Raw genomic sequence first — 72089 nt, forward strand, 5'->3', positions numbered from 1 at the left:
GTGTGTTAGTTTCAGGTGTACAGCAAAGTGATTCAGTTATACGTATACAGATACCTATTCCTTTTCAGATTCTTTTCCCATATAGGTTATTACAGAATATTGGGTAGAGTTCCCTGTGCTACACAGTAGGTCCTTGTTGATTACTTATTTTATATATAGTGGTGTGTATATCTTAATCCCAACCTCCTAATTTAGGATTCCACTTCCCACTCATCTCTCCCACTGAGACAGAGGGAAGGAAAAAGGAAATCAGGGAGAAGACTGGAAAGAATACGGATGCACCTCACTCAGCTTAGAGAAATGAAGCGGGCCTGCATGACTTCGCTGTGGCTAGCCGACCTCATTGGAGGAAAACTCATTTCAGAAAAGTCAGCACCTAATGCCCTGTTTGGAACTAGAATATATATCTGTACACACGTCCTTTACCAGGCTGGGGGTAAAAATGGCGTCAGTAAGCAGTGAGCTCAATTATAGTGACCCTGACTGTCTTTTGCTGTAATTACTGAATATCCCTCCTCTTCTGTAAGACATTTCCAAATTATTTCTGCGCTCCTGAAAGGGGTGCCTCACATAAATTGCCACGTGTCCCCTCCTCTCCTCCTCTGTCCTGCACTGCCCCACCTGCCTGGTTTCCTGTCTTTACACCCCCTTCCCCAGGCCCCTCTCTTGAGGGCGCCTCTCCGGAGGTGATAGGGGTCCTGCTAAGGGAGACACGTCCAGATTCTCTTAAAACTGCTGCGCCCCGTCTTCCTGGGAAGACACGCTGGAGCTGTGGATTTGGTTCAGAACAGGTTTAGGGAAAATGCCCCTCTCTCCAATTTCTTGCCTCCTTTGAACCACTCCTACCCCCATGCCACAGCATTGCTTGAAAGCAGAGATTCATAGAGTCTCCGTAACGGCAGCCCCTTCTGTTCCGTATTTCCTACAAGCAATTCCTAAAACTAGCAAAAAACCTAACTCTCTCACCAGGTACAGGCAAAAGTCCAGATGCAGTCCACTGCTGGTCCTTTACATCCCTGGACAGTTCTTTTCTCCACTGACAAGCGTAAATAATATGCAACCTCTGCTCAACCTACTGGTCAACTTTCCCAAATATTTATTATATTTATTCCAGAAAATTTATTATCTACATTTAGATTAATGATGACATCGCAGATATAATAGATGAATATTTCTTTACATTTATGTAACAGAAGGGTCATTCTGGAGATTAAAAAATAAATAGTCTGTTCCAGAATCAAAGTCTACTGCTGGGACACAAAACTAATTGTGATATTTAGAAACAGTGTTCCCCCAACTTCTCAGTCACATTTCAAACTCCTTGGTGTTCAGTTTTAGCTGTTAAATGAGAAAAAAAAAAAAAAAAGAAAAGAAAGAAAGACTTTAATCAAAGGGAAATGGAGTAAAGAGTAAATATTAGAGTGCAAATGTCATTAGCCAAGATCAGTGTGGCACACAAAGAAGAATTTTGATTAGTCTAGAACTTTTGGAGAATCTAGATCCGTTGAGACCTTCACTTTTAGTTGCACTGCAGAATTACAGCTTTTCTGATTACTTTCACATTTATACCTCCAGGCTGACCACTCTCCCGAACATCACACTCATGAATCCAACTGCCAACTCCCCGTCTCCACTACCTGAGTGTCTAAGAGGCATCTCAAACGCCTGGGTGAGAACTGAACTCCTGGTTGTCCCCTCTCCACCACCTCCGCATCTGGCTAGACTTCCTTGTCTAAACTCAGGGCAACTCCCATTTTTCTGTTCCTCAGGCCAAAAACCTTGGGGTCATTCTTCATTCTTCTTGAAATTTTTCTCTCTCCCTACATAAAACCCATCACTAATCTATGAGTTTCATCTTCAAGATGTATCCAGAGTCCAGTACTTCTTATTACCTCTGCAAATATTATCTTTGGACCAAGCCAGTGTCATCTCTCACCTGGAGTATCGCAACAGTCTCTTGTCTAATCTCCTGTTTCTTCTTTGGGCCCCTCTGACTAATTTCAACGCAGATGTTGTAAGTTTGATTGGTTAAAACCCTCCAATGATGCATCATTTTGCTCAGAGTAAAAGTCAAAGTTCTTACAAGGGCCTGGAAGGCCCTTCAGATATGTTCCCTCACTCTCTTACCTGTTTGATCTGACCTCATCTCCTGCCAAAGCTGGCTTTATGGATGTGTGATCTATGCTCATAGGGTCCCAGTGCATGGTTGAAGGATCTGCCAGAGCCATCTTGAAATTTTGAACAAGGGACCCCCCCCCCCATTTTCATGTTATACTGGGCCCTACAAATTATGTAGCCAGTTCTATCTTCTGCTGTTCCTCTGGTCACCCACCACCCTCACTTTGACCCCTCACACTTCTGTAAACTCTCCTGCACCCTCTCCCCTCCAGGCCTTTGTACTTGCTGTTCCCTCTTCCTGACTCTTTGCCCCAGTGAGCTGATGTGACTCACGCCCTCAGTTTTTTCAAGTCTTTGTCCTGGTGTTAACTTTCAATGAGACTTACTGTGACTGCACCATTTATATTGCAAACAAGCTCCCCGTTCTACTGACTCTGCTGTATTTTTTTCCCCATTTGTACTTATGACCTTCTTACATATGAATTTTTTTCTTATTTATTAAGTTAATTGTCTATTATCTGTATTTCTCCCTCTTGAATATAATAAGCTTCATGAAGGCAAGGATCTTTATCTTTTCTTTTTCACTGCTGTATACTGCGTGCCTGACACATAGTAGGTACTTAAAAAACGTTTGTTGAATGAATGAATAAGCATTGGGAATTGATGACAGAGTCCCAGATGTAACCTCTGTAGTTAACTGTATATAACATGGAATGATAAGCTATATATAGTTTTCACTGGATCTTGTGACTCATTTCATTCAGAGCAAATCTTTGTGTTGTGTTCATATACTACTTCTTTCACTCTAATTCAAAAAATAATGTATCAAGACTTAAATTCCACTAAAATATGAGAGAATTCCAGTCTATATAAAAATAGTCACCTTTAGGTCAATTTTGAAATAGAAAAAATTTTGTGGAAAGGGACACTGATGACTTTGCAACAGAAATATAAATACCTAGTAAACTGGGATTTCTCCCAATTTAATACAAACAAACAAAATACATACCTCTCCACTCCTCACATCCCCTCCTCCTACTGTCCGTCGCCCCCCTCCGCCAAATAACCAAGTTTAAGTGCATGAAGAACTTTTTGGTGTGTAAAACTGAAACCGATTGGCGGTCATGGCCGAGTCTGGCCAAAACTGGAGGCAGAAGTAACAGCCAGATCTGACTTGACTGAGTTTCACTTCCTTTAAGTGCATCTGTAAGTGCACGGCTCTCCTCACCCCTACACGGCATGTGCCCGGTCGAGACTCCGTCCGTGTACATCAGCACATTCTCTTCCTGTCCTGAACCCTGTGCAGATGTTTGTCTGTCAAGAGATGGTAGGATACCAGCACGTCTCAGCCCTTTCTCTCTGGACAGTATTTTTGTTTTTCACTTGAACTATGTTGTGAGTTTTATTCTTTGAATCTTTACTATCAGGTGAAGATCTTGTTTCCCATTTTACTGAGAAAATAGAGGCAACTAGAGGAGAATTTCTGCAAACTCTCATTACCTCACATACCCGACTTCTGGCCTCTGTGCCCACCCACCACATATTCTACTTTCTCTCCTGTTACCACAGAGAAATGGTCCATGTTCAAGTCCAGGGTCAACTCCTCCCCTTGCAGAAAGACATTGCTCCCGTGATTCTCCGCTCTCTGGAATTTTCCCCTTGCTAGCATGATCTTTTCCATCAGCATGTAAATAGGATCAAGTCCTTACTATTCCTTTCCCATTAAAAAAGATGAGATCTCTTGATCTCACTACCCCTCTTCAACTACTGCCCATTTTTCCTCTTTTTTTTAAGTGGTAAATCTCCATGGAATAGTCAACTGTGCTCGCTGTCTTCAGTTTCCCATTTCATCCTGTATTAAGCTCATGCTTTCGGTATTTCAGAGACTGCTCTTGTCTACGTCACTAAGATCTGGTGTCATTACAACCAAGATCTGTGCCCTATCCGCCTCTTACCCGAAGTATGAGTAAAGTCAGACACAGTTGATTATCACTTCCTTCTTGGTGTATTTTTCGCTTGTCTTCCAGGATGAGCCTGATTTTCCTTTTACTTTACTGGCCATTTCTTTTCATTTTCCATCGCTTATTCCTCTTCATTGCCTGATTTCTTAATTTTGAAGTGGCCCAAGGCCACTTCTCTCTTCTGTTCTCACTAATTGCTGAGTGATCTCATTCATTCTTGTCATTTTAATACCATCCATATGCTGAAAAGCACCTGAATTTATATATATCTCTGGATCTCTCCTTTTAACTCGAGATTGAAGTATCTCAACTTGAATGTTTAATTGTTCTCTCAAAATTAAGATGTCTGTATTTCCCATCACTCTTTTTTAAAAAAATTAATTAATTAATTAATTTTTGGCTGCGTTGGGTCTTCGTTGCTGCGCGTGGGCTTTCTCTAGTTGCGTCGAGCGGGGGCTACTCTTCATTGCGGTGCTCGGGCTTCTCATGGCGGTGGCTTCTCTTGTTGCGGAGCACGAGCTCTAGGCGCGCGGGCTTCAGTAGTTGTGGCACCCTGGCTCAGTAGTTGTGGCGCACAGGCTTAGTTGCTCTGTGGCATGTGGGATCTTCCTGGACCAGGGCTCAAACCCGTGTCCCCTGCACTGGCAGGCAGATTCTTAACCACTGCGCCACCAGGGAAGTCCCTGTATTTCCCATCACTCTTAACTTGCTCTTGCCAATTTTTTTCTGATCTCCATGGACATATGGAAACTCCATTTTCTAGGTGCTCAGGCCACAGTCTTTAGAATCAATCTCAATGCCTCTCACATCTTGTCTATAGTACATCCTGTTAGCTTTGTCTTCAAAATGTTCAGAATCTGATTCCTTCTTATCTCACTGCCACTGCCACTAACCTAGTCTAAGACATCATTATCCTTTGCTTTGATCACAGCAGTAACCTCTTGTCTAGTCTTCCTTTTTATCTTCCACTCCATCTCTCACCTTTAGTCTATTCTCAAAATAGCAGCCAGGGTGATCCATTTTTAAAAAGTTGATTATTCACTCCTCTGTTCAGAATCCTCCACTGACTTTCCATTTTACTCAGAGCAAAGCCAAAGTCACTACAAGGCTCTCAGCAGTCTGACCTTCTGTAATCTAACTTCATCTCCTCATTGAGTGCTTTGCTCCACCGACACATCTTGGTTGACCACGCCAGGCACATTCCCTTTGCACCAATTGTCACTCCCACTTAGAAGAATATTCCTTCAATATATGGATGACTTGCTCACTTAATTCTTTCAGATTTTGCTTCAGTCTTTGCTTCTCAATGAAGTCTTCCATGACTACCGTAGTTACACTGCAACCCTTCAAAACTCTTTATCCTTCCTCCCTGATTGATTGTCATCCACAACAGTTATAATCATCTAACATTCTATGTATTTACTTGTTACTTTTTTTATCGTCTTTCTCCTTATGCTAGAATATAACTCCCACAAGAGCAGATATTTTTGTCTTTTTGTCCACTGCTATTTCCCTGGTATCTGAGCAGTGCTTGTCACAGAGTAGGTGCTCAGTACATATTTGTTGAATAAGTAAATGAACATGTTTTGTGCCTATTTGATTATATACATATATAAACACATATATATATATATATTTGCTTATATACGTATACAGTATTTGATGAGTAAAGGGGAAAAGTTACAGATCTTACTTTAGACCACTGAGAGAAGCTAGATCAGAACAAAGTGAGATAGAATTATTTTTAGTTTTTTTTTCATGAGAGACTATTTTGGAATATAAGTCAACCACTTATTCAGTCCTGCATAGCATTCACCTACTACTTTCCTATCTAACTTCATTCTTGTCTTTTCCTAGTTTCTCCCTTGGATTAGAAGGCATGTTCCGTAACCACATCCAGTGCCATCTTTAATAGTTATTTCATGATAGTTATTTTCGGCTCAAGAGCGTGCGTGGGCCAGCAGCAGGTCTTTGATACTGGCTGCTCGTAAGGCCCATGCTGAAGAGGAGGCCATTCTGACTCTGCTCTCACTCAGCATGTGGACTGCGAATGAAAAATTAAAAAACAAGTGGAAAATACTTGATGTTACCTAACAACTTGTTTTTCCATGATTGAATCTTCCCCAAATGTGCAAATACCATAATTCTCAGATACATTAGTCCAATTATCCTTTGCAAAACATGAAAATGATAAATTAGAAAAAAAAGAAACTACAAGGAACTGATGAATGATCCATGTCTTTCCTGTAATCTCTTGTGATATATCTGAGTTAACATGCGTCTGTATATTTGTGTGTGTGTGTGTGTGTGTGTATCTCTGTGCATGACCCTAGTTTTTGGATGCACTTGAAGCTGCTCAAGAGAAGGGGACTGTCCATGAGAAATCCCCAGGATTTTGTCATGAAAGCTGAGCATCTGGTTTCCCTCATGACTCTCCTGATCCTTGGCCAGAAGTAAATGGCATAGAGCCCTTGTGAAAGTGACTAATGGTGAAAGTCTTTTAGTTCCTGGAATCTCTAAGAAGGCTTAACTTGATATTCATGAGTAACTCCCCTTGGGACACCTGTACTCCATTTAAGGTGTGTGTGGAGGCCTGGATTCATCATGTCATCATTCAGTGAGTCCCCCAAGATGTTTCTTCTTGGACCTATTCACTGAAGGATTTCGTGGGTAGACCTCATACTCTCTTCTGAAAACTCTAGAGAACAGACAATAGTAAATGGCCCTAGAAGGTTCTCTGTTTTCTGTGGAAACTCTGTAGGTTGATCATGTGGAGGTGAATTAAATGGTTTGACCTTGATCTTTTCCTCCCATGGTTTTGTGATCTCAGGTTGATTACCACATGTGTGAAGACTCATCATTTGCTTTTTCTTTGCGTGGTTTCTTTGTATATGTTTGGTGCCTTAAGCTCCTTGACTCTATGTGCCTTCAGATTTATCGATAATATTATATTACTTTTTAGTTCACTGGGAACTGGTTAGTGTCCGGGTTCGGTTGCTGTTAATGTAAGTAACACTTGCATTTGTGTATAAGTGACATCTTGCTCATACAAACAGAAACAGATGCCGAACTTTGTCTACTATTGCCAGCCGGGCTCATAGGGATTCAACTGGGCACTTTATAAAATCAAGAGAATTCATTAAGATTGACTACACCAATAATATGAGCCACTTGTAGCTTACTAAATAAATAGCTTACATATATTCAATTAGTAATTAATTTTATTTAAAAACAATTTATTAGTTCCCATTATGTTTTGGGAATTGTTCTAGACCCTGGAAGTAGAACAGAGATCAAAACAGATACAGCCCTGCCCTCCTGGGACTTACATTCTAAGGTAGTGATGGGGCAGACAGTAAGCAAAGAGATGAATAAATGATGTCATGCCTGGTAGTGATACATGAGCCATGAGAGAAAAAGAAGTAGAGGATAATATAGAGAGTAAGGAACAGATGTCAGGGAGACCTGGAATTGCCTGGAACAGGTGTCTTACTAATATAGAGAGTAAGGAACAGGTGACAGGTGTCGGAGGATAATATAGAGAGTAAGGAACAGGTGTCTTTAGGGGAATGTTGTGGTTGAACAGAGACCTTAAAGAAGTCAGGATACAAGTCATGGGACTATCTTGGGGAAGTGCATCTGGACAGAAAGAACAGCAGGTCCAAGGTTCTGTGGTGGGAGACTATGACGTCATGGGTGGTGATGGAGGTAGTGGTAGGGTTAAAGTATTACTGCTCCTAGATAATGGAAGACCTTGTAGACCAACCTAAAGAGTTTGGGTTTTATCCTGAGTGATATGGGAAGTCACTAGATGTTTCCAAGGAAGAAAATGACGGGATTTTATTTACATTAAAAAAAAATCCCTGTTTGCGCTAGAAAATAGACTTAGGTGAGAAAGGCGTATAAAAATGGAAGCAGAGAGATCAGATAGGAGACTGTATAGGAATCTAGGGAAAATATGATGGTGCTTGGTCCAGAACTAGGGCACTAGACAAAGCGGAGGTCATAGAAAGCGTCCAGATACACAATAAAATCTGGACAAAGTGTGGCCAGGATCTGCTGAAGGAGTTGATGTAGGATGTGAGAGAAAGAGAGGATCAAAGAAGCTTTCAGGCTTTGGAGCTGAGCAATAGATGAATGATAACGGCACTAAGTGACATGGGGGAGACTTGGGAAGAGGAATAGGATTGGATAGGTGAGTGGGTGGGAAGCAGGAGTTCAGTTTGATAAGTGTTACATCTGCAAAGCCCATTAGGAGATGTTGAACACAGCTGGAGACAGTAGCCTGGCTTTTAGCAGAGAGGAGAGGGCTGGAGCTAGAAACCTGGAGGACACCAGCACACAGATGGGACATGGTGAGAACACCTGTGCTGTAAGTGCAGCCAGAGAAGAACCTCAATATCGAGAAACTGAGAAGAAGGAGAAGAAGGAAGAAGGGGATGGTCCAGTGAAGAATCAGGGAATAGGAGTGGGGAGAAGGACTGAAGAGGGATAGCTCTTTGAACAAGTGAAGAAAGAAAATGCTTTTCAAAGGTGGAGGCCTATATGTGTTAAATGCAGCTGATAGAACAAGAGAGACTTCCCTGGTGGCGCAGTGGTTAAGAATCAGGCGACACGGGTTCGAGCCCTGGTCCAGGAAGATCCCACATGTCGTGGAGCAGCTAAGCCCATGTGCCGCAACTACTGAGCCTGGGCTGTAGAGCCCGGGAGCCACAACTATTGAGCCAGCATGCCACAACTACTGAAGCCTGCGCACCTAGAGCCCATGCTCCGCAACAAGAGAAGCCACCGCAATGAGAAGCCCGCACACCGCAACGAAGAGTAGCCCCCGCTCGCCACAACTAGAGAAAAGCCCCTGCACAGCAATGAAGACCCAACACAGCCAAAAATTTTTTAAAAATAATAATAAAATAAATAAATAAATAAAAGTTTTTTTAAAAAAAAAGAACAAGTAAGAGGGGTATGATAATTAACCCCTGGAATTTGAAATATGAAGGTGCTTAGACGATAATTAACAAGATGCGGTAATATGTTTAAGTTACTAAAAGATCCTTTTCTTTTTTCATCCCAGTTCTCCATTGTATGCTAATACTTTCCTGTCTTTCTCAGTAGTCAAAATCCTATGGTCACCTAAGTGGCAATGATTAATTCTTCAGAGGAAGCCCTTTTTTTTCTTTCTTAACTAAACCTGAGGGCTTCTTGCTCTCACACCATTGCTCAAAATTCAGATTTTAGACTGTTTATCCAAGGTCACACTTTCAAACATATTTTACTGCCCACCCTCTGGGGGTCTATGTGTTAGAAATCGTAAGGTAACTTTTGAAAAGCAAATTCAATTTATCTGTCCCTACTAATGTCCGAATAGTGTTCTATTTCCAATTTCCTCTTATGACCACTTGCCAATATTAATCCAACTATGTGCTTATTCCTTGGTATCTTAATGTTTCAGGAGTACCAATTTCTCCAGTAGGGATAGATTAGTCTCTAAGTGTACCAAAAGTATTCCGGGTAGGTTGGTGATGTAAGTAGTAGTTCCCCGGGAAGGTTCATTTACCCTTCTCTTCTTTCCCAGTATTTCAGTCAGCAGCTTGCTTATGTGGTCACTGGTTATTCAGTGGGAAAAATGAAACATTACAGTTCTTCAAATGTTGAATAGGGAAACACCTTTAGAAAGGGCAAAAGGTCAATGAGTTTGTTTTAAGGGAAAGCACTATTTTTACCAGCACCTTCTCATTAATTGCCTGGAACACCGAATGAGGAGGAATTGGGAAAATTCTGTGTTTTAGGTGGTAGTTGGTAGAACTTTGTGGATTTTGGGGTTTATAGTTCATGTTATATTTCTGTTTGGGAACTTTCAGGGCACTGAAGGCAGAACAAAACTATTCTTTTTTTTTCTTGACTGGAATTTTTGAGAAATGAAAACTCTTTTCAGTATGTGACAAAAAAAACAGCCACCACTGTGGGCACCAGCACACTGGTCGTTCTGATTTAATCAACTCAGCTGACATTTTGAGCACTTAATCTGTACTTAGCACTGTGAGACCTCTTTATTAATTTTCTCACTTAATTTTCCCAACTATCCCATTACATAGATATTACTGATGACATTATATAGAAGAAAATTCCAATACCAAGCATGTTTAAGTTATTTTATTAAAGGCCCACAGGAAGTAAATGATAGAGCCCTGACTTTCTGAATCCAAAGCCCATGTCTGACATGCTGACCACCTAGGAGCTAGATAGACACATCTACAGCCAAGCAGCGTCTAGTCCGATAAGCACGGCTCTGAACACGCTGTTATGAACCAGAGGCAGAGGCAGGTAGTGATCCTTTGAAAAGATCACAGAGGTAGGTTTTCTGCAGGGCCTTAACAGATTAGGATGAAGGATCATGACATTCCTGACTTTTGGAGATGCATAAGCAAAGGCATAAAATCATAAAAAGTGATGACTTTTGTGATTGTGTGTAATACACCTCCATAAACTAATAAACCACTTGTTGAAAACCTTTCCACAGTGGAATGTCAGATCTCTTTGTATTCAATTATTCACCCATACGCTTCGGAACTGGACACGTGCTGCTAGTGATGCGAGTTGCTAGTAGTATATGTATCCAGAAGCTTACTTGAATGATCACCAGCACAGGGACAGTTGGAGACATACCCTAGGAAAGCTTCTCAAAATCCTGGGCCATCAAGATACTTAGAGAACTGAGAGGAGAGAGATGGAGAAAAAGGGGAAGCAGTGGGACAGGTTGTCCCTCCTTCGTTTCTGCACTTGCTTGTAAACATCTCTTGTGCCAGGATTGATTACCCTTGTAATGTAACATCAGAAAGGTGATATTATTTGAAGGCCTGAAGTCAAGTCCAGCAAGATTAATTAATGTAGGAAAGAGTAAAGGGCACTGCAGGTCTAGGTGACCAGAAAATCCAGTCCAAATCAAGTCCAAACTGATCTTGGAGATTAACATAAGAAAGAAGGATGCAGCATCCAGGTAAAAAATCTTCTTAGTATCTCAATCTAAGCATCAATTTAGGAAGCAGGGATGGATAACCGTAGTTACTTACGGATGTGGTTTGATCCTGAGCCAAAACCTTTCTGCTGCAGTATGTATAGCATTTCTCCTTTCTAAGACCAGAACTACCTCAGGGGTGGGCAGTTCTGATTTTATAAGTGAACAAGAACAAGCCTGAAGAGGTGGGTGGAATTCCTAGATTATGAGTTCCTAGTGACTCAGATCACTTTTCCTGGATCAGCTTTTCCAGTGGGGTGTGGGGTGCAGTCCCAGCGCTCCTGTGCCCTATTCATTTGTGCTTTTCATCTGTGTTTCCCAGGTAGTCTGTTGTTGAAGATGTCAGGCCAGCCTCTACTGCACAAATGTTCCCCTGATACTGATTAGAACATCTATAATGTCGCTCAGTCTCTGAGCCACGTGTCCTGACTAATGCTCCTTCATGAATCCCATATAATTCATAGGGTTTTAGCCTCACTTCTACTCTACAGGGTGTACCATGAAAAGACATCTAGTTACTGCAGAAGCTGATATTTCCCTTGATCTCCAACACCTGAACTCCTTCCTCAGCCACTAGTGGGTTACATCCTGTATCCTAACAAGATACTGTGTTAAGTATATTTTCAGGTACATGTGCCCTGTTGCCTAGACTGTATTGTGAGGTCCTTGTGGTCAGGGAACATGAGCGTGTGTTCTGACGTTGTGTGCAACACCTAGCTTAGTGCCCAGCCCACCGAGGTCACCTGACATGGTTGTTACAGATGCATATTCCGGGGCCTCTCCCCCAGATACTACAGTTTAGTCATTCCAGGGTGGAGCCCCAGAACGTACTTTTTCTAAGCCCGTTCTCTCTGGAGATCATGATTATACTTTGAAAAACACTTGAGTCAGTAGTAAGAGCTCAAATAACACATATGGAGGGATTATTGAGGCACAGGGAATAAGTGGTGGAAAAAGCAAAGAAAATTAAGAGGTGTGATGTAATGTTTTCTGTAATACGTAGTGGCTCTCTTGGTTGGCGTGCTGTCGAGTGTTGCTACTTTGGTGGTAAAGTTCAAAACGTTCCTTCGTGCAAAGTCACCCTTTCACAGTTAACTCACCTCCCTACTCCACGTCCACATGCTTGATTCACTCTTTCCTATCTTTCAAATTGTGACTTAAACGTCACTTCCTCAGAGCCTGTCCCTAACTTCTTGAAGCACTTGGAGTAGACCTTTCCCCCACGCAGCCCTTATTCTGTTGTAGCGCCTATTTCAATAGTCAATTTTTTGTAAAGACCCATCTACAAGTCACCCTTAATGTGCAGATGGGAAAGCTGAGATCTAGAAAACTGTCTATTTCAAGATGCCATAGGTGATCAGTGGCAGTGTCTGCCCATCTTCTCACCCCGGGTCTAGCATGTGTTCTTCTACAGGACATTGTATATACGAGGTAATCAAACCGCTACAGCAGCTTTGTCTGTGTCTTTAGAATTAAGGAAAGGATCCCATGATTAGTAACTCACAAACTCCACATTTCCGGAACTATGTCTTGGAAAAGTTCATAATGTGTATCTTTTTCTTGGTGATTTCAGACTGTATTTTGGTTCTGCTGACACTGGGCTGCATGGTGTGGTGCTCTGTCGACCCCCCGATAGCAGCTGTTGAGGAAGGCTCTTTTTAGGGAGAAATGGCTGCCCTTCTCCTATATAGGATTAGGTGGACAGAGTCTAAGCTTTGGATTGAAACATATAGCAGGATGACAGGACACGTTCAGAGAGAATTCATATTTCTCTTGGCGAGGTCTATACTTTCAGTGGTGGTGGGGGTTTTCTTACACTCATCTTTGGTGTGTGTGTGAACAAAACCACCAATTCATTCTCCACAACTGACAGAACCTCACTCAGACGAAATGGTTAACAACCATCAACTTGCTTATCACAATATTCTACTCATACAGTATGATCAGTTTTGAAACTTAGGGTCGTTTTATTGATCACTTATGAAGGTCTCTTAGAGATCTAAAGTTTCTAATTATGGTAATTTCTGTATATTTTTTGGTCTCAAGAATTCTTGATTAAAAGATTTAATGAAACAGAATGTTACCAAAGCCCATATTCATCTTTCTGTTTAGAGTTTTGTTCCATAAATTTTTGGGGGGGATAGAATACTTTATTTGGCATGGGCATGAGGAAATGAGTAGGGGTCTTTTGGTGTCCGATCTACTAAAGTAGGCTACATGAAAAAAAAAAGACTACAGATCGATACTATGAATTATGGTGCCTCATTACTTATGGATTTCATTTCTCTCAGTTGGTTCAGGGTTAAAGAATTTTACAGTCCAGTAAGGTTATATGGTAGATAAAGTCATGTGATTTACTACCGAATCCAAGAAAGACTATTCTGCTGCCCACCTGCGTTTTTTTTTAGCAGATATGAGTAAGAGCTGAAGAGGTAACCCCAGAGCCACCTTATCAAGTTCAGGACCAGATCGGGGAAGGTGAGATACAGTCAAATTTAACCTTACCCTTGGGTGACCTAGGCTCTGTGATCATGCAAATCTGAACCTTAGAGCATGGCTCCACCTGGTTTCTGCCCAAGTGGGTGGCAGCCATCCTAGAGCTGTCAAACCGACTTTATTGAACTGAATAGTTAAGAGGGAAAGCTCAATTGGTCCTAATCACGTTCAGGGAATGAGATGTGCTAGCCCTGCAGCTGTCTGGGCTCCCTGTCTGTGTGATGTTATAATATCTATATGATACATCAGAATGAATGCCATGTCACTCAGTTCTCCACTTATGTCATTTTCATAATCGGCCAGATGAATCTTGGTCTTAACTCCTGCTGGAAGAGGCAATGCCCAAGAATGAAAACTGAACAAACTCATATCCTCACTGACACTGACCCACCTGGGTTTAGTATTTTGGTGACACGTGCATAGGAAGTTGCACAGTGCAAAGAAGGCCACACCATCAAGCTTGAAACCAGCCAGCTGAGAGTTCCTCTGGGTAGGCAGTTCAATGCCCTGAAATTCTGAAAATGAATAATGCACTGTATAGCACTGTTTTCTGGGGTAAATGGTGGGCTTCATGATCTACATTTTAAACCCATGCCAAGAATTTGAATGTTACAAGGAATCACAGGGGGGGAAAAGAGGGAAAGCCTGAATTCTGAAAAGTGGGAAACAATTTTTAGCTTGAAAACCAGAAAGTTCCAAAAGAGTGACAATGTTATATTCAGTAGCCATAATACAACTAGTTTAAATATAAAGTGGCATATAATCTAGGCCTATAGAACATTCCTTCACACCTTACTAAATAGATACTGAACAAGCTATTTAGAGAATATATTCATCTGAAGAAATGCCAAATGATTAGCATCATGGGAACCTCTCATCTCTCCCCACATACTTGGTCCTACCTCTAATTCCTGCTCTTTCTCCTGCACACAGTGTCCAGGTTTATCACATCATTCTGCTGATGAAAAGTATTCAGTGGCTCAGCAGTACCTGTGGAAGGAAGTCTGAACTCCTTGGCTTTGCATTCATGTTCTCGCTAGTCTGATTTCCTCCTGATTCTCAGCCCTAGTTCTTATTCTTCTCCTGCCTCAGCCAAGTCCAATCCTTGTTTCCTAAACTTCCCTAAAGCTTTCCCACTTTCCCACTCCTCTGCCTTTGATCCACTCTCCTTTCCCCCCTATTCTTATTCCTCTTTCTCTTATTCTTCTGTTTTATCCGACTGGTTCTCTTTTCCAAAGCCCACATCAAGTACGATTTCTTTCTAGATTGCTCTAACTCATAATTATGGTTATTTAACTCTATACATATCTCTGATTATCAACATCAGTCATTTGGAAATGTATTGCGTGTGCCTGGTTTTGCTACTTCTTTTTTTCACGTGCCTAAAACTTCCTCCCCCAACTGGATTGCAAATTCCTTGAGGATTAGAAGCATATTTTGAATATCTTCTTCTCTCTACAGTATCTATAAGAGTACTATGCAAATAATAGGTATCCAGAATATAATTTCATCTAGAATAGTTTTGGGTAGCTTAATTTAAATAAAAATTGCTGAATTGTTTACCCCCAAACTGTCATAGGATTATAAGTTTCTATCTGAGATTCTCAGAGATGCTGTTTGTTTAAGCCCAGCATCTTTTGGCTTTGTTATACATTTTAACAGATAGTGTCCCCACGGCTTGTCAATAGAAACATGTCCTACATTAATGTGGGTGACCTAACTAAGTTCCTTTGCTGTGCCTTGTACAAGTTTTATGTGTTGCATCGGGAAAAGCAAATGATTGCTGAGATGAGTAATACAGAACTTCACAGGTTAATCAGTCTTCCTATTCCGGAAACAAAGCCTTCCACGCATGGCTCACTGACACCACAGTCTGCAAAAGGAAGTGTGGAGCTACGTGTCTGCAGTCTCTGTTCAACATGCGTGTCCCACACTATCACATGGTCCTTATAAAACCACCTATATCCGTTCTCATACACCACGTCTCGCCGTTGTGTTGATCATTACTGACAGCTGCTCTTTTTTTTTAAGCTTCTGAGCTCTTCTGTGGCCATGTGAGATGTGGTGGGAAGTAAAGTAAATGCCACTTGAAAGGGAATCATCCCCGATATAACTTTTATATACCATCAAAAAGAGTTACTTGATTCCGTATCCATGTCCTCCTCTAGACTTGGAGTTCTTTGAAGGTAGAGCTGTTTCTTATCTATTTCTTCGTCACCTCCAGCACAGGGCCTGAAAGGTTGTGGGTGCTCAGCGAATGTTTATTGGATGAATGTTTGGAGAAAGAATGAAGCAATCAAGGAAGTGTGTATGGGAGGTGAAGGAAATTAGTACCAGTCCCACAACCAGTGAATCACTTGACAACTGTTTGCTAAGGGCCTATCTGTGAGCTGTGGTCTTCAAAGAATGCAGAGGAAGTATGATAGAACAAGCTCATGAAAGCTCACTTTTTACCCAATTTAAAATGAAAGGCAGTGGAAACAGCAAGTAGGAGGAAAAAGAGTTGTCTATTCTCCCCTAATTCCTTTACCGAGTGCTGACCTTGTATGGATGGTCTTAGATCGTTGAATCCTTGTTTCTTCACTTTATCCATTATTCTAGAAGACAAAACTGGTGGTTTGTTTGGCCTTCTTAATGCTTAAAAAAATAGAAAAAAATTCTATTGATACATCAATATTCAGATGTCTGTCTATTCTTGAAAAATATCCAGCAACAGTGAGTCAGCATTTCTGCATAGCAATGATTATCTGAACAGGAGCTGCAACTGTTAAGTAGGGCATGTGGATAATATTTGCAGGCTGTCACTATATACATTTTGAGGCACATGGAACTATACATTCACAGTTTGCATTACACACAGAGGTTTAAGGATTCTTTTTTTAAAATTTATTTTATTGAAGTATAGTTGATTTACAATGTTGTGTTAACTTCTACTATACAACAAAGTGATTCAGTTATACATATATATGTTATTTTTCATATTATTTTCCATTATCACAGGATATTGAGTATATTTCCCTGTGCTATACAGTAGGACCTTGCTGTTTATCCATTCTGTATATAATAGTTTCCATCCGCTAATCCCAAACTCCCACTCCTTCCCTCCTCCACACTCCTCCCCCTTGACAACCACAAGTCTGTTCTCTGTCTGTGAGTCTGTTTCTGTTTCATAAATAAGTTCATTTGTATCATATTTTAGATTCCACCTCTAAGTGATATAATATGTTATTTGTCTTTCTCTGTCTGACTTACTTCACTTAGTATGATAATCTCTAGGTCCATCCATGCTGCTGCAAATGGCATTATTTCATTCTTTTTTTATGTCTGAGTAATATTCCATTGTGTATATATATGTATATATATATATATATATATATATATATATATATATATATACCATATGTTCTTTATCCATTCGTCTGTCGATGGACATTTAGGTTGTTTCCATGTCTTGGCTATTGTGAACAGTGTTGCTATGAACATAGAGGTGTAAGGATCTTTTTGAATTATAGTTTTGTCCAGATATATGACCAGGAGTAGGATTGCTGGATTATATGGTAGTTCTATTTTTAGTTTTTTGAGGAACCTCCATACTGTTTTCCATAGTGGCTGCACCAATTTACATTCCCACTAACAGTGTAGGAGGGTTAAGAATTCTTAATTAAGTTTAGAATGAGAGGGGGTATGGAGGGTGAGTAACACATGACTCGTCTTTAATTTAGCTATGTGCCTCAGCTAGGTATAACAGAAACGGCATCAAATTTGGGTGTTTTTTGGTTTTGTTTGTTTGTTTGTTTGTTTTACTAAGTTTGCCATCACTTAGCTGTGTCAATGTCTCTAAACACTTTGGACCTTATTCCGTTCATTTGTTGAATGAGGTCACTTGATGGTCACTAAGACTGCTTTCAGTTTTACCATTTTCTGATTTTTTAGTTGACAAGCCAACAGAAGTGGAGTATGAGACAGGAGAGAAACCTGTAGAGAGAGGAAGGAGAGGAAGAAGAAGCAAACCGACGTTGAGGTCCTACTTTCCAGCTGCTTTTTTGCATTGTCTCCTTTAATCTTTACAAACACATCCTGAGGTAGTTTTATTATCCCCAGTTTATAATAAAAAACAAGGGTTTGACGTTCAAGAACACATAGTAGAGGCAGAATGTGTGTCCTGGTCTCTTCGATCCTGAATTTAATGCTTCCAACCATCCCTGTTGATTGGAGTGCCTTTCCTCCATGAAAACTGTATTGGTGATACATCAACTCTGAATTATAGGGTGAGATTTAGAAGGCTGTGAAATTTTAAATGATAGAACAAATATGAAACACCTGGCATGAAACCAAGTACATAATAGGTGCTTAATAAATATAAATCCCATTCCCTTTTGACCGCCTTAAATAAAGAAAACCATTATGGTTGCAAATTTGACTGGGTGAATTCACAACCTTAGATACTTAATGATTGAAAGAGTTAATAACAACAAAATATGAGTTCTTTCCATGGCAGAGGCAAATACTATATATCTGTATGTATGTATCTGTAAGTATCTATCTATGCATTTGTCTATCTAAGGACATATACCCCTTTGAGTTTCAAGAGTTGAGCTGGGGGCACAGCTTATTTGTCAAGTAATACAGTCACTATTTTATAGTCATTGAGCGGAATCAACCTAACTCACTGTGTGTCAGCAGAAGTCATCATAAAAAAGAGAATGCAACGTGAATCTTGGCATGGTGGTTACTAACAGACTATAAAGAGCAATATAACAGATCTCTTTGGTCTCCAAGTACTAACACAGACTGAAATAATAAACTGTTCTGTTCTTTGAAACCAGGAATGTCTTTGGGAATCCTGGAGCAGAAAAGAAAACATCTCTGTAAGCTGATCAAGCCCAAAGTGTTGCCAGATAGGTTTAACTCAAGTAACATTGGCCACAACTGTACCATTTAGCCCGTTTTTGCTATCACAAAACATATATTTTGCTTTGCCCTGGTAAGCTTGTAGCCTAAGAGAATTCATTTTTAGTGATTAAGAAAAATTCTCAGAAACAAAAAAGGCCTCCTGTTGAATGATAATGAATAAACTTGAATTGATGGCAGGTTGTAGGATGAAATGAGGAGGCAAGGGCCAAGCAGAGATGTTGTTAATTGGTTTGATGTGAGTGGGTGGTCCTGCTTCCATACGGAGAAGGGCGTGCGCTAGCCTGAGAGAGAGCTCCCTGCCCACCTGCAGGTAGGCAGGGTGTCAGGAAAGCGGCGGCGAGACCACACACTTGTAGTGGATTTGACCTCGCCCCACACGCAGCCTGGGCAGAGTAAATTCAGAACCAAAGGCCTCTCATCTTCATTGCCTGTTTCTATTTTTTTGGTCCTATAATGCGGAAAGAATTCTTAAAACTTAGAAGGGATAAACATCAAGAATTTAGAACTGTTCTGTAACTTTAAATAATTTACAGTCAGAGCGCATCTAATTTGATAATACTCTACCGTTGAGCCTGTGATGCCAAAGGAGAAATGCATGTGGTTTTATTTTTGTATTTCATTTAGCTTAAACCTAAAATGAAATGCGCTATTGTTTTTTTAGCCCACGGAGGCCCCATAATCAATGCAAAATCCTGCACCGCTCCCTCCCCACGCCCATCCCCTCCCCCATCACACTCCTCTTTCTCTTTTTGCAAAGATATGTATTAACTGAACTAAAGATCTGAAGTATTTTACTATTCAGACAAGAGTATTTCTCACATGGTATGGCTATCACAAGGCTTTTGAACTAATTTTTTTTATGCCTATAATTTCTATAATTCATGACTTTACAAGCCTGATGTAGGCACAAAGTGGAGGACTTTAGAATTAGAACTTTAATGTAAACAGTGCCAAAGAGATAAAAGAGGATAGAACTTCAGCGGCTAACTGTTCATCCTCCTATACACTGGCGATGTTTGTTATCAGCAATGCCACTCCCAAGTGTTCTGAGATAGAGCCACCAAAAGACAGATTTCTCAGGTTCAGGTAAGAAAGTGGATCCTGACCCAAGATAGCACATGGATGAGTTCTGTTTGGAGTGAATGTTATCGTAAGTGGCTCTTTGTTGACTAACCAGTAAGAAGTAGAGTTGTTCCCTGTGTGTCCTCTGTTATCATTCAGACAAAATGGAAGCCGAGAAAGTAGGAATGTGGAATGTTGAAGATGATTGTTCTTTACTTTGTAAAAGATAAGATTTTACTTACAGTAAAGTGGTAGGTTACAGACAAGTAATAGGGAGTGAGGCCGAAGGAAGGCCTGTCATGCTGACGGGGCTATTAAACGCCCTCTTGGTAGCCAAGAGCCTCCAAGACTGACAGTCTTCCTCTGGAAACTGTGATCACTCTTCTGTAGCATTGGAAATGAGGAAAGCCCTGCTGTGGGAAGTGGTTTCTCTTCCTTTTCCCTGTGGGTAGTTGTGGGGTCAGAGCTTCTGGAAATCAGCATTAGAGATATTTGTGCACACACTTCCCCAAATCATATTTCCTCAATGCATCCCATTGGGGTTGGGGTGGAGGGGAGCTTATTCTCTATGTCAGTTCTAGGGTTTGGGAAAGGGGTCTGGAAATAAAAATTATGGACAAATTAGAAGTGGAAGAAGGGAATGCAAATATGTTTTGAACTTCGTTTGTGTCAAACACTGTGCTGTTATCACAGTGTCTTATTTAATTTCCAGATGAGGACTGGGGCTCAGAGAGATTAGGGAACTTGTCTGAGGTTGCACAGCTAAAACAAGCAGAAGCAAGTTTTGGACCAATATCTGTCAACTCCCAAAGCTTACACTCTCTCTACTTCATCATGCTGAACAGCAGGATACAGAAAGAGCTGGGAAGCAAAACCATTCTAAATGACCATCTTTCCTGGTTGAAAAATCAAGCAAGCAAACAAACAAACCTTGTTTATGTTGTTTCGTTTTGTATAATGGCTTGCTTAGAAAGAGATGATGAGCAAGGCCTTCCCGATAAAGCTACTTCTGTCTTTGGCTTCTTGGAGACATTCTTATAGTAAGGGGTGTCTGGGAAGATATGGAAGCCCCTGGAATAACTATTATCACAGGTATAGCTTTGCTTCCTGGGGCTGTGAGGTGACTTCCAGTTTGGAAGAATGCCTGGGGTGATTATATACACACGTACGCATACAGCTATGTCTATATGTCACATGATCATATTATATATAAGTTATTTAGTAACCTTTGTATTTTAAAATATCTCAATCAAAAACTCTGGTTCTAAGTCTAGGATCCCATTCTGGGCCATAACTAAATAAATAGATTTTTGAGGGTAGTTTAGAGCAGTTCTTCTCAAACTTCAGTGTTCCTAAGAATCACCTGTGAGGTTGTTAACAACACAGACTCTTGGGCCACCTCTGAGTTTCTGGGTAAGGACGTCTGCAGTGGCATCCGAGATTTGCATGGACAGCAAGCCCTCACATGTGCTGATGCTCTGGTCCAGGGACCACGCTCGGAACAGGCCTGGCTGAGAAAGTGAGCAGGGCAGTAAAGAATGGGGACAAGTTCTGAACATTTTCTTTTTGGTATTCAGGCTTTGTCAGTTATGGGCATGAGATTAGAATTCATTCTTTTTCTTTGATGATTTCTTGATTCAATTCACTTCGATTCAGGAAATAATTTTGAGCATCTTCTCTCTGTTCCAAACATGGTACCATGCACTGTGGGTGAAATTTAATCTTAATGCCTTTAAAGAAATAAATGCTAAAGCTTCTCACATTGTTCTAAGCTGGAGCTTAAAAACAGGTAAACAAATCTTCATCACAGTAATGTAGAGAAGGAAGAAAAATTAGAGATAATCTACTACAACTTCACTTATGGATGAAGACATGTTCCAGATAAATAACTTGTCCAAGTTCATACAACTAATTGTGGACCTGGCCTGGAGTCTAAATTCTATATTTTTTATAAATAACTCAGAACCAAATTCTATGTTGGATTTTGGAAAAAAAAAAAAAAAAAGTTCTTTCTGAGAAATGCTGCTGAGATGTATCTTTTCCTTTCCATTCCTATTTTACCAACTCTTATTACCTCATATGAATTATCACATTTGTTTCTTGCTGTTCTACTTGCCAGCTCTCTCCTGCCTGTAACCCATCCTGCACCCAGTAAATTACTCTTTTCTCCCATGTTCATCGTAGGTCCTCATTCTCGTGTGAATGGAACTGCAGGTTTTCTGCCCAGCTCGCAAGGACTTCTTTTCCAGTCTCCACTATTGCTCTTACTGTTCCCCACCATGAACTTTCTGCCCAAGACCAGTCATTCTCACCCAGACATCATCAAACGCTGTGAATTCCTAACCTTCGCTCACATGGATTCACCAGTTCAGAAGGTCCTTCCCATCCCTCCCTTATATAGGGAATCAGAATAGTGTTGGCTTAGAGCATGGTCTCTGGTAAGAGACAGATCGTAATGAAATCGCAGCTATGGCCCTTGGACAACTTAACCTTTCCAGACTTTCTTTGGTTTCTTCATGTAGGAATGGGGCAGTAGTAGCCACTTACTCATAGGTTTGTGGTGGAGATTAGGGGGGTGGATATGATGCATGCAAAGGACTTTACCTGGTCCCTGGCATGAAGTGAACACAATGAATATCAGCAATTATTTTTAGTTAAACACTGTTAGTCATTCACATGTGTCTCACTTTGTTTAATTTACTTTTTTCCCAAATCCTTCTTAAATTTATAACTTCGTTAATACCACTTTGCTCCTAATGATCTATTTTCCTCTTTTTAAGAAAATATTATTAAAATTGTCTGGACTTTTTCTCGTAAGTGGACAGTAAACAATTTGATGATAGGGTCAAGAATCCAAACACTTCTCACTACCTTCACTGCTACCGCCCAGGCCAAGCCACCATGGTCTCTCACCTGCTGCAATTATAGCTTCCTAACTGGTCTCTCCCCTTCAGCAGTGACCCTGAGACACACCAGCTGGAATAATCATCCACCATAAACAGATAATTTCACTTCTCTGGTCACACTCCTCCAACGGCTTCTCACCTCACTAAGAGTAAAGATAGCGTTATTCAAGGCTTCGCCAGACCCTCACCCCTGTGCCCTCCTTCCCTCTGTGACTATGTCTCCTGTTACTCTCCTCTCACTCTCTTTCCCAGGCACACTGCTTACCTGGCTTTTTCTCAAACCCACTAGGCATCTCCCCGCTCAGAGCTGCCACTCATGCTGTTCCTCCTCCTGGAATGCTGTTCCTCCTGGATATTTACAAGGCTTCCTTCATCATCTCTCAGAGCTTTGCTCACACACCACCTTTTTAGTGAAGCTCTCCCTGGCCACCTAATTTAAAGCAATGACCCCCCCCTACTCATAATTTCTAGCGACTTTCCCTGCCTTATGCTTCTCCTTAGTATTTTTCAACATATAGCATATTGTATATTTTTATATATTTTATTTATTGTCTGTCTCCATATAATATATATATTTTTACATATTTTTTTACTGCTAGGACAGATAAGGCAATCAATAAATATTTTTTAAATGTTTATATAATATTTAAGAAAAAAAATCTTACGTCAGTAAGCACAGGACTAGAAACCTACAGATACTTATCAGGTTATAGTGTCTCTTTGTGTGTAAATCCATATTGAGTTTTTTTACTTCTATAAACATGTCCTCATCTGGCCCATATTCATTTCCCATACATATACTGGGTGCTTAAATCTTTTATGTATGCTGATATTATTTCATTTGATCTTCAAATGTATGCAAGAATGATATGTGTACTTATGTTATAGGAATTTACTCAATATATGGAATGGCCTCTATTGGATTGAGGATGAAATAGTACTTTAAAAATTGTAATCTGTACCTTTCTTTAGAAACTCAAAACAGAAATCTCAATTAGGAGTAATTATTAACATGTAGAATCAATATTATGTAGAGTAATGATTTATCCTAATTTTTAAAGTCAGAGAGATAAGCGTGTATGCCTAAGAATTTAGAGGATAAAACTGAAGTATTTTTTTAATTCCTGATTTTGTGTACTTGCTATTTCTACATTTCTTCTTCCTTCTTCTTGTACTTGTCTGCTTTTTCCTTTTCATTTTCCTCTTCTTCCTCCTTTACTATCTCCCTGTTTTCCTCCTGTTCCATAGATTATTTTATTTTACTTTTTCTTTTGGCCATGCTGCGTGGCTTGCGGGATCTTAGTTCCTGGACCAGGGATCAAACCGGCCCTCCCTGCAGTGGAAGCGCAGAGTCTTAAACCACTGGACCACCAGAGAAGTCCCTATTTTATTTTACTTTTGAAGATAAATACTTATTCTCTCCCCAGGAAAAAATTTTCACAATGAATTAAATGCCTCTAGAGATCTGAGATCAAACGGATGGATCTATTCAATGGTAAAGGATGGGATAACCCTGGGTGGATGGAGGGAATTAACTTTTTTCCTGGGCAAAACCAAAACAAAACAGCTGATTATTCATCAATCCAGTTACCAAATGTATATATTCAGGCTGTCTTAAGTCTTTTGGGAGACACCAAAAAATATTAAAACTTGATCTTAGCCTGTAAGGAATTAATAACATATGGATATAATTAATATGTTAAACTTTAACCACAGTTGATATTAAAATAACGAGATTAATTTTAACTTTCACTCAAGTGCAAGTTCCCTACTTGATCCAAGTATTGACTTCAGTGAACCTGCCCAGGCTGCAGCGATCACAGTGTTGAAGCTGGGTGTCTAAGCGCAGTATCACCTTGCCTTTGTGACCTGAGGGGTCCCCCTAATGGTTACACAATTCCCCGAAGCTCAAGTGGGACTTCTTAAGAACAGAAGTAGGGACTCCTCTGGCACTCCTCTGATCTTACTGGTCCCATGTCCTCTATGAACCTAGAAAAATGACTGTTTAAAGTTTTATAACTAGTAAGTCCTGTGTCCTTCACACTCCTTTTGAGCTTCTGTCTACAGGTGTATAGAGTGTTGACTCAGGAACAGGTACGGGCAAGTCTTATTCTCACTTGAGCAGGAGCGTCAGTTACCGCCAGGGAGTTGGGTCCCTAGATCTATTGGACAAGCAGTGGAGAGCTTCCAGTAGGTAGAGTGAGCAAATATCTATGTGATGGGATTTCAGGGTTGCCAAGGAAAATATGCTACCCAGGAATGTTCCATTGTGCTCTAAGTTCCATTGTTCACATCAGTTGCCTTGCCATAAGTCCTTGCCTTGTTAAATTGCACACTTTTTATGGGAATACTAGCATCCTCGCATCTTACCTATCACAGGAGGTTATGGTAACAAAACAGAAATTTCTATCTTGCCCAAAATATCTCATGGAAATATAATCAAATGAACAAGTTTTGGAGAGCCTAAGAAAGGGAAGTGGATTATCTTTTTTACTTTTCACCTCAAATCATTCATCCCTTTTAAAAAATTTTTTTATTGGAGTATAGTTAATTTACAGTGTTGTGTTAGTTTCAGGTGTACAGCAAAGTGACTCAGTTATACACATACATGTATGCACTTTTTGTTTGCTCTTCTCCTTCTGACAATGTGGCATCACTATTTGCAGTTACTCTTGTTCTTCCTCCAGAGTGATCTCAAAATTTGCCCTCTTATATCATAGCCAAAGAGTCAATAAGCTGTTAAGGAAACAGCCCTGAGGAAAACTGATTGCCTTTAGGTACAGAAAAGGGAGTTCATTTTGATGGTAAAACTCAGTGTCCAGAGGGATCTGCATTAACAGTCCTCGGTTGGTAGTTAAGGAAGGACGGTCCAAGATGCGGCGTGTGTGTGTGTGTGTGTGTGTGTGCGTGTGCGTGTGTGTGTGTTAGGTGTGGGGGGGGAGGAAATGTGTGGGATCTAAAAGGACAAGAGTTAGGAAATAGTGGAGCTTGATTTGTGGAACCTCAGGAAGGCTACCAATGGCATTTATGTTGTTAGAGAGAAACTCTGGGACAGAATTGGTCCTGGAATCTGGGGCTACAGGTATTTCAGATCTGGTCAGGAAAAGAAATGCAAACACTAGTTTGGATATTACAGCTGATGCTAAGTCAATAATGGACATATTTAGCTACAAAGATTCAATGACGTAATTGTTTTTTAAAATTCATATTTGAAATACATTTGAAATACATTTATGCATACATACATAGTTGAAATTTGATGCAATATGTAATTTTTCACATGCTGTTTTTTAAAGGTATAATTTACACAGGATGAAATGCATGGATCTTGACCATTCAGTTCTCTGAGTTCTGACAAAGGTACACACCCATGTAACACCACCCAAAACAAGATGTGGCACAGTTCCATCACTCCAGAAAGTTGTCTCCTGTCTACTTCCAGCCAATACACATCCACACCCACCTTCCCCAGACAACCATTTACTTATTTCTATCATCATAGGTTAGTTTTATCTGTTCTTGGACTTCATATAAATGAAATGATAGAATATGTATTATTTGGTATCTGGCTTTTTAAACTCAACACAGTGTTTATGAGATTTATGCGTGTTGATTGTATGAGTAGCCTGTTCCTTTTTATGACTGAGTAGTTTTCCATTGCATGACTGTATTAGTCATAGAAATAAATAGAGTACGTATCTACGTATCTCTCTCTATGTATCTCGGGGTTCTCCAGAGAATAGAATCAATATATATAAAGAGATTTATTTTAAAGAAGTGGCTCATGCGAGTGGGGAACTAGGCTATCACCCAGATTTTTCTTGAAATGCCCAATAAATGTTTATTGTGTACGAGATATTATGGACACAGTGTTGTAGAGATGGTACTTTCCTATCTTCTTCTAAAGAGCATTAATTATTGTTCTAGCAGGCAGTTCAGTTACTCGCTGAGAAGTTTGAACTTACGGAGGCTTGATTTTAGGCTTTATGAGGGCAAGTACATTTTGGTTTTTCCCTATTTCTGGGACAAGTTTCTTGGTCTTGGGATATTGTCTTTACTCCTAAGACGTGGCACTTTGTGATGCCAGTGAAAACCCTGAGGTGGTTACAAGCCCCTCTTCTGATGAATTAAAACTCCAAACTCTGTTTCCTGTTCTGTGGGCAGCAGTTAAAATCTCCGGTCCACCACTTGAGCTGCCCTACTTTTGATTTCCACTGTGCTTCTGGGGCAAGCCCCATATACCACAGATCAGGGCTCAGCCAAGGGTCTGAGTGAAGTTTTACTCATATTTTGAGGCTGTTTCCCCTGTGGCTCCCTCCTTTCTGGTATTTCTCTCCTTAATTTCTAGCTACTTGGGCAGGTCTGAATTACATTCCCTGACATCTCAACCTAATGAGACCATGGCTTTCTGCTTCAGCGTCTGGCTCTTTTCACTCCATATAATGTTTCTGAGATGCATCCAGGTTGTGTGTATGAAGTCTGCTCCTTTTTATGACTGAGTAGTTTTCCATTGTACGACTATATCTGTATGTGTATCTATATTGACGTCACCTATTTATTTTAAGGAATTGGCCTTCTGCTTGAGTTCTACCCACTCTGCCGTAAACATTCCAGGAAGTGCCCTAATGCAGAAAGCCCATAAGCATGGATGTCACCCAGTGTGCTTCCTTTTTCTCTAAGGTAGACTCCTTACCTGTTTTCTGCCTGCTTTTTTTTTTGTTGTTGTACACTGATGCCTTCACATTTTTGTTTATAAAAATGTCTGTGTTGAGTTTATGATTGTTATCTGTAGGAGGATCAGTCCCATGCAGGTCACTCCACCATTAGGTTTCCAGAACTGGAACTTTTCTCTGTGTGCTTTTAAGGTATACTCTTTTTCTCTGGTCTTCAACAGTTTGACTAAGACATGAGTAGGTGTGAGTTTTCAGAATTATTCTGCTTAGGGTTTGCTAAGATGTTTAGTCTGTGGGTCAGTCAGTCTTTCATCAGTTTTTGAAAAATTTTGGCCATCACCTCTTCTTGATGAGTTACTTCTCTATTTTTTTGTTTGTTTGTTTGTTTTGTTGTTGTTGTGTTGTTCAATTCTCTCTCTTCTCTCCTTGTGAAACTTCAACTATATGTATGTCAGAAAGTTTGGTATCACCACATAGATCTTGGATATTCTGTTCATTTTCTTCTTTTTTTTTCCTTTTTGTGCATCAGTTTGGATAATTTTAATTGATCTGTATTCAAGCAAATGGCTTTTTAAAATCTGCTGTGTCCAGTTTTCTGATTAGCCATTGGATAAACTTTTTATGTCTGATATTACATTTTTTTATTTCTAGCATTTATATGTGTTTCTTTTTTGATAGTTTCCATCTTTTTGCTGTAATTCATCATCTGTTTTCATATGTTGAATGCCATTTCCGTTAGATTCTTTATAATATTTATTGTAATATTTTAAAGTCCCTGTGACAGTTCCAACATGCCATCTGTGGCTTCTTTCTCTTGACTATGTATTGTTTTAAACAGATCATTTCTTCTCACTTAGGATATCTCAAAATTCTGGATTTTATTATGGGATTGTGAGTAAAAGAACAGTAAAGACTGAAGTAATATTATTTACTACCCCCCTCCCCCAAATCAAGCGTCTTTTTTTCTGTCAAGCCTCTAGACTGGGCGGCTAAATTGGTATAATCTGGTTAAAGTCAGCGGTCTCTACTCTGCTGTAGCTTCAGTAAGTTTTCGATCACCACTGGCTTCAAATGTTTTGAAGGTTGGATGGGGACTTTCCCTTTGATAGGACTTGGATCTGAGCAAGATCTCAAGGCTCTCGTATGCTTTATAGCCAAGTTACTTTCTGCACCCCAGCTGCTAGATTTTTAATTGCTCAGAGGGCTCTTTATTTATTTATTCGCGCTCTTAGTTTTCTGACCCTTGGGAGATCTCTCTTCCTCTTCCTGCCTCACCATCAAACTTCAGTAGTGATTGCTTGCAGCCACTGAGAGCCTGAAGTGCCTCAGATGGACTTTTCTTGCCAGGTCCCCAGTCCTCAGCAGGCTGCTTCTCTTAGGAAGGCCCTATGTGCCTTGCCCTGTCCACAACTGTACGTCCATGTGCAGGAAGGTCTGTGGGGAAATGGCGGGTGGGAGCAGACTTGCTCTGAGGCTGGGGCTTCTGGGGATTCTGATTCATCACGCCAGCCCTCACATGGTCACTGAGAGGTAATTAAGAGTTTGGGTAGTTTCTTCTTACTCTAATCTATGGTAGTTTCCTCCTTTTTCTACACCATTCCTTCATGGAAGAAAGCAGTTTGGCTCACTTCTCTACCAAGAAGGGCTCAACACTTTTTGGAATTTGTTCCTTTAAGTTTCTTTCCTCAACTCTCTGGTTATTTTTAACTATGTTTTTGTAGCTTATGCAACGTATTCTCAATAGAGCTGGTCTCCTGTGACTTTTTACACGCTTCCTTACAGCACAAGGCCCAGTTCAATTTAATGTCCACTACAAAATAATTTAATAAATGCTCTTACTTGAGTGGAGTTAGGGTAAAGATTGTTTTAAATCCATAAAAGATGAAGGTTAATTTTACTGAAGTTCTTTATGGTCAGGGAACATAATTTTGAAAAATCCATGGCCTAGTACAGAATGAAAAGTTTGTTTTGATAGAGAGAAAAGGATGATAGGAACAGATTACTAAAACTTGTAAAACCAACAATGGCATTCTTTTTTTTTAAAGAAATATTTATACTTAATCTCATTAAATAAGAATATATATTAAAACATACATATATATATGCATATGTATACATATACACTTATATACATATACATTAAATTCCTTAAAAAGGAATATTTATACTTCATCCCACTTAACATTAATACACACTCAGTGTAAAAAATCAAAAGGCATAGAAATATGTAAAATAGAGTTAGTATTTCTTTCCTCTTACCCTTTAAAGATGATCACTGTGGACTTTTTGTATATATATTTCCAAACTTTTAAATTATCTATATACAGAACTATCTAGATTTTAAAAAAACAAAATAGAAATCACATTAAGAATTGTGCAACACGGTGTATTTTAGTTGACGTATACGGACAGATATCATTCCATTATGCATTTTCCTAACCAGTTATTTTCTCCAGAAAGCATCCCTAAGTATGGTGTGTTAAGCAAAATTTAAAAGAAATTCTCAGTTATTTCATTTTTCCAGAGTATCACTTAAGCTCACCCAATTCTGTTCCTTATTGTTACCATTTCCCCCGTTTCTCAAATGTCTGACACCCTGCACCAGCTAACGCATTTCCTTCCACCAGTGTGCCAGACTGGTGAAAATATTAGCAATTACACTGCCACCTTGTGCCAGAGTCCATCTGAGTGCCACTTGCCATCCGTGAAGGGGTTCTCATTGCCAACTGAGGAACAAGAGATTCAGCTCTAAAATCCTATCTTAGTATTTATTCGTAGACAACACATGGCAGTCATCGCTTGCAATAGGTTGGGTCTCTTGGGAAGCAAACCCTGTGTTGGAGATTAGCATCCACGGTATTTATTAGGTAGTGCTCTTGGGAGAAGAAGGGGCAGGGGTGAAGAGGCAGAAGCTGACCTGTGATCAGTCTCAACAGTGCCTTCAACAATGGCTTTATTTCCACGATGGGCTTTGGCAGCCTGGTGACCTTATGAATTGTCCTAAGTTGAAGCAGCGGATACCCTGGAAAAACAGCATGAAATAAACTCTACACAGAAACAACAGAATACATCACGCATAATCCTTTCCCTTTTTTAAATCAATTTTTTGAACCTTCTGGTAACTATCAAAGGTAACCAATGAGCACGTGCTATTTGTTTTGTATAATTACTAACTCATGATTTTATATATGTATAAGATCTGTTTCAGGCCTTTCCAGTCATTTCCATTGATGCTCAAACTGTTCCACAAATTAGCCAGTGGGAGCTGCTCTAATTGTTTCCTCTGTCTCTTTTCTTTGACATCTATAATCGTTGATAGCTTTCTTGCTTTTCAGCACAAGATGCCAGAGATCTATTCAACATATTTTCCACTCAGACCTGGAGTCAATCAGTTTCACAAGGAGGAAAATTAAGTTCTGAGACCAGAATCGAAGCCCCAGAACTGGTCATTGCTACCGATTTGTTTTTGCTTCTGGAACTGCTCAGTGAACAGGTATTTACATAATATGTATTTTTAAAATAAGATAAATAAATGAAGGTAGGTGTCTTTGTCAGCTCAGGCTGCTATAACAAATACCATAGACTGAATGGCTTAAACAACAACATTTATTTCTCATAGTCCTGGAGGCTGGGAAGTCCAAGATCAAGGTGCCAGCAGATTTGGTGTCTGGTGCGAGCCCGCCTCCTGGCTTGTAGCTAGCCACCATCTTGCTGTAACCTCACATGAAAGAGACAGAGGTCATTTCTCTCCTGTCTCTTCTTTTGAGGGCTCTCTCTTGTGACCTAATTACCTCCCAAAAGCTCCGCCTCTAAATATAAATTAGAGCTTCAACAAATGAATTTTGGGGGGAAACAAACATTCAGTCCATAACAATGAGAATGTGTATTTTTTAGAATAAGAAAAAAATTGTGTATCCAAAATGATATTTCTATTTCAACTGTATGATTACTGTGTATTAATTTATTTGTTTTTATGCTTTTCTTTCCATATTTTCTTATATTGAAAATCTTGGTGACATGACATACACCTAATTACTCGTTTGATTTATCCTAAACCATACACATATAATAATTTCAAAATAACAATACCAATGTCTTTAATAATAAACCTACTGAATGCAGCCTGTGATTTATTTGTGGTAATTTTTATCCTTAGGATATATCTCACTAGCGATGGACTGTAAAAATATTGCATTTTAATTATTCTTTTCTGTGTGTTTATGTCAACAATTTGTTATGCAATTAGATTCTTTTTCATTTTTAGGAATTGCTTAGCTTTTTATTTCTGAAATAATTATACTTTTTGATTACATAAGGCTTTTACAGGGTTCCCTAGTAAATATATATTTGGACGTTCAGTTCCTTTTTCTGTTTCTTGCCCCATAGTAACCATTTTTAAATAGTTTTTGGTTTATCTTTCTACTGCTTCAAAACACAAGTAAATTTATACTTTTATTCCCTATTTAAAAGCATTTTTTTAATTTGAAAATTAGAAGGACTTTAAAACATAGTCATTTATTTGCATGACCTGGTCCTGTAGTTAGACAACTATATCAGATAGAAGATTGCTTTATTTTGTACTAATATAGACTCAGAGAATAGGACTTCTAATTAGAAAAAGCAAGTATTATGAATCTGTAAGGAAATGTATTGGAATATTATAATAAAAATAGAATATGTACTCATTCATATAGTGCTTTTCAGTTTATATAGCAATTTCACTATGAATTTATTAATTTGATTTTCACAATAATCTTACGACTTTATCTCCACTTTACAAATTGGAAACTAAGGGCTGGGGACAAAAATGCTTTGTCCAAGGCCTTGCCAGTTACTTGTCAGCTAATTACTGACCGAGGTAGGGGAAGAATTCAGCCTGTCTGCCTCCAATCCATATTGTAATGACTCTGCCTCTCAAATCACTTGCAAATATATATGGAACACTTGTGTCTTAGGCTGTGTCTTCTGTAGTTGTCCTAAGTTACTCCAAGTAAGTTTTCGAAGTAGGAAACCCTCTATTCCCTTTTTGAAGTTTCACAATACAAAATAACATTGTCAAGTCTCTGGAAATGTCTGTATTTTTTGAAATCTGTGTTATGTTGCATTTTAAAATGTTTCCTGATTTCACAAGACCACAGAACACCCCCCTTGGGCACCACACCCCGCTCCAGACTAGGCCTGAAAAGGTGTCAAAACAGTAAGACTTGTTATTGTTAAAAGCGTGGGTGAATGCACTTCATGGCAGCTTCAATAAGCAGTTATTTTCTTGACATAAACCATGCTTGAGAATTACATTTGGTTTAGATGGACATCTGTGATGTGTCGGAAGCCAAATTTTGAAGATCAATTGTGTTGTAATTTGATTCAGTCAATCCTTTAGCAACTTAACCAGGCCCTAATTAAAAAAAAAAACAAAACAACATTTACTGGTAATATTTTCCTCATAGAAAATTCACCCATATTTAGTTAACAGACTAACAGGAGAATCCACAGCAGCTTAGAGTTGCTTCCGTGTGTTCCTAGCAACGAGAAACCATGACAGAGCACGGCCTCAGCCGGAGTCTTCTGCATTTTCTCATCTGCAATGAGGTAAGTTGATGTGGAGGTAAATGAATCTGAGATACAAAGAAGTATTTACCCCTGGAAAATATGCTCTGCACTAAAACAGAGGTGAGTACAGATGCAAACAGAACAGAACACGTGGAGCTATAAAGCCTTGAGTTTTCAGGAAATTTATGTACAAAGTAATAAAGAACAACTACTACAATTACTTGATATAACAGGATATTCTTTATTGTCTCAAATTTTTTGTTATTTTTATTATGATTATTTCAGGTCAAGTGACCTATTTTTTTAAGAATAGAGAGAATGCTGTTTTGAAAAAAGAGGAGGCACTTTAAAACTTAGATTTTTTTCTCCATTCTTTTTTTTTTTTTTTTTCCCAAGTATCACAATGTTTATTGATAGATACAAGTATATAAAATCAGGGCATGAACATGACTTGATAAATTAAGTAGACTTAATTTCAATACTATAATAAGAGGGACCAATTCAAATTCTCACCATTTGTTTCACACCCACAAAGACCACTTCAAGGACATTTACGATCTCTCAAAACTGATCAGTTTTGTGCAAGTAAACCCTGTTTCTTTTAAAAAGACTTGTGCACTTGCCCAGGCTCAAGGATATTAAAATCTAGCACATAAAGCCCATTACTAGAGGTAGAAATACAGGCAATATACTATTACAGCAACAACCATCAATTACAGTTAAGAATTTTTCTGTAACAACCAAATGGATAATCAAATATTGCAACAACTCAAGTATTACTGAGCAAAGTGCATTTCTACAGTATTCAGTGTTGCTCTTCAGTTTTCTAACTTAAAACAGCCTATGATAACTGGCAGCAAAGAAGGTCCTTGCAACAGACTGCCTCTGCTTGAGAACTTGTGATGTGTAATTATTGCATGCTGCTAATATACTATCTAAACATTAAAGATACTCCTAAAATATTTGATGGTAGACTATGATTAAGACGTTACACTGCAAAAAAACCTTATGCAGAAAGAAATCCTGACATGCTTCTGCTTTAAATATTGTGCAAACATTACAGCAGAATGAATTTTCGCAGTGGTTAGGTCAAATGCAGTTACGTCATAGCAACGGTATGTTTTGCACAATTTAAGGCTTTGGCTGGTTCTTTTAGTCAGCTGCTTCTTCTGATTCTTCTTCAGCAGTTTCTAGGCAGGTTAGCCACTGATTCACCTAGAACAAAGCCTTGCCTTTCCCTGGAGACTCTTGGGTTATATCTTCTTTCCAAGCCAAGAAAGCTTCTTCAATAATCTCCATGTCATAGAAGTGAACAAAAAAGCGGAGTCACATGCCTTTAGGGAAGTTGCTATTGTAGCAGTGCACCTGAAGAGCATAGAGGGCACTGACTTGTAGATCAGCGTGATCATGAAGGAATTTCTGCATTACTGGCTTGGAGGAAAGAAGCAGTTGATTTTCCTGCTCTAACTGTTCTTTGGAAGGAGCAGAGGAAGAATCTGTTTCATCACTGGGTGGGTTTACTTCACTAGAAACGTACTGTAAGAAGCTAGTCATTAAGATGTTCACAAATCCTTTATCTACATGAAGTTTGGGAGAGATGTTACCTTTAATCCACTTATATATGGTTTGAGGAGATGGAGCCAACTTTATTTGCTTTAACAGTTCCTTCTCCAATTTGAGGAGTGGGAATAAGAAACTCAGTCCCTTTCCTTCCAAGGTCTCCAACATGCAGTCCTTATTCCGATCAATTTCTGGGAGCATTTTCTGCATATTGACCTTGCTTTGTTGGAAAAGCTCTGTTAACCATTCTCCATCTTGTAATTTAGCTAATTGCTGAAGACAGAGTAAGAAGAGAGGAAAATGGGTGCCACTTTCCAGTGGTTGAGCTAGTTCTGAAATGCTCACCAGCTCCGAAATGATAGCACGAGCTGAAAACTGTGCTAAATATGATTTCACCAAGGGGATGTCAACCTCCAGTTTGGGGCACTGGTCCAATACATTCAGGAAAGCCTGCATGAAGTTGTCACTTGTGGCTATCCCTTCCTGTTTGAGTAAACTGATCAAAGAACTTGCTTTTTCTTTATCTTCATCACTTCTGTCTAGTGCCAGGATGATTACTTTGCTTAACATCTCGGGGAGAAAGTGTTTAGGAGACCTCATCTCTCTTACACCACCGACAGCTTCGTTTGCATTTCCACTATTCGGTTACAACAGTTTCGGTTAATTTAAGCAGTTCTTCCTTTGATGGTGGTGGCTTTTTACTGGTCTTGGCAGGCTTTTTCTGAATAAGTGGTGGATTAGTTTTGAGACCAAGCTGAGGTGTCTGTCCCAGGGGTGGTGTTTGAGTGTGTGGTGGTTGTGTACTAGGAGGAGTCACAGTTATCTGGGGCTGAAGCTGTGGCACTTGATTTTTATTCATTAGGAAAGACTGAGCAGGCCTCAGGCTAATCTCATCTGCATTAAGCTGTCCTTTCTTAGAAAACTGAGGTGGCATATCCTTCGACTGCCCTTGCAGCTGGGATAAGAGTCCCTGACTCTGGTTATGGGAGAGCTGGCTTAGCCCCTGGCTTTTCATAAACTTGCCTCCCATCTCCCCAAACTGCGATTGTGTGGGAGGCATGATGTGTCCCCCATGGCCATTGAAGAGTTGATTTGAACGATGACGCCCCATGGTGGGTGAAAATCTGTCCTGGATAACTCCTGGACCAGTACCGATTCCGCTACCTGGCATTTGTCCAAACATATCAGCAAGTCCTCCAAGTGGGTCCCTATCCATTTTCATCCTGGGTGGCATGAAAGAAGTCACTTCTCATCCCTTGAGCCATAGGAGCAGGAATAAACACTCCTAGATCTTTTACTGCATCTTGACGGATCTGATTGATCGTCTTTGGTCCATTGTCAAGAAAAGCCTTGCGAGGAACCCAATGGTGTTCTCTCAACTCTACGGTATCCTGCAGCAGGAAACGAATCCTCGCCGGCAATTCCTTACTTAACATCAAGGAGCACATTTGGGCAAAGTACTGATCCACTAAGGACTTGGCTCGTTCGTGGTCTAACCTAGGTCCCACTGTCCTCATTATCTGACAGAGGCACTCCAAATCCTCTCCCATATCTTTGAGTTGGACTCTCTTCTTTTTCTCCAAAAGTGTTTTGATGCACTTATGAAGGATAGATTCATGAATAAGATCAAGCTTTCCAGGTTCTCCAGTGAATTTGATGTTCCCCAACATGTTGATCTTAGCAATGGCTCTCTGTTCCTCCTCCTGGGGGAGGGGGGGATTTTCACGCTTATCATAGACATCAACATTTCCGGTTCGGTTTTCAAATTCATCTTGTAATTTGGAAATGAGGAGGTGTCTGAATGTTGTGCTTTGCTTCTGTCCTGGCTGACCCTCTGCTGCTGGGCCATCAAAGTTTGGTGCATCTTCTGCCAATCGCAGACATAGCTGAGCACACAGTGAGCTATACTTTGGCTCTTCTAGGGCTTTGTCCACAATCAGCAGTATGACCCCCTTTAAGGATGAGTTTAGACTGTACACCCACATTGAGGAGCTCAAGGCATAGCTTGTCAAACCTCTCAGGAGTAAGCTTATTTAGTACGCCTCTTACTTTCCTGAAGATTGCATCATGTCGTTCTTTTTCATTTGCGGAGTTGTTTGCTGCGGAGTTGTCATCTCATCTAGTGCTTCGTGCAGGAATCCATTTCTGAGCGTTTTGCCCTGGGGTCCTCCCCAGGAACTCGCTGTTGCCAGCAGTCCTGGGATAGTGCTGAGGTGCCCCCCTACTTCCTCCTCCGCCCGAAGAAGCACTGAAACGAGAAGCACCCCCTTCTGCAGTCGCACTCTCCGCTTGGGCGGCTTGACAGCGAAGACTCTTCAAAAGAATAACGTTAATGGATGGGGTGGGGAGGGGAGGGGATGCAACAAATGAAAAACCTTCACCGAGAACTCGGCAGCTGCCTCCTCAGGATCCCGTCGTCCGGACAGGGAAGGGAGGGGGAGGGGAATGGAAAACAAAAGAGGGGGAGGGAAGGGGGAGGAAGGAGTCGGGACTGGCCTGAAACTCTCAGCTCAAAAGAGTCGCTGCTGCAGCCACCACCTCCATAGAGCTCCCGCTCGCTGCTGGCCTCCATTTTTAATTTCTGAGAAATTTCCTGGAGAATTTAAACTTTGTTTTTAAGTTTTTTTTTTTTTTAAGTACAGTTACATATAGACGTAGAAAAAATCTCTGGGGATTTGTATGGCCCTCGGGGGGTAAATTGAAAACACTGTTTTCTTGGACGAGTTCTTAAATAAAAAGGGGAATTAATTGCAGTATGGATTTTTTTCCTAAGGTAATGTTAATTCACTCATTCATCAAAGACCACAAAATTACTGTTTATTAAGTGCTCTGGATTCTGATAGGCCCTGTGGGAAATACAATCCAAATGTAGAGAATTCAAGGTTCATGGTCACTGCTGTCAATTTGGTGGCATTCGAGTGGGATGACAAGGTACACAACTGTGATAGGATTAGTATTAATACAAGGGGAGCAATGAAGTTATTCGTTGTGATGAAGTACTGGGTGGATTTTAGACAACTATAGGAACTTTGGAGAGAGAGATGTATGCCTGGAGGAGTATAGTAGAGACAGTTTTTGTGGTAAGTGTGATATTTGAGTTGAGCAGTGACCAGAAGTAACCCTTGGGTAGCAGGCGAAGAACAGAGAGAACGTCCTGTGCAGGTGGGCTGTGTTAGCAGCGGCAGGAGAAAGTAACCCTCCACCCCCACCCCACGATAGATTCTGGGGATGAGTAATAGCAGAGTTTGTGTGTAGGATGCATGGAGAGAAAGTTCTAAGGGAGAAACACATGATTGTTGATGCACCAAGAAGGACACATTTCATCTGCGTAGTATTAATGCTCAGAATGTTTAAACTGAGTCTAACTATCCAAGTTGTAGCACATTCTGGAAAACCACTGTCCTGGACCTTTAAAAATGTCAACATCATGAATGACAAACAAGGCTGGGAAACTGTCCCAGATTAAAGGAGGTTGAAGAGACATGACATGTGTGTCCCTAGATTGTAGCCCAGAGAGGAAAGGAAAATTTAAAAAACAAAGGATGTTATTGGTATAATTGGGAAAATTTGAAAATGGACGTGTATTAGATAATGGCATCGTATTACTGTTATATTTCCTGAGTGACATAATTGTATTATTATATAGGAGAATGCCTTCATTCGTAGGAGATTTGCATTTAGGGATGAAGTGTTATGATATCTGCAAGTAGTTCTCAAGTGGTCAAGAATATACTCGTGCACACACACACACACAGGCACACACAGACGAGAAACAAGTTCAGCAAAAGCTTAACACTGAGGAATCCAGACAAAGGACATACGGGTGTTTCTCTTACTATTTTTGCAACTTTTCTGTAGATTTCAAAATTTTCAAAATAAAAAGGAAGGGGAAAATTAATTTTCTGTGAACATTTGGATGTTCATAATTTTTTTGTTTTACAACTTCTTTTATTTACGTGATACTCATTGAACATGTTAGTAAATGACCTCAGGGCTATATCACTCAGTTTTTGGTGGTTATTTTTGTGGAAACATTTGCTTTATGATCATCATTAACACATTTTAATGTAGTGTGAGCGCATTGTAATCCTGAAAATGACTGGATAACTATGTACCATTTTTTCCCCCTTGAGTGATAGACTCATGTGACACAGCAGGCTTTTCAACTGGTCCTAATCCTTACCACCGTTATAAAACAACTTCTTATAAGCATTTTACTTTTATTAGGTGTTCATGAAATAGTATAGATTGATTCGCTGTGAAATAAATAATCAATACCTAGTTTTTATGTATGTATTGTATGTCTATAACTTGACCAAGTGCAATTCTTGCCTTCAGGGAATGTGCACAATTAATCATAATATATGCCTGGCCAGTTTACTCCAGGGCATGTCAGGCAATAGGGGATGATGATTTTCATGTGCTTCAGGATTAATGAGAAAAGTGGTGTGATTTTTCTGATAACAGTGAGATTTGGAGAAACACACCTGGATGAATTGCATTGAGGCCAAAGATTTGGGCTGTTCCCAGGGAATTATGGCTTCCAGAAACTGCCAGCAATGGATAATTCTCCTTATTTAGGGCTGTACTGAGTGCCTTCCCCTTTAATCATTCCATCCGAAGAGCTTGGGCCATACCAGTTCTTTGGTAACGTGGTCTCTGCTGGCATCTGGAAGGAGTCACTTTTTAACAGGCTTTCCATCTGCTAAGATGATTAATGATACCTGCTCAAACGGCTAGAGCTGTTTTTCCTAGCGGAGTTTGTGGGCGTGTGCTGACTCATGCACCCTCTGACCTCATGTCCCCATTGTGATCTGGAGCATGTACTTCCAAGAGGACTGGTCAGGTGATTGCCAGGCTATACCCATGGAACAAAACCAAGTTAAATGTTGCACAACCTAAAAACTTGGCTGTGGAAGTGCCACACTCCAAATTATAAATCCATCCCTTTTTTTTTAATGAGAATTATCAGTTCAGTTCATCTGGTTTTACCTTCCATGGGGGGAAGTTAGTATTAAGCAAATTCATCTCCCCATTCAACAGGGTCCAAATAATGCAGCCACAAAATTAAAGCAACATGGGCACTATTGTAAACTGAAATCACGGTTTACTTTACAACGTAAACCTGATAACCAAAGATCAGAAGGTGGATATGGAGTTCATTTATTTAAAACATTCAGAACCGTGATATCCCCTAAATTAGGATACAGAGAAATACAAAACAAAATGGTAAAACAACAACCACAAAACGCAGTTGTGAGGAAAGGTTTCATAGGACGGGATTTCAGGAGCTAACAGGTGGATCAAGTGTTCTGTTGACTGCAGAGCGTGTGGTGGATGAGACGTGGCCAGGCTGTGGAGTGCCAAAGCTAGAATTGTAGCGAGTGCCTTCTAGTGTGCTTTGAGACCGAGTATCACACACCAAAGAAGAGACTAGACGTGGAAGGTTAGGAAAGGCAAGGTCTAAGGATGTAGAAGAATGATTTTAATCTACACAATATTATAAAAATTTATTAAAGGATTTAATTTCAGAATGAAGATACTGGGAACTTCAGGTTGAATAATTAAAACTGATTATTCCCAACTCGCTTTCCATACTTATTGGAAATTTATAATGAAAGGTATACACATATATTTTAAAAGGAATTCTACAAACCAAGTCTCCATTTCAATGTTAGATATTGGAAAAAGAACAGCAAATTAAATCCAAAGGATATAAAGGGAAGAAAATGATATGATAGCATTAAAGATGAATGGAACAGAAGAAACACACAATAAAAGAGATTAATAAAGTCAAACTTGCTAAATTGAAAAGATTAATAAAATTGCTGAACCCTTAGCAAATGTGTGTGATGGTGAAAGATTGAAAACCTCCATCATATCAGAAACAACGCTAGGATGTGCTGTCACCACTTTGTGTCCTAGTATACTGGAGGCCCCAAGCAACGCAGTAAGAAAAAGACAACACTTTAATGTTAGCACAGTAGGAAATAGGCATTATTTGCATAAGATATAATCAAAAATTTGAGATTTTATACATAAATAGTATCAACTAATAAGAGAATTTAGCAAGTGTGCTGATTATAGCCAGTGTACAGAAATCGTTGTATTTGCATATACCAATAACACAGGTAGAAATTAAACTTTAAAAACAAGATACTATTTAAGGCAATATAAATAATCCAAATACTTAACTCCAGGTGCAAGAACTCTATGTAGAACATTGTAAAATATTCTTTAGAGGAATTAAATACGATCTAAATACTATTGAATTCATGAATTGTAAGACTCAATCTTGTAAAGGTGGTAATTTTAAGAAAATTGATTAATACTATTCCATCAAAACCCCAGCAGATGTTTGTTGTTTTGGGGCTCTGGTTTGTTAGCTTCAGAGTGTGTGTGTGTGTAAATTGAAAAAGCAGTTTTCATTTTGAAGTTGGGAGTCGATTTTTCTACAGGTCTCACACTTTTCCCTAGTGTCTTGAACAAGGTGTAAACCCCACGCACTGCACCAACAGCACCTAATGGTAAAATGGGCCCGTTTGTGTATCCCCAGGTCTCCATATGCCCAGGTGCGTGGTATGCTCACTATGATACCACAGTGTGCTTCTACTTCTATTCTACTGAGTCATTCACTGCTTAATTCTCTTCTAAGTTAAAAAGAAATCCATGCATATGTCGTTGAGTGGTTTTGCTTTAAAGTTTATATAGGTCTGTGGTGGAAAATTGTGCTTATTAATTTTATGAAACTATTAAGTTAAAACAAATACATGATACTTTAACTGAAATTTGTGTTCTTACATATTAAGCATCATTATTCTACTCTCTTCATTGGTTGCTGCGACAGGAGAAACTGTTTGAAAAATATGGCTTCTACCCACATTCGAAAAGCAGACCAAGAATCTACTGCTTTGTCTGCTAAGTACTGCTTTTCCACCGTGTTTGTCTGCCCTCTAGTGGTTATAGAGCAAAGTCCAAAGAAAAATTCCACAGGTCAGAATCAGATGATTTAGTTTTGAGAAATTATTATTATTATTATTTTAATTCAGCCTGGCTCTCTGTGTAACGAATTACTACATTTAGAAATCTGGCACAGGTCAATAGCCTAGACATTGGCATACACTTGTACAGTGCTATTACATATGGTGTTATCAAGTACGCAAGACTTTTAGTTCAATACTAAAAGACTAATATCAAAATAATTTATACGTTGGTAAAAAAATAACAATGGAACCCAGTCAAAATGATAATTATAGATAAAAGTTTTGAACCCTTACACATGGTGCTAAGCACTTTCCATACATTATCTGATTTTATCTACACAGCAATTATGGAAGCAGGTCACCATTTTACAGATAAGGAAACTTGGGCTTAATGTGGCTAAGGTCAAATATATGACATCACTTATATGTGGAATCTAAAAAATAAAACCAACTAGTGAATATAACAAAAAGGAAACAGACTCACAGGTATAGAGAACAAACTAGTGGTTACCAGTGGGGAGGGGGAAGATACAGGTAGGAGGTTAAGAGGTACAACTACTAGGTATAAAATAAATAAGCTACAAGGATATATTGTACAACACAGGGAATGTAGCCAGTATTTTATAATAACTATAAATGGAATATACCCTTTAAAAATTGTGAATCACTATGTTGTAAAACTATAATTTATAATATTGTACATCAACTATATATCAATTTTAAACGTTTTAAAAAGGTCAAATATAAGCAATAATAATAGCTAACATTTTTAAAGCAACTTTTAAGTGCCAGAAACTCTGCTAAGCACTTTGTATGTCTGTATTAGGCCAGGTTCAGGGTAGGAAACAGAAGCCTCTCCAGAGATTTAAAGTGGAAGTGGGTAGAGACAGGGAGTGCAGCCCTTACAGTCAGGAAGGGCCAGGGAAGCGGGTTCTGGGGTGGCTGGGATGCCCGCCGAGATGACACAGGCACAAGGAGCTGCCACCTCTGAGCTTGGCCCCGACATAAGACCACAGGTCTAACAAGGCTGAAGAATCCGGACAGGACTGGTACTCCGCTGCGGGAAACCCCCCAGTTCTGACCCCTTGCTTGCCAGCAGAGACGGCTGCGCTGCAGGGACACGGCCTCTCGCTCCCGTCCAGCTTCTGCCTCTGGCGGACAGAACACAGCTCACACACAGAGCCCTTGCTGCCAGGGAGTTGGCTTCCCTTCCGGCCGCGGTGGACCAGGAAGGAGCATGGGAAGGGGTGGGGGTGGACATGGGGGCAACTGACCACATCACACACAACGTCTTGTCCGTCCAGACCCCACAGAGGCACGTATTTTTGTTTCTGCATTTTGGAGATGAGGAGTAGAGGCACCAGCAGGTGACATCATACGCTGGAGCATCAGGGTAGGAAGCTGTGCCTCTTTGCTTCCAAAGCACAGCACGTCCCACTCTCTTGATGTGACCGCACGGTGTCAGCGTTCATTCCGGGTTAGAATAACGTGGAAACGGCGCCCCCTACACACACGTCTGTCTTCATGTTTCATCAGGAGGAGACCCAGATTCAAAGAGAAGTGAATTGAAGATGGTGCTCTCCTGTGGTCTCCTGAGTGAGTTGGCTGCCTGGGCTTGGCATAAAAAGACGTAAAATCAAAACGCAGCTCTCCTGCGCATGTTCTTGCGGGAAAACAAATAGGTTCACTAATACTTGTAAGACTGCCAGGCACAGGGAGCTCGTGGTGTTGCTGGCGCTGGAACGTGGGTGCGGTTGGCATATTTGGAGGAATCGAGGGGTGTTACACGTACTCGGAGCAGAGGACATGGGGTGCTGTTCGTGTCTGTCCAGCCGGGCTCGCCGGGCTGTGCCTGCACTCCACGTGCTCTCCAGACGCGGCCGCAGCTCCAGAGGCGGATGTGGAGCCGCATCAGGCCAGTCTGACCGCTCACGTCAGGAATGAGCACTTCGGTAGAGGACCCAGCGGGACTGAAAATAGAACTGCAACGTTGTGTGGTAACCTTCGAGGCAGTCATTTCCTGACCGCTTTGAGTAATGCCCGTGATTCCTGTGGAGATTCCTGCGGGGGTGGGGGGTCCTGATTCTTGTCTCTTCTGAGGCACAGTGGTTCATATATATATGTGTGTATATATGTATATATACGTGTGTGTATATATGTGTGTGTGTATATGTATATATACGTGTGTATATGTGTGTATATATATACGTGTATATATATACATGCATATATATGTATATATGTGTATACGTGTGTATATATGTATATGTGTGTATATGTGTATATGTATATACGTGTGGGTATATATGTATATATACGTATGTATATATATGTATGTGTGTATGTGTATACGTGTGTATATATGTATGTGTGTATATATGTGTGTATATGTATATACGTGTGTGTATATATGTATATGTGTGTATATGTGTATATGTATATACGTGTGGGTATATATGTATATATACGTGGGTATATATATTATGTGTGTATATATGTATTATACGTGTGTATATATGTGTATATATGTATATACGTGTGTATATGTGTATACGTGTGTATATATGTATGTGTATATATATGTATATGTGTATATGTATATACTGTGGGTATATATGTATATATGTGTATATATGTATTTGTGTATATATATATACATATATCTATATGTGTGTATATATACGTGTGTATATATGTATATGTGTGTATATAGGTATACGTGTGTATATGTATATACGTGTGTTTATATATGTATATGTGTGTATGTGTATATACGTGTGTGTATGTATATGTGTGTGTATATGTATATACGTGTGTATGTATATATGTATGTATATATGTGTGTATATAGGTATATATGTGTATATAGGTATATGTGTGTGTATATATATGTGTGTGTACATATGTATGTGTGTATATATGTATGTGTACATATATGTGTGTGTGTGTATACATGTGTATACACATATTTTTGCAAGGCTGGTTGAAAACAGTGGCCTTTGTCCTCATCCAAAAGTGTATTAAAAGCACTTGGGGAGCTTCTAAAAACCTCCTAAGCTAGTGCTGCACCCCGGCGGTTGTAATTTAATGCACAGAGTGGGGCTCAGAAGTGCACGTTTCGAAAATTCTCTGGCGTGAGTCTAAGCTCACCTTCGTTGTGAATCATTAACCTAAAATGGATAGCGCTGTGATCTCTTCAGGAGAAACTGAAGACAGAGGCTCGGAGTTGTAATGACAACTTGAATAAGATTAAGTCATGAGCTAGCAATGTCACAGTTTCCTGGATTAGAAATAGCTTGTTTGAATTTTAGGAGCTAGAGATTTAAAAGTGTCAGAATCTGGGCTTCCCTGGTGGCGCAGTGGTTGAGAATCTGCCTACCAATGCAGGGGACACGGGTTCGAGCCCTGGTCTGGGAATATCCCACGTGCCGCGGAGCAGCTGGGCCCGTGAGCCACAATTACTGAGCCTGCGCGTCTGGAGCCTGTGCTCCGCAACAAGAGAGGCCGCGATGGTGAGAGGCCCGCGCACCGCGATGAAGAGTGGCCCCCGCTTGCCACAACTAGAGAAAGCCCTCGCACAGAGACAAAGACCCAACACAGCCAAAAATAAAAAAATAAAATAAAATAAAAGTGTCAAATCAAGGATGTAATATTTGTAGGGAAATTAATTCTGGCCTTTTTGAAAGGTGCCTGGCATTTTTTTTTAAAAGGGAGTGCATATAAAAGACCTAAAGTGCCCTCAAGTGGCTAAACTCTAAATTACATTTTAGTGAAAAGATTTATTTGAAAAAGGTGAATAGAGAGGAAAGAATTCTTTGGAGTCCAGGATTTTCAATTCACAATATTAGAAGCTGCGATTTGAAAAGATGTGGATGCCATGAGATGTGTCTTTTAGCTGAAATTTCCTCCCAAAATTGGTGGTGAATTATTTCCATCCCTAAACCTCAGGTGCACTAGGGATGTATATCAGCTTAGGAAGTCCATATTTCACTTGCAGTTTTGTTTTCTTATTGTAACCTGGACTGGCCTCCTTAGACTCACTTCCCATTGAAATGCACCAGGATTATATCGTCTGGGTTGACACAGAGAAATAATCACATATTTTTGTAAGCCTTTGTTTATAATGAGGATTATGCATTTATTTATCCAACAAATATTAATTTAGGAGCTATTCTGTGCCAGCATTGCTCTGGGCATTGGGATTACAGTGGTCAACTAGACAGAAAATATCTCCATCCTCAGGGATGTGTGTGAGGTGTGTGCAGAGAAGACAAACAAGACCCAAATCGCACCCAGCGCAACTCACCATCACCCCTTCATAGGAAACGCCATCCATGCAGATCATCTGACGTGCTTTGAGGGGACTAAACATGGAGGTGGGACGGAATCTCGTGGGTGTGCTGGCAGCTTTAGGTAGGATGGTCAGGGATGGACTGAGGTGAGATATGAAAGAAGTCAGCTGTATGCAAAAGAGGGGAAGAACAATCAGGTAGAGGAAGAGCAGGAGGGGAACAGCCAAGCGTGTTTACAGGAAGAGGACAGAAAGCAGAAAAGCCAACGCGCAGGGAGGAAAGGAGCAAATGGACCAAGAGGAGGCAGCTGCCAACCAGACCTTGACCGCTGTACTGTACTCCAAGCTAGTGAGCCAGCCACTGAAGGTTTTTTTTTTTTTAATTATTTTATTTATTTATTTATTTACTTTTGGCTGTGTTGGGTCTTCGTTTCTGTGCGAGGGCTTTCTCTAGTTGCAGCAAGCGGGAGCCACTCTTCATCGCCGTGCGCGGGCCTCTCACTATCGTGGCCTCTCTTGTTGCGGAGCATAGGCTCCAGATGCGCAGGCTCAGTAGTTGTGGCTCACGGGCCGAGTTGCTCCGCGGCATGTGGGATCTTCCCAGACCAGGGCTCGAACCCGTGTCCCCTGCATTGGCAGGCAGATTCTCAATCACTGCGCCACCAGGGAAGCCCCATTTCTCTCTTTTATTAGCATATCAGTTATACTTCTTTCTTTAACTTTGTAATGGTTGCCCTAGAATTCTCAAGATACGTTTATAATTAATCCAAGTCCATGTTGGAAAAGCACCACACCACAGACAGTGTGAGTACCTTATAGTAACAAAATAATCCTAATTCCTCCCTCCTGTCCTTTGTAGCATTACTTACTTTCATTTTGTTTATACATAAGCATCCTTAAGCACATATGTACTTAAGATACATACATCAGCATATGTAACCAAATACATTGTTGCTGTTATTTTCAACATACTGTTATCTGATAGATCAATTAAGAATACGAGAAATAAAATTAAAGTTTTTATTTTACCTTCACTAATTCTTTCTCTGATGCTCTTCCTTTCTTTATGTAGATCCCAGTTTCTGACCTATATTAATTTCCTTCCCTATAAGACTTTTTTTTGACATTTCTTGGAAGGAGGGTCTACTGGCAACAAATTCCCTCAATTTTGGTTTGTCTGAGAAAGTCTTTATTTCTCCTTCACTTTTGAAGGATAACTTCACAGGGAACAGAATTCTAGGTTGGAGGCTTTTTTCTCTCAATACTTTCAGTATTTCACTCCACGTTCTTCCTGCTCACATGGTTTCTGAGGAGATGTTGGATGTAATCTGTATCTTTGTTCCTCTGTAGGTAAAGTTTTATTTTCCTTTGGCTTCTTTCAAGATTTTTTCTTTATCTTTGATTTTCGATAGTTTGAAGATGATACGCCTACATACAGATTGTGTTGGTGTTTATCCTGGTGTTCTCTGAGCTTCCTGGATCTGTGTTTTGGTGTCTGACTTTAATTTGGGGAAATTCTTAGTCACTATTTTTTCCAATATTTTTTCTGTTCCTTTCTCTCTTCCGTCTCCTTCTGGTATTCCCATTACATATATGCTACATGTTTTGTGGTTGTCCCACAATCCTTGGATAGTCTGTTCTGTTTTCTTCAGTCTCTTTACTTTTCTCTTTTTGGAGGTTTCTGTTGACATATACGCAAGCGCAGAGTCTTTCCTCACCTGTGTCTAGTTTACTAACAACCCTATGTAAGGTGTTCTTCGTTTCTGTTGCAGTGCTTTTTATCTCTAGCATTTCTTTTCCTTTCTTTCTTATGATTTCCATCTCTCTGCCCATCTGCTCTTGCATGCTGTCTGCTTTACCCACTAGAGCCCTCAGCATATTAATCACACTTGTTTTAAATCCCCTGTCTGATAATTCTAACATCCCTGCCATGTCTGGTTCTGATGCTGGCTCCTTCTCTTCAAATTGTGTTTTTTGCCTTTTGGTAGGCCTTGTAATTTTTCTTGATAGTGGGACATGATGTACCAGGTGAAAGAACTGCTGTAAATTGGCCTTAGTACCTTGGTGGTGAGGTGGGAGGGGAAGCATTCTATAGTCCTGTGATTAGGTCTCAGAATTTAGGGAGCCGAGGCCTCTGGGCTATGAGCTTCACAAGTGTTTCTAAGTTTTCTCTCCCCTCTTAGGTGGGGCAGGATGGCTAGAGCGGGCTGCAGTTGGGTATTTCCCTTTCCCCCAGTCAGTTAGGCTCTGATAATCCCCCAGCAGGCTAGGCTCTAGTTAACGAGTTTCCCCTGAGGACAGCCTTGTTAAGAAGAGAGTGCTTTGGTGTATTTCAGATGGTTCCTTTTCCCCTCCCACTGCCGGAGCCCAAGGAGATTTTTCTCTGATGTTTACCGTGGAAGCCTTGTCAAGATCCTGGAGGTAAGTGGCACAAAACTATGGGGGACCTCCTATGACTGTGTTTACCTGCGTGTTTAACTCTCAGCGTTGTCTGCACTGAGTCTCCAGCAATTCATTAATTACAGTACGGGGTTCCCCCCCAGCATTTGTTCCCATAGCTGTTTCTGCTCCAGTAAACCGCAGCTCCCTGTGTTTGACTGTCTCTCCAGTCTTGGGGACAGCAGTTTGCCCTGTGTCCTCATGTCTCTCATGGATCCAAGAAGAGCTGTTGATTCTTCCGTCTGTTCAGCTTTTTACTTGTTGTTGGGAGGGAGTGGCAACTTCCAGACTCCTTACATGCGGAACCAGAAACCAGAAATCTCCCCTTTTCCTCTAATATTAAACTCTGAATAAAAATCCATTCATTTACAAACGGAAGTTTAAAATGTATCACAGTCATATATCACCTATACTTTGAGTATCAGATTTAGGAACTCCCAAACTGCCTAATATAATATAGCATCTTCCAAATAGAAGGCATTTGACAAATACTTGTTGAATGAGTACATAAATGTATGAACTTCATTTACTATGACCATTTATTATTTATCTTGAAATGAATTAAGTATCTTTTAAAAAATTTTTAATTGAAATATAGTTGACATACAATGTTGTATTGGTTTCAGGTGTACTGCATAATGATTTGACATTTGCATACATTATGAAATTACCACCACAGTAATTTGCATCTGTCTCCATGCAAACTTATTACAATATTCATTTATTATTAAATTTAAAAGAAATCCAGTTCATTTGCACTATTTAAAAGAGTTTGAATCATCTACCTGTTCTGTCTATTATTATATTGGAATAGTAGAAATGGTTTTACTGTTAGAATAGATTCTGATGGTCAGGAAACAGCATTTGCCCTTCCCCAGACTAATTAAGAAACGTTTTAAAATTAAAAATGTAATTAATTAAATAGTGAATATTCAACCCCTCGAGGTCTTGTTTATATATATATATATATATATATATATATATATATATATATAAAATTAAAGTATAGTTGATTTACAATGTTGTGTTAGTTTCTCATGTACAGCAAAGTGATTCAGTTATACATATATGTATTCTTTTTCATATTCTTTTCTATTATGGTTTATTACAGGATATTGAATATAGTTCCCTGTACTATACAGTAGGACCTAGTTGTTTATTTTACAGCAGTTTGTATCTGCTAATCCCAAACTCCTAATTTATCCCTTCCCCACCCCCTTTCCCCTTTGATAACCATAAGTTTGTTTTCTATATCTGTGAGTCTGTTTCGGTTTTGTAAATGAGTTCATTTGTATCATATTTTAGATTCCACAAAGAAGTAATATCGTATGGTATTTGTCTTTCTCTGTCTGACATACTTCACTTAGTATGATAATCTCTAGGTCCATCCATGTTGCTGCAAATGGCATTATTTCATTCTTTTTATGGCTGAGGAATATTCCATTGTATATAGGTACCACATCTTCTTTATCCATTCCTCTGTCGATGGACATTTAGGTTGCTTCCATGTCTTGGCTATTGTAAATAGTGCTGCTATGAACATTGGGGTGCACGTATCTTTTCAAATTAGAATCAGATCTTGTTTTTAAATCCATGGTAGAACCCAGCAGAGTAATCTGCACATAGTAAGGACTCAAGGAACATTTGTTGAATTTAATTAGACTTTCAAAACAACCTGTCTTCATTAAACTTAGCAAAGAAAGATACACATATTTGTTTCATTTCAGGAAATCCAGGAGGGCCCAATCACCCCAAATCATTTTCAGAAGGAGACCAATAATATCTGAAATGCCACTTTAGAAAATCACTTCTTTACTCATCAAATCTAGATGAAATATTTAGTATGTACCAGCCACACTGCTAGGTGCTGGGAACACTAGGCCACAGTCTGGTGCAGAGAGTCAGGCGTGCAAATAACATCACCTATTTTGTTGTCTTTACTTTTTGACAAATGATCTTCATCTGCCTTTTGTGTAGTGTGCTCCTCTCTGCATCCTGCTCCTTTTCTAAGTGTTTTCTTATTATTTTTAGTATTGTTCATCTTGGAAAGGTGAGCAGTTCTGAAAGAGAGTTGGGTGAGGTATCAGAGGAAAGGGTGGGCCTGCAGGTTTTGAAGATCAGCCAGTTTCCCCACACCCTCCCGTGTTCTGGGGTTACAGGAAGGTCCCCCCGGGGCTCTGTGAAGTCTAGAATGTCTCTGATTTGGTACGAGGTGGGGGATGTGCGTACATATACGTGCACGAGTGTGCGTTTGTCCACACGTGCACACACAGGCGTGCTGAGATCTTTTTTCCTTCTCCAGTGGGCAAGATCAGCACCTGCAGGGCCGCTTGCTACCGTATTTTATTCTCTGTGCTGTCATTCCCATGGGAGACAGCTTTTTAATATATTTCCTCTTTCAGTTCCACCTTCCTGGGGCCACTTCTTTGCACCACAGAGGCATCTTGGAGGCTCCGGCTGCCCGTCCCCCATGGGAATCTTGCTGTTCTAACCAGAGACCACTGTTTGCCCCTGAACGTGGGATATAGCTACGGTGAGCTCAGCACGCTGCATACGCTGCCTGGGTTCTGCTGAGATCCTGGTCAAACTTTCAAGGCCCTGGTCTAATGATCATTGCCCTTTGGAACTCTTTTCTATGTATTTTCATCCAGAGTATGGACTTAAATCAGTTTTTATTGAAGATGAGGTGGTCTTTTCTGTTTTTCTCCTTATTATTGTTGGATAGTTTCTAAGAAAGAGAGGGACAGAGAATCTTCTGCTCTGCCTTCTTTTCCCAGAATTCTCTCAGAAGGCTTAAAAAGTAGTTGTAGTGGGAGTGAAGAAGAGAAAGATGGAAGGCTAAAAATTGTTGGTGATAGAAAATCAGAGTTGAAGATTTAAGATGTGAAGTGTTAGATGGTGACATGTTCAAATATGCTCTTAAGTATCCGAGGTCGAGCGGAGATGAAAAAGTATGGAGGTGAGGTAAGACACTGTCAGGCCGGGGTTTTGATTCCAACATCCATATGAAAATTGATGGATAATTGCAGTAACTGGCAGTGAAGAGAAGCCTGTGGATCCCATAGCAAAGTTCTCAGAGCACATGCGTTCACTGAAAGCTATGGGTAAGAGAGTAAGAAGGCAAACTTTTTATGCTGTGTCTTAAATGAGAGAAGTTGCATCCCATAACAGTTGAAGAGAAAAATCATAAAGTGCAGGACGTAGGGGCAGGCCTGGTAGGCAGTGTCTGCAGGCATCAGCCGGAGCTGGGGGTCTGGAGGACTTCGGGGGGGGGCAGTGACGGATCACTGGAGGTGGAGCTCTGTGTCAGGAGAGATGTCTTCTGCTTTCACATAAATCACAGCACCTTTGCCAGCATCGGGTCTCATGCCTTCCTAGGCATTTTTCATGATACACAGAAACTCTGCTAAAATCTGTGCTGGAGTTTCTGATTTCATTAAATTTTCACAGTTGTATTTTCCCTACTTCTTAATTAATATAGAGTAGAAAGAAAAATACTATTAAAAAATGTATGGTAGCTGCTTTTTCTTTCTGATGGAATTGCTTAAATTATCTCTGGGGTAGATGGTTCTTTTGTTGGTGAAAACACTGAGATGGGCTCTGATGGCATTTTTGCTTGAGAAACACAATGCTGTCGGTCTCATTTGGATGGAGTCAGTGGGAGAAGGACAGGCGTGGACTGCTTGACAAGATAGAGTGGGAGGAATTTTGAGTTATGGTGAGTCAACCAGAGGAGATCATCTAAGTGACAATCAAACGAGGAGGAAGGAGAGCCTCATGAATGTGGTGGAAGGCAGGGGACTTGTGGGTGAGTATGGACACTGAAGAATATTTCCACAGCAGAGGAGTGATAACAAATATCTAGAAACAGGGATGGCCTCCACTCAATTTGCAGTAATTCCTTTGCATTTTATACCTTTATATGGTTACTGTCAAGTTTCCATTGAATGCTTTTTTGGCTCAAAATAGCCTAGTGTTATTTATAATTTGGGGAAAGAAAGAAAGAGTTTCGGTTAGGACTGGTCATTACTCTGTGTGGCAGAAAACTTGAAAGAGCATGGCTTAAATATGATGGGAAATTTATTTCTCCTGTAAAGAATTCTAGGGGAGGGCCATCCAGGGCAGGAGTGCCAGCCCCAGGGTCATAAGGAACCCACAGCCCTTCCTGTTCTCCATTCAGCCACCTGAGGGTACGGTTCTCATCCAGCAGTTCCCTGTGGTCACTACAGCAGGCATCAGACCCCATCCTACCGGGGGGTAGGATGGGGAAAGGGAGGAAGAAGGGCATGTTTCCTCTTTTCCGAAGAGGCTTCCTGGAAGTTGCACAGAACTCCTCCATTTCCACAGACCTTTTTACGCATCTCACTCACCAGTACTTAGAGACAAGGGAGGCTGGGAAACCAAGACTCCTAGCTGACTGCAAGCTGTCTAGCTGAAAATTAGTATTCTTTATTTTGAGAGACAAGGTGAGCACATGTATTTGGAAGGAGACAGGTACTGGTGTTTCTGCCGCAGAAACATGAAATCCAGCAGGAGGGGCAGGAGGGGCAGGCGGGCCAGCTGGGGACCACAGCTGGGTGACCTGGCAGCGTGGAGATCCAAGCTGTGACATGGGCTGACTCAGAAAAGTAGCGCCTCTCCATCCTCATCCCCTCAACCCGGCTCTCAAGAATGCTCAGGAATTTACTGGAGGAGACCGGTAGAACTGCTACAGCAGGTGACGGAGGGCTCGAGCTATCCTTCTTTAATACTCTATTTGATCTCAATAGGAAGAATCTACGCCCAAGGGGCAGAAACATGAATTACGGTGTAGGAAGCCCCTTCGCCCACTTGTTAGGGTGGGACAGCTCCAACTTGACTTCGCTCTCCAGCTCTCCTCTTTACCTGCCCCACACGTTTATACCTTTATATTCCCTGTATTGGTAAAAATATTTATTGAATAGTTAAATACCTTTTAAAAGTATTTCTAACAAACATCATCTCTCTCTATCGCTTTTTATAAAACAAATATATCTTGTATGAATTCAGGATGGTTGTCAAAACCTTGGCTAGTTATATAAATCTTGACCTATGGACCAAAAGTCTGATTTTCATTGTATATGTCCTGTTGCCGGCTGTCTTGGGAAAATATGGAGGGAGCTTCAGGGTCTGTGATCAGCTGTCCATAGGATTAAGATTCCCCAAAGCAGGAGGAACGCAGGAGACTATTATCCTAGCCACTTGGCCTGGAAGCCAAAAAACTCTCTCTGGGGAGGAGAAGAGTTTTCCAGCTCTGGGTGTGGGAATAAAAACTGTTGTATGTGGGCTGCCAGTGCAATGTTGGCGTCACTGCAAAAGTCCCTTACTCCTGCTTCCAGAGGACTTGATTTACAGAGTCTTGGAAAAATGTAGTGGGAAAGGAGAGGGGCAGATGGATTTATAATTTTATTATAATCAGATATGTTTCAAATCTTTTAAAATAAAACCTGAGCCCTGGGTATTTTTTCTTTGACCGGTGTATCTTGTGAACTAAGGTCAACATAGCATTTAAAATTCAATAATTTAGTCGGTGGATATAATAGAAATCACAGTTATAGGTGAATTTTGCTCCTTTAAAGCAAGAATTCTCAAAACGTTTGGTTTTAGAGACCCTATACACACTGAAACGCTATTAAGACACTAAGGAAGTTTTGTTTATATATATTTATAATAAAAATTAAAACAGAATTTTAAATGTTTATATGGATTCATTTGAAAACCCATAATAATCTCATCACACGTTAACGTAAATAACATAATTTTAATGAAATAACTAGATTTTCCAAATAAAAATTGAGTGAGAGGAGTGGCAGTGTTTTACCCTTCTGCAAATCTTTCTACTACATGTCCTAATAGTGGATTGCTGGATTAACCTGTCTGCCTCTGCATTCAGTCTTTGGTGATATGTTTCTTTGGTTGAAGTAAATGAAGAAAATTCAGCATTGTACGCACATGTATAGTTGAAAAAGGGAGGAGCGTTTTAATAGCCTTTGTAAATAATTGTGAAGAACCTTCTTTGATACCACACCCAAACTCAGCAAGTGGTAGTTTCTTAAAAGTTAATGGTAATGTGGAATCAATAAACATTTCATTACATTAAAATCCATTGGTCTGTCATATTATTTGAATGTAGTTTTTACCCATGCATATTTCTGTAATATGACACATTGAACATTTGGAAAATATTATGTTGAATTTTGTAGTCTTCCAAATGTTGATGAATTTCATTATACAATATCCAGAAATTTCATTAATATCACTACCAAATTTACCAGAAAAGTCTGGAAGTGTTGGAAAGCTGTCAAGCTAATGGAAGCTTTTACTTGAAGCTTACACAGTGTTATTTGCAGTAAATACTGTTAGTTGTTATCCTTAAGTGACAGGCTCTTTGTTCATGTTTGAGAAAATGTCTGACAAGATTCAAGTCTGAATAATATTTGTTTTCCACCTGTTCTTTTCAGTAAAAGTGATGTTTCATGAAAATAGTAGAAGGTTCGGCTCACAACTTAAACAGTTGCACAAATGTTTTTCCTCATGACAACCATCAGATTTTGACACGCAACAGAAGTGCCTTATGTGTACTTCCCATCTTGTCACACAGAATATTAAAAAGACATGTACTCAAGGGTCCACATTTAATAATATTAATATTTCTCTGCTTCGTCAAGGACATCCTTAAGTGGAAGTGGATGTGTTGGCCTGAAGAAAATAATGACCACTATGCAGCTTGGTGCCACTGGCTCCATTCATTCTAAAGTGCCAGCTGTTTAATCCATCACCGTTTTGCACATTCAGTGCAGATGTCAACACAGTGAAAATGACAAAGTCTTAGTCTTATTATTAAAATGGCTCTAACCGTTTGGGGACTCTCAGGGGGCTGAAGACCACATTTTGAGAGCTGCTAAACTAAATTATTCAATAATATGTTTCAACATAACTTAGCACAAATCCACTAGATTTTAGTGTTCAGTTCTATTTTTGAACTCCTTGAAAATTAATAAGTTTGTATTCTTAACCTCATTTAAATAAGTAGTTTATTGGACAAAATTATATTTTGATGATTAAAAGATGTCTACTAGCGATTAAAGTGGTTGAATATTTTCCCTTCCCTGTTAATCCCCTTCCTTGGAGAATATAATTTATGAAGCAGCAGACAGAAGGTGACACTGTCTCTGAGTTCCATCTTAGTGAAGGTTGATGGGATCAAAAAAAACCCTGTTAATTTAACATGCTATTTTGAAGTAGAGCTTAATATTTATCATATTTTCTTCAGTGATACTGACCTCTTACTCTTTTTAAAAATGTCTTTCAATCATTCATTGAAATTGTTAAACCTCATTATCTGGTGAGATAGATTATTTCCAAACAGTGAGTGTATCTTACAGATAGTAGGGATTGTATTCTTGTTTCTGTAGTCACCTGTGTTTCTCTTGCACTAGGCACAGGGCACGGTTTTACTGGGATGCCCACGGGGATCTCTTTCAGCTCCCTTTGTTCACTTTTTCTTCTCTTCTGGAAACTCCATGTGCCATTCATTCTTCTTCAAAGCTGCCAGCTTCTTTCTGAACCCGAGTTTCCTCTCTCCACAAGTGTGTTTGCAGAACACACTCCAAACTTATTTGTTCCTTTCTGCCTGTAGAAAATAAGCATATAGACCCTTATTTGTTTTTAGATAGTAACTAAAAACCAATATGGGAAATATTAAAAATTAAAAAGTCAATTCAGTCATCCTATCTTCCATCTGTTTTATTTGAGCTGAGTCGCTCCCATTTCAATATTCTGTCACATCATCTGGCCTCCACCACTTTCTCCTTTGCAATAAGCCCCCTGGTCTTCACTTCCTTTCCCATTCATCATAGATTTTCATGGTCCAGCTCTTGAACAGTTCTTAATCACATATTTAATTATCTTTCATTTTTTATCTACTGTGTACTGAATTGTATCACCCCCAAATGCATGGGTTGATGCCCTAATTCCCAATATGATGGTATTTGGAGACGGGGCATTTGGGCCATAATGAGAACTAGATGAGGTCGTAAGGGTAAGGCACATGATGGCATGTGTCCTTACTAGAAGAGGAAGAGAGACCCCGTGTGCTCTCTCTCTCTCTCTCTCTTTGCCGTATGAGGACACAGTGAGAAGGTGGCCGTCTGCAGTGCAAGAAGAGAGTTCTCACTGGGGAGCTGAATAGGCCAGCCCCTGGATCTTGGATTTCCCAGCCTCTAGAACTCTGAGAAATATTTATATTCTATTGTTTAAGCCACTCGGTCTACAGTATTTTGCTATGGCAGCCTCAGCTAAGACACCATCTATCTGGAAGAATTTCTATCTTAGATCAATTCAACTGCCTACTTTTTCCATGTCCACACTTGATCGAGCTGTTGAGCAAATCTTGAGATTTCCAAATGAGTGGTAACACAGTCTGTTTCTATTCATTACCCTATCTAGGAGGCCTTGTAGTTAGAATGGGAGAAATTAGTGAGAAGTTTGATCCTTTTCTACTCTCTTCAAACTTGTCTCCATTTCCCTCTCACTCTCACAACAGAGAACTGCTTCTTCTACTTCGTTGGAGGAACTGGAAAGAAACATGTAGTTTAGAGAATCTGTATTCATATTTTGACTCTGACACATTCTGGTTGTGTGATATTGGACAAACTATCTTCTCTGAGATGTTCTTTTTCGTCTGCAAACTGGGAATACATTATCAATGTCACAGAAAGTTCTGAGTATTAGATGAACTCTAATCACCCTGATTGAGACATAAAATGTAATCAATGAATATTGATTACTATATTTGTTCATATTAAGAAATTGAAACCACGCTATGGGAATTCTCTCAACTTCCTGCCACTGCACCTTTAAATTTCTTTATATTCTTGTTTATTCTTTCCTTCCATTGCAATGTAATGGTCCTTCTTCAAACCCATTCCTCGGCTGTGCTATGCCTTCATTATACCTTCATGAGGTCTTTGTTCTGTCAGTTATTCCCACGGTCTCCTCTAGCTTCACCTTCTTCCTCCATACGGGATCCTTCTTATTAACCTTTAGACTGAGACAGGATTCTCTGATATTTTAAAGTAAAGCTATTAATATTTGCTTCTCTCTCATATTGCCCTATCTTGCTCCTTTTCTCAAACCATCACCTTCCTGAATCTGGTTAAAGGCTCACCACTCGGGCTTCCCTGGTGGCACAGTGGTTAAGAATCCGCCTGCCAATGCAGGGGACATGGGTTCGAGCCCTGGTCCGGGAAGATCCCACATGCCACAGAGCAACTAAACCCGTGCGCCACAACAACTCCCGCAAGCCACAGCTACTGAGCCCGCATGCTACAGCTACTGAAGCCCATATGCCACAGCTACTGAAGCCCGCGTGCCTAGAGCCCGTGCTCTGCAACAAGAAAAGCCACCGCCATGAGAAGCCCGCACACCGCAACGAAGAGTAGCCCCTGCTGGCTGCAACTAGAGAAAGCCTGCGCGCAGCAACGAAGACCCAATGCAGCCAAAAATAAACAAATAAATAAATAAATTTATATATTTAAAAAAAAGGCTCACCACTCAGGATCCAACTTAGCTGGCACTTCATCTAGAAGTCTGCCCATAATTCCTGCAGTCTTGTCTAGATGCCCTTTTTAATGTCATATCTTAGCAAACTGCTCCTCCCTGTCAAAGCACGTATCACGCTAGAATTGCCTCATTGCTTTCGTTGTTTCCCAAAATATTGCAAGCTCTCTCAGGGCAAGAAACCTGTATTTATCTTATTTACTATCATATCTTCAATACTTTGCACAGTGCTTGGGGTATAGTAGGCATCAATAACCATTTATTAACTGAATAAGGGGAAACGGATAAAACTTAAGGAAAACTAACAAGAGAAGTTGAAAATGTTTGAGATATTTTAAAATCATTGTCTTGAGTACTCGCTGATTTATGTATTATCCTGAAGCGCTGTTACAAGTTGTAATATATATTTAAACAGTTAACAAAGTAGAGACTTGATGCTACGGAGACCTAATATGAATCCTTATGTAGAATATAATTTAAGAGTAATTAAATGGTCAGTGCACTTTTGAACTTGCTGAATTGCTTTCCCATTTGCTGTCTGCAGTCAAACTTAACTTCTCCCAGGGGTAATAACGGTGGAAGGCCAGAAATTTGTGGAAAGGCTTTCCTTTTCTTTCTTTTTTTAACTCACAAATAATATTCTTGAAATCTCCCATATTCTGAATGGAACCAGCCTTACTTAAAAGGGCACTTGGGATGTTCTGAGCATGACACAGAATATACTGAGGATTATAAATCTTGGACCATTGAATGAGGCGATAGTTTCCTAGATGAGATGCCAAACTCTCTCCCTCCTTTTGTTTTGTCATGGAAATGAGAAGGGCTGCCATCCAGGAGCATCCCAGGGAAGAGAGTAGACTATTTTGACTCATAAGATTCTATGAAATCTGTGCTCTCTGAGTTAAATTATATTGCCTGACTCCTAGGGCACGGAGGATGCCCTGTGGCCAATAAAATATTTTGACATTCTTTCATTCATGGTCTCTGCTTCCCTTTGGAAATTATGCCAGTCACAATGGGCCGTGATGACTACAATAAAAAAAATGGTGGGGTTGATAGGTATATGTAGCCACAAACAAATAGCTCTCCCTGTTTTTATTCCTGGGGCTGGACCTTAATTATTAAGACTTTTTCATCATATAAATCTTCAGCAACCTCAAGGTCAAGGAAAGCCCCTCTTCCCAGGAAGTAGTATTGAAGTACACATTAGAAAAGACAGAAATGCTACATAGCTTGATCGATGCCCATAAAATGCCTTCTTACTCAAGTGGGTAATTTGCAATTCGGTGACCCAGATGCTGGTGTCATCCTAACCTCCACGCCCACCAGATACCCTGGTAATACCACAGTCCTTCTCCAGGACCATAGGGCCTTTCTCCCTCTCCTCTTGAGAACAGCCGAAGGAAGAGAGAGATGTGATTCCCTTTACTGTGCTGTATATGAAAGTTGCTGAGGCAAAACAACAAAACAAAACAAAAAACAATGAACAGGCTGGGCTTTTTGCCTGGGCCCATTGTCTTAAGGCACTTCCTCTGGCCTGACTTGAAAATAAAATCAGAGGAAGATGAATGTTTCTTGTCCTATTTATTACAATATAGAAAATGATATATTATAATAATTCCCTAATATTTTTCTAAACTGAACATTTTTGCTGACCAGTATAAGGGTTACACAAGGTTCCTAATTAGTGACCCATGGACTTGGAGGTGAATGCATACCTTGCTGGTAACATTGGTTTTCATGGCTGTACACAGGTGCATTTTCCTTAGGAGATCTTATCAGATTACCCAAGAAATTCAAGACCTGGAAAGGATTAAGTTTTGTTTACCTATCTATATAAAAATATATAGATATAGTTACAGTTAAAGATATGGATATAGACCCCATCAAATATATATTATATATAGTATATGTATAACTATATATGCATGCATACATGTGTGAATACATATAAATACACATACACATGCTTATATTACTTACACATATGCATATAATACCTACCAACATGTAAAGTTGTTGACATTTTAAAACAACCAAAGGTTTTACAAAAAGAAAAATGCTTGATTGCATTGAACATTTTTCTCATAAGGAGACTTAGATCATAATATGTTTATGCAGAGGTCACTAGGATGATAAATTGCTTGGGGAAAGAAAAAGCTACAGAGATGGTTTGTGGTAAGGTCAAAGCACAAATCGAGACTCTGTATAATTTCATCTTTCTTATTCTTTTTATTTTCTTGATTTTCCTTCTTGGCTGGCTTTTACCCAAATGAGTATCAATAAATGGCCATGTCAATATTAACAATGAATGAATTAAGCCTAAATAATTAATTTCATTAATGTCTTCCCATCACTCACCAAGGGCACATGTATCACTTTAGAACTGTCAGGGCTAAAACAAGTCATGTAATGTCCTTTCTAGATTTAATGCTTTCTACCTCTCACGATACATAGAGAAAACACTGAGATTATATTCTCTGTTCAAAGGGCCAGAGAAAAATCCAGCATTTTTATCATGGAAACTTTACTGATGAATTCCACAGACACAGTTTGAGGGCCTGAAATGTGACATCGGAGTTCTCCAAGTCTTTCAGAGACGCCTCAAATTCCTTCTGACCATGCTTTGGATTTATCATCTCTGTGGCCGGCAGCACAGACATGTCCTGGGCATTCACCCGTTTTGCTGTGTGTTTAGCTGGACAAAGGAAGTGCTGAGCAATGCAGAGAATATATACTTTGAAAAGGTCTCTAAGCACCGTTTTGTTCATAGTCAGTGATGCACTTGAGCCAGCAAGTGTTTAATTTCTAACTTAATAAAATTATCAAAATGTGGATCTTAAAATAGGTATTTAAGAAATGTCTCTTTGGGGAGTGATTGCCATCAGCAGCATGGAAAGCTCGCTTGGAGATTGCAATAGTACTTACTGTAAAAGAGCATCTGCTCCTGGGCCTATTAATCCTCTTGCTTATAAAAAGTATCCAGCCCTAAGAGCAAACAGGAAAGGAAGGGGGTGGGGAGGGCAGCTGAGTCCACGGCTGGAGGCCTCCGATGGGGAGGGCCCCGCCAGTGAGCGCATCCCTGAAAGCCACTTTCAGGCACTAATGTCCCGCATCTGCTGGCTCCTTTTGTTTTATCGCTCTGTAAGGCCATGTCCAGTTTATTCAACCTAATGTAGTTAATGAACATGAACTCTTTAGGGTCGCTATGGACCTTTCCTAATGAATATCAGAACCTTAGAAAGGGAAATGATGATAAGGGATGCAACAGTGTTCTTTGAATCACTAGACCAAATAAATTGGACAAGACATAATAGCTTCTTGTTTTTGCCAGAGACTCACTCCGGTTCTTTGGAGAGGAATTCAATCATTTTTGTTTCGGCCAACTCTTTATCAGCTGTTTGAATTATTTGATGAATAGCTCCAGTGAATATTCTGGGGCCGGGAATTTTTATGAATAGCTTAGCGTGCTTGTCTGTATAATAGAAGAATTCAGAATATTTCGGTTAAGCATGTTTTTCTTGCCAAATCTTGTATCTGAAGTTAAGTGTAATGAAGCGATGTGCTCACTTGGTATCTTTTGAGAGTTGCTTTCATTTTCACCTTTATATTTCAGTAGAATAACACCAGTGAAAGCACTCTGAGGATGAAGGATGCCACCAGCTTCCACTAAGATTAATCACCCTTTTAAAAGTAGATGATGCTGTTTTAAATTAAAATACTGTCTTCTAGTGTTTAAATTATTTTCTCATTTAATAATAATAATATCTTAATAACTCGTTCTCATATAGTGCTTATTATCAGCTTTACCTGTGTAATTCATTTAATTTTCACAAAGACTGTATGAGGTAGATACAATTAATATCTCTGTCTTACAGAGGAATTTAGAAGTATACTCAAGGTCACAGAGCTATTAGGTAGCAGAGTTGAGATTGAACCAATGCCCCAGAGACTGTGTTCTTCACCACTGAAGAACACCTCTGAAGACCTTCACCACCATACTACCTTTTAAAAATTTATAACACAAGTTAGGATTATTTAGTGTTGTTGATCAACTATGTGGTAATATAGAGGAAAATTTGAAAAATAGTCATGACATTACAAAAAAGAGCAATTAGCCCTGAAATCCATAGGTTTTGTTTTTTTTTTTTACCTTATTGATCATGCTCAATTAAAGGTATTTAAGGCACATGGCCTTATGGATTTTTGAAGCTGCAAGGAACAGAGATGTGTTTGGTTATGGTATATAATAGGACTTTTGATTGAGGAAGAGCAGGAAGTAGCCTGAAAAGCTACATTTCCAGCCCCACATTCAGAATAAAACTGTAATTCTGTAGTCATGCCTTAGGGAGAAGTGGAACTTTAGTGTTCGGCATTGCTCTGGTCATAACCTGGTTCTCTGGTGCTGCCTCCAGAAATATGGGTCCGTCTTTTCTGTTGACCTTGGCTATTTTATACCCCAGCCCATCTCTGTTTCACCTGCTTTTACTTCTGCTGCTGCTAACTGACTCTGTCTTTGCAAGTTTCCCCAAGAGAGAGTATTCGTTTTGGTTGAGTTGTCATCATCCAGTATAAGGGCATTTCTTATGGACAGAATCCTGTGACAGTCACCTGTGGATGGCTGCCTTAGGGTATGACAACCACCCCTGCTCCAAGAAGCTGTGCCCAGTATTGACAACCTATGCATATGAAATTCCTAGGTCAGTTCCCTCAGAAGAGAGCTAAGGACATTCAGCACATTATGTCCAAATCATACCTCCATGTATGTCTCCCTAAACTATATAAATGCTGGTCAACCTAAACACTTGCCTCAGTTAAGCTAGATATCGGTTACAGTCAATGAATTTCTTATTTAAAATGAATGAAGCAGTGTTTTCTAAACACACAAGGTAAAAGTATTAGCTAAATATGAGATTAGAACACATATTATACAATATGTATAAATTTAAATATACATGGCCAACTTCCAAATCTGCTCTCAATTCTTAAATCTTTGTATTTTCTTACAAAGATTTAAGAATTGAGAGCAAAAAAAAAAAAAAAGAGAGCAGATGTGTCTTTAATTGAAGAACTCCAAGTTTAATATTGAACTAAATTCTTCTAAATAGGACTTAAATTATTCAGTTCTGTTGCTATTGGTTTCTTTTTATTTGGCTGTTAATTAAAAAAAGCAATTACTCTGTAATTTCTAGGGCATGATGTGCCTTTCAAGATTGTTGGCACAAGTAATAAGATATATTAAACCGAAAGGATTCAGTCCCTGTGGATGGATGTGTGTCCCCCTGAGTGTATTACTACTTTGACTTAGTGGTGGCACATCCTGATGGATTTTTCATCTAAGCTTCCCTCACTATTGGGAATCTTTATCCCCTGTATTCTTGTGACAGTTTAATTTGGCAGACCTCTGCACTGATCCTCATATAGTAAGGAAAATGATCTGATGGGGGAAGAGGAAAAGTAAAATGGTAATAAAAATGAGTTGTGGTGAGCAGAGCTTTCTCAGAAAACTGAGACACCCATGCCAGAATATTTTTAAAATGTTCTCTCTTTTGTTACAATTTGATCTGTTTTGAAATAACAGGTTTTCTTCATTGATTTATTTCTTCTTTAATCTCTCCTTGATAGTTGTGGAATGCAAGCTCAATATGCCACTTTTTTTTTGTTACAAAGAATTTTACTTTGTATTTGTCATTGAGAAAAAAAATGTCTCCAGTACCTTTTACCTTACATGAATGCAAAACTGAATTGTGTTTTTCCCCCCCGCTGATCTCTGGAAATGTGTTGTGAATTGTCTATTATACTAAATTCCAGCTGAACTTTGGTTCCAAGTAGCTTAGAGACGGCTCTGTGCTACTCGTTAGTGGAAATGTTTTTATGCCCATGGTGGCAGGTAAAGGAGAGGCTCATAAAATATTTATAAAAAATAGAATAAACTGGATTAGGAGTGGGGAGTTTGCACTAAATTCTACCACATTTCGAGGTGGGTCACTTAACCCCTCAACCCTCAAGTTCTTCACTCGCAAAAGGGTTATACTGGTGTTTGTCCTCAGAGATGGTGTGTTTGAAATATTAATATCAGCTGTTTGCTACACAGTGCCATTCCTAGGTCACTTGAAAATACTATTATTTTTTTATTAGATAAATATGATTCCCTAAGAAATAGACACTCTGTCAGCTAAATGACACATTGTTGAGAGAGAAGTAGTCTGATAATAGAGCTAACACATAGATAATTCGTCTTTTGTTTAGCCATGGTACCATAGACTATCAGACTCTTACAGACAGAAGGGACTGATGTAATGCAGCATATTCAGGGTTTGATCTTCAGTGCCCTAGAGGTTGATGTAGTTCCTTCAGGGACCCCAGAGTTGTAATGAGGGAAAAAGGCAAATTAGTGGAATCTGACATTTCCCTCCTCCATTTCCATGAAAGAAGTTCAACTTTCTTTTTTACATAATTTTGGTGTGTCTCTGAATAATTTCAAAGTATTTTGCCAAAGAGTTTTGAATATTACTAATCATATTCAACATTCTCATTTACAGATAAAATAGCTGATCTCCAAATCTATCTGGAAATCATGCTAGTCTGTGATTCTAGTTGCCAAAAGAGCTGTAGAGTCCAAAAAAGTGTTAAGATCTTGTAGCGGTTTTTCATCCTCGGCTGTACATTGGAATCACCTTGAGAGACTGACAAATCGTGATGCCCAGGTGCTCCCCAACCAATTATATCAAGTCTCCACAGGTGATTCCGACGTGCAGCCAAAGGTGGGAACCACTGGCTTGGTGGGAGGGGGAGGTGACTCCGACTTAAGTTGATGGGGGAGGGGGGCGTTTATGGAGAAAGTGGGCTCTGAGCAGGATCTGACAGATGGGCTGAATTCCGACGGGAAAAAATGGAGGCATTTAAGTCATATATTAAAATTTGTTTCAGAAAATAGAGATGGGTGAATAGAGATAGAGAAAAAGAGAGAATGAGAGAGAGAGAGAGGAGAAAATCAGAAGTCTAGCATGGCATTAAGAATCAGAAATAACTTCATATGTCAAATTCCGGCTCTATCATTTACTGCAAGTGAAAAAAATGTGGCCAAGTTACTTAATCTCTAAACCTCTGTTTCTTCATCTGCAAAATGGGAACTAAAAGGGGTAATAAATAAATGAGGTAGTCAAGGCTAAATGAGAAAATTTATATAAAGCCCTTCTCTCAGTGTCGAGGTATAGAAAGCTCTCAGTATTTCTCGTCATTACTACCAGTTCCCGGCACTGAAAGTCAAGGACCGTCCCGTCCCTAGATGGATTAAGGACTTAGCTGGGGCCCAGATTGCGGGGGACCTCAAACGCCAGCATAAGCACAGTTCTCTTTTCTTCTGTCACTGGCCCTTACGTTTTTGAGCATGAGACCAAAGCCACTAAAGTCAAATGTCAGATGTGTGTGATGTCAGAGGGCATGGGTGACGGCAGAGAGTGGAGAGCAGGGGCTCGGGGGCCGGATGGGGGAGGCGTAGGGTAGCCCAGGAATCAGGAATGACGTTCCTGCATTACAGCAGTTGGAGTTTACAAGAAAAAATTTATAAAAAATATATTATTCCAGAAAATTAGGGCAGAGAATAGCAGCTGACTTGATTTCTATGGCAGCAGGGAAATCTCAAAGAAAGAAAACGAAGTGACTTTGAGGTTAAAATAGTGACCGGAGGAGGCGAGAGCTGGCAAGGAAAGACCAGGAGCTCGCTGTAGACCTTTCAAGTCTGAGGTTCGGGCAGAACGGTTCGAAAGGAGGGAGCAGAGAATTGAAGATGTAACGCGGAGGCCGGGAGGGGGTTCGACTTGATAACAGGGCCCGATAGCGCCTCACGGCGAGTCACGGCTGATGCTGTGAGAGTAACTCAGGCCCCAAGGCAGGATTACAGAGTCGGAGGAAAGAACGCCGTTCAGATTCCGCAAATGGTTCAAAAGTCACCTTTACCCCGGCCCCGCCCCTTCGGCTCGGGAAACAATTTCAAATTGTTTCCACCACTGCAGTGTCTTCCCGCTCTTCCCTGGGCCGCCCCATGCTTCTTTCAAAACCGAGATACATTTTTTCCTGCACTTTATAGCTATCTCTATTCTCCCAGTCATTTTTTTCCTTTTGTTTTCTAGTACCACCTCGTATATATTTTTACAATAACATGAATTGTGATTTTATGTTTATTTTGTCTCTCCAATCAGTGAGTTCCCTGTATATGTTACTTGTTTCATAATTATAGATGCTTAATAAATTGTTGAATAAATGAGTAAGTATTTCTCTTGTGTGTACTTCACTGCTCACCTATATGCTCTAAACCTCTAGGGCGCATCTGAAAATGTATGGAAGCGTTATACTTTGTTTGAAAGGCTGGTGAGGGCTGCAGGTGTTTGGGTGCCTAAATTCCAAGAACGCTAAATACACTGCAATGTGTGGGACACTGTTTAGAGTGAATAATTGTTTCTTCCCAAACATGAAAAGGGCTATTGAAAACACCGGTGTAAACAGTGCTAAGCGGATAGCAGCTGCTATCAAAGACAACTGTGGAAGTGGGTAAAGGGTTTCTCAGCCAACAACAGGCATGGTAGAGCCCTACTTGAGGAGCAGATTCGGGCTGGAAGTAGTTTTCAGGTACCCTGGGGCAGGAGAGGACACGATGGGGGAGTGGTGGAAAAGGGAGTTCCAAGTGATTTGAGTTCTGCTGTTGATACTATTACTTATTAAATGAAACCAGGATGCTCTTCCCCCAAAATGTAAATTACACAATTTGACAGATTTTAATATCATCAACTACTTATTTAGATTCTTAATCTCTTGTTAGTTGCATGAAGCGTGGTCAACATAGATATACCTCTATAGCTCTCCTAAGCAGAGGAAATCGTTCAGCACAGGAATTTTTTTTAGTCTGACACAAACGATGATAAAGATACAGACATGGTTTCCGGGTCTATTACAGGTGCTGTAACAGTGTGTTATCTTTATATCTCCTCTCCAGTCCCTCTCTCAAAACACACACCAGAAAATACATCCCTTGAGAAAATGTCCATTTATTATTTATCTTTGTGAACCTAATGACTAACAATATTTCGGATGCCAAAATAACGCTTAATAAATAGTTGTTGAGCAGATGCTTGAGTATAGTATTTTAAAAGTTTTCTGTAACAAAATTAAAAACTGATCCATTTATCAGTAGGCTGTCATATGGAAACAAACCGCCAGGTGGCACCAGAGTATTTGAAGTAAGTGCATTTAGCTCTACTTATGCCAAAACAATGATGGGATAGTATTCTTTTTTTTTTTTTTTTTTTTTTTTTTTAATGTATATTACTGATTGACTAATGATGTGGACCACCATTTTATGTGACCAGATTATTTGGATATCTTCTAGTCTCTTGCCTATTTCTTATTGGGTCGATCTAGCTAGCTCGCTGTGTATTTGTATTTGAAAGAACTAGAGTCTTTTGTTGGTTCTATAGGTTGCAAATATATTCCCCCACTGTGTGGCTTGCATCTTTATTAACGATGTCTTTTGAAAATCAGAACATCATGATTTGATTTTATTGAAGTTTAGTGTATTAATTTATTCCTTTTTGATTATTGCTTTTTATCAGCGGTTAGTTTTTTAAAAATCTTTTTAACATCTCCTGTGTTATTTTGAAGAAGCTTTATTTTTTTGACTTTTAAATGAAATTGATTTTTGTGCATGGTTTAAGATTGAAGTCAGGAATAATTTCTTCTTGCATATCATTATTCAATTTACATAGCACTATTTGTTGAAAAGGCTCCTACCCCATTGCTTGGCGGTAACATAATCTTGATTCCAAGTTACATTTATGTATTGATTTATTTCTGGACTCTGTATTCTACACTAAAAATAGGCAAACTTCTCTAGTGTCAGATAGTAAATATTTTAAATTTTTGGATCATATGCGCTCTGTCACACCTACTCAACTCTATCACAGTAGCACAAAAGCAGTCAAAACAATGATGGGATAGTGCTCTTCTAAAAAATATTTTTAGATTTATACGTAAACGACTTAATAAAATTATGATTAATAATTGAAATTTCAAGTATTTTCTGGGTGCTGTTTTGCTCCCAAATGTGAGAGCCCACTGAGTAAGCATTTTAAAAAGCAAAACTGTGGATCAAGTCAGAAATGGAGGGCCAGAGAAGGAATGTGTAGGAAAGGCTGGCGAAAATGGCTACTTTGCTCGAAAGAGTGCAAAATACATATATATATACGTGTATCTATACATGTATATATATGTGTATCTGTACACACATATTCATTTATTATATATATATATTCATATATTATATATAAATATATATTTAATATAATGTATATAACATATACATTATAGCATATATCTATTCTTTTTTTAATATCTATTCTTTTTTATCTATCCATCTATCAAAGCAGAACATTTTCTTCAAAGGAAGCAGCCTGGGCTGTTTCGTGCCTTCAAGCCTCTTCTGGAATGGCCCCCTGTCTCACGTTCCTTTCTAGACTCCACTCAGAAACCCCTTTCTTTGTGAAGCCCTTCCTGATATCTCTCCCAGGCAAAAAATTTATTATTTGCTTCGTTGTCTGTGGTGCATTGTTTCCTTATGCACATTTCTATCAGTATCTAGGCCTCGTAAGTGCACATAGTATTTACTTTCCTACCCGCCCTCTTTTATTTAATTGTGAGTCCTCTGAGAAAGGAATTGTATCTTATTTGGTTTTGTCTCCCAGAGCCTGGCACATAATAGAAACCTAAGAAATGCTCTGTGAATGAATATCAGGCCTTCCATGCTGAGAGAACACTATGGAAAAAAATGCACAAAACAGAGAATATACTTATTTTTTTATTTACTTTTTATTTACTTATTTTTTAACATCTTTATTGGAGTATAATTGCTTTACAATGGTGTGTTAGTTGCTGCTGTATAACCAAGTGAATCAGCTATATGTATACATATATCCCCATATCCCCTCCCTCTTGCGTCTCCCTCCCACCCTCCCTATCCCACCCCTCTAGGTGGTCACAAAGCACTGAGCTGATCTCCCTGTGCTATGCAGCTGCTTCCCACTAGCTATCTATTTTACATTTGGTAGTGTATATATGTCCATGCTACTCTCTCACTTCGTCCCAGCTTACCCTTCCCCCTCCCCGCGTCCTCAAGTCCATCGGAGAATATACTTAAATTGTGGTCCAAAATGTCAACAGTTTCTGGCTAATGTTGATCTCCATCACATTTAATCAATAATGGTGATCATGAATTTATGAATTCATTATGGTTTTTACTAATGTTAATAATAGGAAAATTGTCATTAAATGGTTACTATTCTTCCTATTTCTTGCGGTGTGGTGTGGAAGAAACTAATCTTAACAGATATGAAGATTAGATAGATAACCATTGTCTTAGCCATTTTGCACATGAACTTGTACAATTCTCTCATGTCCCCATTTACTGCATCTATAGACCAGATCAATTAATACTAGACTCAACATTGATCCTTCCATATGCTGGTTGCTACTCCTTCATCAGTTAGGAGCTTAAACCTCTAGTTTTTTTAAACCCCCTGTTTACAAACCTTCTGCTTATTATTTTCAAATAATGCAGCAATGTTAAAATACCGAGCCAACAAGACTTAATTTTCAAGAACCAAATGCTCATCTAAATAAAGATACAGTATCTTGGAGATGTGAACTAATGAATACCTTTGTGAGTAGTTTAGTTTCTTTGAAGAAAAGTGTTTAAGATAATTAACTTTGCATTGTATAAAATTGGAATTGTATTTTAGTGGCAATATTGTAACAAACATAGCATTTTTTAATTTTTATACAATTTTTAAAGGTTACACTCCATTTGCAGTTATTACAAAATATTGGCCATGTTCCCCATGTTGTAAAATAGATCCTTATAGCTTATCTTGCACCCAATACAATCACAGTATGTTAATTTCCATTTTAAAGGTGGAAAATGGAGTTGACCAAGATCTCATTTCTGCTACAAACCATTAGAGAAACCAAACACACACACACACACACACACACACAGAGAGACACACACACACACACACACACACTTCTCTATCTCCAGTAATTAAGACCTTTAGTGACTTGAGCTTAAAGGCAGGTGATGATAATGCATTCTGACCAAACACAAAAAGTCTCCCTGGGCAAACTGAGAGGCAGTGTAGAATCTGTTCTAGTGCACTACCCCTGCATTTTCTTAGATTTTTCTTAAGTTTTCTCCAATTAAAAAAATATATAAGCTACTTGACATAGGAAATCTAGAAGAGATAGAAACATTTTCTATCTCTTAAAGAGGCATCCTTGTTTTCCCTGGCACTATGGACAAAACTCCTTTTTATTCCTCAGAACATCTTATTTGGAATTTGTAAATAAAATTTGAAAAAATACGCAGCAGGATCTTAAAACTGTGCATGTAGATCATTCCCCTAAATGTGAATAACTTTGAATGCCATGTATTCCACATTGATTTCAGTTTATTCTTCCCAGAGACAATCCCGTGCAGGCTCCCTCCTCCTTGTATCTCTCCCCCTTCCCTCTCCCACCGGGAACATACGTACCTATTTTAGTCATTTCTTCCATGCTTTATGTAATCTTTTAGAATCTGTTTCTCTGTGCATGAGTCATGTATCACTTTGATGAACCATTTTCTCAACCTTCAGTCCTACTGTTTTTTCTTTTATTAGCAAGGTGTTTTGGAAATCTCACTCCTAGAACACACATGGTTGAGTTATAAAGGTGCCCTCTCCTTCATGTCGCTACATTTTGTTCTCTGCCTATCCTGTTGGCTGGTTTCCTGATTAATACCATGTTAGCACCCAGTGGCCACTTACTGAATGCTTGATTAATGAGTGAATGCACCATTTGCCATGTTGTTGAATTAAAGACTTTGAGAAGAGAGTAATTGCCACATATACATGTCTTGACTCCTTATTTTGCCTACGTAAGTATCAAAAACCGGGTTATTTCATATATTTATTTCATATTTTCTCAGTACCTAGCAGAGTTTCTTGCCCACACTATGTATGATAATGTTCTTTACCATCTCTGGTTCTGTAACTGTGTTTGAATCTTGGTTCTACCATTTATTAGCTGCATTAACCATTCTTAAGGCTCAGTCCCCATTGTGAAATGCAAAGAATAATAATACCCAGCTAATAGATTTCCTCTGAAGATTAAATGAGTTAAATGACAGGAACATAATTGGTCCTGTCATCTGTTGCTGCTTAATAAACCACCCCTGAATCTTAGTGGTACAAAATGGAAACTATTGTGTTATTATCAGAAATTTAGATAGGGATCATGGAATTCGGGGGCCTCGGCTCGGAAGACTCAGGTATCCAGGTGTGTGCCAAATGCTGGGGCGGAATCATAAGGAGGACTCTTTACTTAATGCCTGATTGGTGATGACTTAAGGAGCAGGCTCCCCTGTGGTTGTCCACTGCAGCCTCTCCATCTTGTCTGTGCTTCTGACAGGGCTCCAAGAGGTCCTGTCCAAAGAGTGGTGTATGGAAAGCAAGTGTTTCAAGAGAACCGGGTGGAAGATGCGTAGCTTTTCTGACCTAGCCTCAGCTGTCAGATAGAGTCACTTCCTTTATGTTCTTCTGCCTGCACGCTGGTCCCTACGTCCAACCTAGATCCTAAGTAAAGAGGGATCAGACTACACCTAGGAATGGACGAGGTCACATTGCAGGGCAACCCGCAGGGGAGGGTATTATTGCTGTCATCTTTGCTTAATGCACTCTGTCTACACAATGCTTGGTAATACTGACTGATCAAAAAGCATTTTTCCATTATCGTAAATGGTGATATATCATCCAAGTGTATATTTATGCGTATTTTTGCATTTGTGGGATTAGCAATGGGCTCTAAATTTATCGTGCATTCAGAGTTCAGCACCTGGGACAGTGACACACACAGTTGGCTCTCGATCACTATCAGTTGAATGAACGTAAATGATTTGGTGACTGAGCTAGTTCTATGTCCTGGTCATACTTTTGGGTTCTTGATCTCCAGTACTACTGATACCTTTTCCTGGAATGAGCTACAAGTTTGGCCACTGTAGATTCATGAGTCTATGTGACGGTGAGTGGTACCCAGTTCTAGGCTGCATCTTCCCTTCCCCACATGGCAACATTGTGTGTAGGCTTCAGCCTTTTGGATCTCAGAAGAATGTCCTGGTTTAGACAAGTTTTTAATATACATGTGTGGCAAATCTGTCTTGGTCTCCTTTGCTAGTTCCTTGTCTTCTTAACTTCTAACTGGAGTGCCCCAGGACCGAGTCCTTGCACCTGTTTTGTTCTCTACCTAAACTCCCTGACTTAGTGATCTCATCCAGTTCCATGGCCTTAAAAACCAACTATCTATCTATCATCTATCTATCTATCTACCTATCTAATCTATCTATTTATCTATCTATCTATCTATCTATCTATCTATCTATCTATCTATCTATCTATGTCTATCTATCTATCTGTCTTCTAGGCTATTTTCAACAGAGCAGTCAGAATAATTTTTTAAAAAT

The 72089-nt window shown here is 39.7% G+C and overlaps 1 pseudogene; it reads right to left on the reverse strand.

Annotated features, from left to right (window-relative positions):
- Positions 1 to 33790: 33790 nt before the first annotated feature.
- On the reverse strand, positions 33791 to 36824 carry LOC133086901 (eukaryotic translation initiation factor 4 gamma 2-like; annotated as a pseudogene).
- Between the last annotated feature and the right edge of the window lie 35265 nt (positions 36825 to 72089).

Source organism: Eubalaena glacialis, chromosome 3 (assembly GCF_028564815.1).
Source record: "Eubalaena glacialis isolate mEubGla1 chromosome 3, mEubGla1.1.hap2.+ XY, whole genome shotgun sequence".
NCBI classification, from domain to species: Eukaryota; Metazoa; Chordata; class Mammalia; order Artiodactyla; family Balaenidae; genus Eubalaena; species Eubalaena glacialis.